Genomic DNA, 61049 nt, shown 5'->3' with positions numbered 1-61049 from the left:
TTTTGTGCGTCACTTTTTTTTCTTTATCATCACCGAAGTATAATTGTAGCCTCAGACTTTAAGGTTACGAGATTATATACACTAGGATACGAAACAAATAGGTCTCATCAAAATAATAATTTTAGACTCCACATATGTTTGGATGATATTCGCTTCAGATATTCTGTATCTCTGTTTGTCTGGCAGGTTGGAACTCATGATAACTCTCGAACGGATCAACCGATTTGGTCCAAGATATGGATCTCGTAATGTTTTGTCCAAATTAAATTGAAGTTATATCGGTACCTCTGCCATAAAAGTTAAAAAATGGTAACTAAAATGGTCGAAGGGACTAACCGATTCAGTCTAAAATCGAACCTAGTATGGACTACCTAGTTCCACTCGCAAATTTACTTCCAAAAGTACATCAAGTTCCAAGAGAATTTTTTTGGACAACATCTTCAGGTCCCTCATACAAGTCTAACATAACTGCAGTTTAAAGACTGTTCGAGGATCCTTTTGACATTTTGTAGTCTTGTTTACAGCGACAAGTTCATGCTTCCTGACAAAACTGTAAATACTACGGTGACCAACTAAAATAGCTTATGGGCGCGGTAACTATCGAGAGGAGTGTCTCTCCAAATAAGATCCGTTTCCAAAATTAATTATCTTATTATTAGCGAATAATAATGTGGGGTTCAATAAGGATCAGAGACTGGCTTTGAGTGTGATTGTGTATGATCGAACACTCATAACAAAAAACTAATTCAATTCAATCAGACCGTCGCACATACGAGTAATATAGGCCAAAAGTTTATCAAAACTCAACATATAAAAATCGCGTTTTTAAAAACAAACTATTGGTAAACAGTCACCTGACCCTTTTCCCCATTCGCTATGACCATCCGCAACTATCTGCGGTTAACCAATCCAAAGCAGCAGCCGATTGAACTCAGCTATAATGAAAGCAAAAAAGTACATTCTCAAATATTATAAAATGAAGGGAACATTGAAATAAAAATATTTTCGCGAAAATTTATAATTTTCAAGGTTTTTTGTTTTTGTATATTCTCCGTACAAGATAAGCTTATAAAAGTTCCAATTTGTTTTTGCAGCTTCACTCTTTAATAATGGTGGTACGTCTCTTCCTTCATGCATATTTTTTATGAAAATTTTTAAGATACCTCAAATTTCAAAAGCGAAAAAGTGCATGACGCGAACGTTTGCGGACCATAATTACTTTTGGTGATGTATGCACTGAAGTCTCCTACATTAGATCCAATCATAATATATTGCGCATTTTTGCGCCATTCTGAAAAAAATCTCATTTTTATCAACTAAAACCATTGAATTATTTAAATATGGAAGTATTGAAGAAAAACATTTACAAAATAGAAATATATTTTGGTTCCAGCGTTCGCCAAATCTACTTATTTTATTTATACTCATGTGTATTACAGCTCATAAAAATCGCCAAAGATAATTGTTTTTGCATCTTCACTATTAGTTTGTTGTGATACATCCCGTCATTCATAGATATCTTTTATGATAACTCAAATTTCAATGGTGAAATACTACATGATGCTAACGTTTGCGGACCATAGTTACTTTTGATGTTTTATGCAAGATTCTGCAGATTATGCTGATTAAAAGTTAATACGCTACGCATAGTTGCGCCAATCTGAAATAATCATATTTTTCTACACTGCAATCATGAAAACCTTTAAATTTGTTTCTGCAGTTAAACTGGAAAAATTTATGTAAAACAATTTAAAAAAAAAATAAAAAAATATTTTGGCAACGTTTGCCAACACTATTTTTTGATCTGTCGTATAGCCGGGGCTCTTATTTATCAGACTAAATCAAAACTTTTGATAAATGTTTGCGCCATTCGGAAAAATCACTGGTTTTTCTGAAGTGAAATTTAAATAATTTTTGTAAAACAATTTTAAAAAAATTACAAAAATATTTTGGCAACGTTTGCCAACACTAATTTTTGATCTGTCTTATAGCCGGGGCTCTTATTTATAAGACTAAATCAAAACTTTTGATAAATGTTTGCGCCATTCGGAAAAATCACGGGTTTTTCTGAAGTAAAATATGGGTAAGACAACAAGTGCGCACCAGGGTTATAACTTTTTGCACTTTTTTTGCAAATATCAAAAATACCACCACATAGCCGTGTAGAAATAAGGTAGGTAGGTTTGTACCAATTTTCAGCTTGATCGGACCTATACTACGCTTTTAGTGCATTATTTACCTCATATCCGATGCTAATATATATGGGAGCTATATCCAAATCTGGACCGATTTTCATTATTTTCTACAAAAATAGTCCTTGGACCAAAGATATGATTTGTGCAAAATATTATATTAATCGGATTATAAATGAGGTTTTTAGGAGTTTTAATCAATTTTTAACATACATTACTCCTATGTGCGTCGTCTGTAAATTGTTTATTCGAGTCGCTCACACAAACAAGAAAAATGTTGTGACCTAACTTGAATTGAATGAAGTTGGATGTTCACGTTCGAGTCGTTCGTTTGATTGCTTGTTTACGAACTCATATTTGATTGCTACTAACGGGACGATCAGCCACAGCGAATGTTATTATTTTGATTTTTCCTTGTGAAGTGAGTGATTTGATCGCACTCAAACTCAGAATATTTATTCTGATTGAAATCACAACAGACGAAAATATTATGTGCATTTGTTAAAAAATGAGTTACAGTGGATAATTGTATGAATTGTGGATATTTTCGATTTAAAAGATTTAAAATGTGTATGTAGGAAACAAAAAATTAATAAATTAGTAGAAAAAAATCGTTTATTTCATTTGGATTTGAGACAACAGTGGTTCTTATTAAAGTACAACAAACATTAATTTCAATAAAGTATATGATTTAAAAAATTATGATTTAATGAATTAATTAATTCATATAAGTATTATACTATATACATACATACTACAGCAAATGCTATTTAAAGTAAATATATTATAAATATTTTAAAAAGGTTAGTAAATTCATTTGATAGGTTCAAATTTCTTATTAATTTTGCATTTCATGCAATGAGATTTCATAAACAAAAAACGAACTGCTATTTACTGAAATGTTTAAAAAACACTGAGTTGAGCGAACACGTGAACAATCATTGAGCCAGAGCAAACTCGATTGAAAACGAAAATCATATTGATGAACGTTTACCAACGAGTCGTATGTCCGATCATCCCTTGTTACTGAACAAAACACACAACCACAAACGCTCATTTTGTGTGTGCGGATAAAACTCATCAAACCTGATTGTTTTGTTTCAGCCTATTTAAAAACAATCATTCTATGCAGCTCAAACGCAACAACGCTATGAACAAAAATCGAGTAAATGAACGAGTGTGATGAAATTTTTTGTGATCGAAGTCATTCTCTGATAAGGATCGATTGTTATTTGTCAAAACTATATAGAACTAAGTCCATCAAAGTATTTGTCATCTAGTATGAAAACTTGTAATCGTACAATTAAGAAGAACAAAAATTATAACGCTTCTTTTGTAACATTATTTTAAAAGTAAAAATAATTCTGGAATCAGACTCTATCTCCCCTGCTAAATAACATTGTGCAACATTTTTAAGGTAATCTTGTGCAAACAATTTGAAGTGAGGATTTTGTGAAAGTACAGACCCAAAATACAGATGCCCTAGTTGCGTTTTGTTGAGTCAGATCCAGCTCGGATTATCCAAACATTGTTAAATATTGACTTTTTAAACCAACTCGGGGCTATATCTCTGAAGCCAATGAAAATCTTCTTCTGACCTCTGAATAAATTTGTAGATAAGGGCCAGACCAAGGCAAATTTATATGAGGTATATGCATGAATTACAACAACTAAAAAATTTACAAAAACAACATTGTTGTTATTGAAAATTAATTGTCAAAAATAAATATTGAATAATAGGTTCGTTCCAAAATTTTTTTCAGGAAAGACATAAATACATTTTGAAAATCCTCTAAAATAGAACAAATTTGAATCAAAATGTAAATATAAAGCATACAGAACTGTCGTAATTCATTGTTATTACACGTTTATGGTGAAAAGAATAATTTTATGGTAGCAAATTTCGAAGTTTAAAATTTCATGAGTAGACCCTATTACATTTTGAAAACTAAGTCCCAATTTACATTGGGCGAGTTTACTTGCGGCAATTGTCATTTTGTAGGAGAGACAGGTGAGGCATATGGTAACCCTTTGCCTCTCAGCACCCTCTTTCACCTACAAACTGACAATTGCCGCAAGTAAACTCGCCTAATGTAAATTGGGACTAAATTTACAAAAAAAAGTAAGAATACAGCAGGTTGTCACTTCTACCTTAAATAAATATGCCTTGGGCCAGACTAAAATATTTGGAGAAATAATGAACTGGAAGTACATTTATTGCCTCAAATGTTATAATATATCTAAAAATTCCATAACACTGTGCAACATTTTTAAGGTAATTTTGTGCAAACAACTACTAATGTGGTTTTTATGAAAGTACAGACTCAATAGACCAAAACCATATTTGGGTTTTGCTTTGTTAGATCGGTTTCGGAATTTATGGCTCTATCTAAACATGGTTAAATATCGAGTTTTTAAAATAAATAGGGGCTATATCTTTGAAACCAATACGAATCTTTCCATGACATCCGCACCAAACTTGTAGATAAGAACAAGAAGAAAATAATTGGAAAAATAATTAATACCTCTATTCTTGCCTCAAATTTTATAATATATCTAAAAATACCGTAGTTTGTATATATTTCGCAGGGTATCTCCAAAACTGTTAAACTTTTCTTAATGTTATCTTTGAAAAAAATATTCCCTGGAATGTAATACACGACTCTTCAAATTATATCATTGTTGTAAAGTGCCTCTATCGCTTTGTTTTTGGAATATTTTCCAACGACAATTTGATAAATATATCGACAATACATTGAAATTTCAAATTTGAGAATAAACAGTTTGTGTGAACGTTGTTTGAAATATGCTTTGTAGAAAGTATGATACGAAATACCTCCTAAACGAGATGAAATAAGTGTTTTACAGTTTCAGAATGTTCTGAAGAATTGCTGAGCACATTATTTGGAATTTTTTGCGAAAGGTTGCGTGGTTGAAATCTCAATAGTTTGGCTGTTACTGATCATAATTCCAGAAATTATGTAAACTTCCCTATATTTTATTAATTTTAATGCACTGGGTGCGGTTTTTCCTTGTTCGTATATTTGGCACTAAACATTTACTAATATTAACATTTACTACAATATTGCTGAAGACCGCAAAGCAAAATTCTTATTAGTTTCTGAGATAAAGCCCGGATGAATGGAAAAAAGGGTAGTTTTAGTCCGGTATAGATGAGGCCATAAAATCCATACCCGATCTAAAAACACAAAACCCTACTAAGAGTTTTGTAGTCTCAAAATGTACTTTCAGAAAATGCCTACTAGAAGTTGTTTGCATTTTCACTGTTGCACAGTGTAATTTGTATACATTTCGCACCATATCTCCAAAACTGTTAAATTTTTCTTAATGTTTTCATTTGGAAACATATCAACGACAGACGATATTCTTAAAAATTAAGCTAAGATCATCGAAATAGTGAAAATCTTGCTATAGCAGAGATAACGGCAATTCTTTGTGTTTGTAAAATTCTGCGATAAACCATAACGGGGACCTATATGATTATATTCTATTTTCAATTCTAAATATCCTACTCTGTAAATATTTAAAATTGTATCCTAAATATTATGAATTCTTTCTATTGAATTTATGTGCTATGTATCAATATTTCATATAAAATTCGAAAAATCTAATTTTTTTGGCTCATTTTAAATTTTAAATATGTGTCAAAATCTCCAGTCCATCGGACAAAAATTTACCGAGATATGAGCTTTCGAAGGGAAACATTTATTGTGTTTTGTATGTAGCATAGAAACTAAAAACGTCTTTTCCTCGAAGAGGCACTTTTGAAAGCGGTGCCCACTGTAGCTCGAAAACGGATGCTCCGGTCTTTATATGTTTTTGTGGGACTATTATACACATAAAGCATGTGATTAACTGAGAGAGTCTTTAAAAAACTGCTGACGGAGTCCAACAAAAATATCGAATTTTTACAGTTTTTTATTTTTGTTAAAATCAAAATTTCGATTTTAACTTTTCAAAATTTTTAAAAATTGTTTTTTTTTAATTCCGTTTCGATAATGGACAAGATTATTAAGTTCGTAATGATCCCACAGAAATATATGCTGATCGGTTTATTATTTTTCAAACTACAGTGGGTACCGTAAACTGCTTTAGTAAAAACAGTAGTTTATAGGCGGGCATTTGTCAGAATGATTTTTTCAAAAAAAAGGGTGAATCATGGTTTAATAGATTTCTTAAACAAATGCATGAAAATGGATTCTTATAAGTGGCCATAACCCATTAAAATAGCTGTACTTTACGCTACACAACATTTTTTGATTTCATGATTTTTGGTCAAGTTGGGCCCCCCCGAAATGAAATCCTGCGTACGTCCCTGCCACAGTGCAATGTGGTTAACCTTCAAAATACCGAAATTTGGGATGTACCGTTCCAGGGGCCTATATCAAAACGTCGATCTATACCTACAAATTTCTGGTGGAAAATTTGTAGATTCAAAGAAGATTAAATACTAAATTTCCGATATTTTGGTAAAGTCCTGGGGAAATAAGCAGCCTTGCCTGATTGCCTTGCTTTCCTGCTTCATTTCTGACATAACAAAAAAGAATAAAGGCCTGGGTACATAAGATGCCTCGCCTGCTTACCTTGCTTGCTTGCTTCTGATAAAAGAATAAAAAAGAAAAGGGCAACCCAGTCCGAAATTTGCTCGGGCTTCTTTATTCTTTTATTTTTATTAAGTCAGAAATGAAGTAGGAAAGCAAGGCAACCACGCGAGGCAACTTATGTACCCAGTCCTTAAAGAAGGCCGAGCAAATTTCGAACTGGTTTGCCCTTTTCTTTTTTATTCTTTTATCAGAAGCAAGCAAGGCAAGCAGGCGAGGCAGCTTATGTACCTAGGCCTTGAAACCTTCGAAATACCAAAAGAGGTACGCTTCTATGGGAGATTCTTTTTTTTGTAATATTTCATAACCACATGGAGGACTAAATAACAAATTTCAGTCTTTCGGTGGAATATTGATGTCACAAACTTCAGAATTGCGAAAATCGGGATGTGCCGTTCTATGGGGGCTATGTCGAAAGGTGGACCTATACCGACGCATTTTAGTTAGAAAAACTTTTACCTCCAACAAATTTCAGCCATTTCGGTGGGTTGCTGTGGCCACAACCTTCAAAATACCGAAAATAGAGAGGTATCGTTCTATGGGGGCTATAGGAAGGCGTGGACCTATACGGACAAATTTCATATGGAACATTTAATACCCCAAGCGAAGACCAAATACCAAACTTCAGACATTTTGGTGGAAAATGGAGACACACAAAAAAACATTGTTCCACAACATCCCATACGGGACAAGGGAGATTTCTCTCTTATCAATGAGTGCACCCCGATTCATATTTAGCTCAATGATATGGGACCTACTATTTATCGCCGAGTCCGAACGGCGTGTCCTAAGACACCACTTGTGGAGAAGTTTTTCAAGGCTGATATACTCAGGAAATGTCGCCAACATTACTGAGGGGTATTTTGCCACCGTTGAAAAATGTTTGATGTTGCCTGGCCGGGGAATCGAACCCCCGACCTTATGCGTGCAAGGCGGGCGTGCATACCATTGCACCACGGTGGCACGGAATATGGAGACCACAACCTACAAAATACCTGAAATAGGGAGGTGCCGTTCCATGGGGGCTATACTAGGGCGTGGGCCTATACCGACAAATTTCAGCCATTTCGATGGATTATTGTGGCCACAACCTTCAAAGTGGATTTTTCTATTTTAAGAGGCATGGTAGAACAAATACAAGGTAAAGTTAATACTACAACAAATACAACTTGAACAACAACCACAGAGGAATTTGTTTTTGTTTGGAACGTGTCAAATATAAATGTAAACAAAATAAGGAAATGTCTATAAATTATTTGAATTTAAAAAACTAATAATTTTTCACATTTGATTGAATATTTTGAAAAACATAAATGAAAACTCGTTAGATTTTCAGTTTGAATGTTTCCATATCATTCCACTAAATGCACAATATCACGCAGGAAATAGAATTCTTGCAAAAATGTTTGGGGTCGCTCGTAATTCATTGAAAAAAGAGAAGCTGTTTCAATCTTTTGTTTTTGAAAACAAGAAGCACATGTTTATTAGGGCTTTATTATTTTCAAGTTTAACAAAATACCACACATATTGACAAATATTGTACCGCCTCTATAAGTGGTGTTTTAGTGTGCGACATGTCGTTCGGACCTGGAGGAGGTTACATGTCAATGATATGAAGGAGTCTTTATGGGAAATTGTTTTTATTTCAGATGAATATTTTTTTTCTTCAAAAAATATATGTCCCTAATATACATCGAACATAGAAATAAATATATAAAATGTCGTATGGAATTTGACACTAACACTACAGCCCAGTTCAGTCAGCTGGGTATTGCTGCTACCTTTTCTTGTTCTACCATGTTTAAGAGGGGAGAATTTTTATACATATTAAAACTTGTTGCGACTGTATCTAGTATCCAATTGAATTGAATTAAATTCTGAGATAACAAAAATAAAAGAAGAAAGAGGAAAGGGGCAACCTAGTTCGAAATTGGACCGGCCTTATCTATTCTTTTATTTTTATCATGTCAGAAACGAAGCAAGGCAGGAAAGCCAGTCGACGAGGCTGCTTATGTACCCAGGCCTTAACGCCTACATCTATCAACCGATTTTTCTTAAATTTCATATTTAAGGGTTTCAACATCTCCCCAGCAAAAAGTTTGCATCCGCGGATGCAGTTGAATCGCTACAAGTGTACAGTACAAATGCCCTTGGAGTACATCTTTTTCTATGAATTCACTTATGAATTTTATAAGGGAGCGCGCAGCTAGGATACACTCCATTTTGCTTCCACAGCACACAGCTAGGATACACTCCATTTTCGATCCAAATCAAAGCTTTTGATGTAGTGTTTTGGATTGAATTTAAAGGTACTCTTCGGATTGTGTTTTTAATCGATCTAAAGATGCAGTAAAAATGCAAGCCATTGCGAAATATCCCAGAATAAATAAAATTCATTTATAATTTATGTAAAACATGAATACAAAGAACTTTATTATATAAACACAAATTAAAAAAGTTTCCATTAAATTCAATCACATTTGAGCTTACTTTCCCCGTCCTCCATTTAATCCAAGCGCATCTGATTTTGCTTCATCATCCTATAGGTTTTTATGTTGCCTTCACATCACTAGTTCAGCTTTCGACATGAACACCAACTCCACTCCATTAAAAATTACCGTCTCGTGAATTACCGCAAAAATGTTAGCAACTTAAGTTTTTATATCTTTATTTTATAACAAATTCTTACAGCCTGTTTCTGTATGTCGAAAGAAGAATGTGTGCGAATGAAACACCCCACGAAGATTAATGAGGCAACAGGAGCCGATGATTTACCGGAGAGGATACGCCCATAAGTTGAGCATGCATCAACTAGTTGGCACCATTTGATGACTGGAAACCAAGCATCTTCATCTTCAGCTAATACGGCTTTTCCAGATAACATTAACGGACACCCGATCCTCAGTTGAATGAGGGATGGATCTCTCCGAGCAACTTATGCTATTTTCACGTTCCCGTATTTTTGGTATTTACGTCAAATAAATTTCACAATGGAATAGACAATTTAAATCTACTGGATTTCGTAAATATAAACCTGATTTTAGATGCCAGTGTAAATTGGTTTTAATTTGCTTTTTAGCTTATTGTGATTTATTTCTTTCTAAATATGCCCGCCATCTAGTGACAAATAGCTAAACATAGAAAATATAAACGACTAGAGTAAAATAGCTAAATGTATAGGTAAAACCGTTAGTAATTTTGATTGTTTAAATTTGGTACTCAACAAAACAAGAAATGTATAGTAGTTGTTGTGGCGATGTAGTAAAACACTGGCCAACACCACTTTAAATTCGCAAAAAAAAAATGTATAGTAGAGTTGTGCCAAAGGAACTATATGGAACTATCTCGTTCACTTCGCAGTTCCAATGGCCACCGTTTTTTCTTTGAACAAACTGCGTATACTTACTATAACACGTTATATTTAATGATGTTACTCATACGTTTTGGAACTAGTACAAGGAACTAGGAACTAGATTACCCAACTCTAATGTATAGTAATCAACACACAACACCCTGGACACGTAATCGGACATGAAACTAAAGGTGAAAACTACAACTATGAGGTAGTGAGCTATTTAATTTACTTTGGAATCGTCATCAACATCATGCTAACAAGGCTATATTGTGAAAATGCATAAAAATGTCCTTCATATAAAAAATTGTTTCAATAAATCCACTAACAGTGAAAGGAAGAATTCGTCCGAACTCTAAAGCAGGCGATGGGAGCCGCTTTTGTAATAGTGAAACGAAAACTTTTATAAAGGAAAAAACTGTCAAATATTTTTCATTTCAAATTTTCATAGAACAAGAATCCAGCCCATGATACAATAAGAAAGGTAGCATTATCAGCCCAGCTGAAGCCCGGCTGGTGGTAACATAATGTGTCAATTGCATTGAATTTATGTCAAATTTTGACATCTTATGTTACCAAAAACGGCAGTTGCTGCTACCTCCTTATTGTATCATGATCCAGCCCCAGTACTGTATAATTTGCTTAGTCCATATTTACATTAGGCAATTTTCCTTGCGACAATTGTCAGTTTGTCGATGAGAGAGGGTGTTGAGAGGCAAAGGGTTACCATATGCCTCACCTCTTTCTCCATCAAACTGATAATTGCCGCAAGGAAAATTGCCTAATATAAATATGGACTTACACACATTTATTTGTAAGTCCCAATTTACATTAGGCGAGTTTACTTGCGGCAATTGTCATTTTGTAGGTGAGAGAGGGTGCTGAGAGGCAAAGGGTTACCATATGCCTCACCTCTCTCTCCTACAAAATGACAATTGCCGCAAGTAAACTCGCCCAATGTAAATTGGGACTAATTTAAATAACTACGAAAAAATTGTATATTGGCCCGGCCAGCATTTGGAAGATTGTTTTTTGAAAAATCACATTCCGGAGTCTTTTAAGAGGCTTTTTGAAGATTAAAAATTGAATAACTCACTTTCAGCTTAAGCTGAAAACACATCCAACGTTTGAGTAAAGTTTTGTGTTGGGCGCTGAAAAAAACAACAATAGGCTGACGCCGACACCAAAGTCCAGCGTTGATATGTTTGCCGGCATATATTTCAAATGAATTTTAATTTTTTCGGCATCATGCAACAGTGTAAAAACGGTCAAAACGACACAAAACTTTACCCAAACGTTGGATGTGTTTTCAGCTTAACCCTCTCTTCGTCCGCTCATCAACGTTCCTTCTCCATCGCAAGTGACAGTCCAAAATTGTACCTAGGTATTTAGCATCAGGAGACAGATGTAATTGCACACCATCTAGTAGAGGAAACACAAAATAAACAAGAATTTAATCAGTAGTACTACGTCATCCGCGTATGCAACAACTTTATGGGTCTATTCCCTATTGCGACCAAATTTAAAATTTGTAAACGGTATATTTTTCTAAAACGATATGCTCAGTGGAACTATTTATGATGACAGAGGAGATATACTTAACGTAGCAACTATAAGAAGATATTTAATCATTTAGAACTGCCATCAGTATTGTGAGATGTTTTGTTTCCAACATTCATCAAAATATTTTTTTTATTTTTTAGGTTAAAATTCAATTTTCGGATTCCAAAAGACGCTTTTCTTTATATAGAAGAGACTTTAAAAAAGCCATAGGTCAACAACCATACAGCCTCTCCTTAAAGTGTTTTTTTTTTTTTTGCAGACGGAAGTTTTCAAAGATCCCATGGCAATGACTTTTACCTCGGTATGGCTCAACCCACATTGTCAGTGGTATTGAGTGAAGTGTTGCAGGTAATAGAGGAAAACTTGTGTAAAAGTTGGTGTATTTTGTATTTTGGTGTATTTGTGAGTACGTGTGTGTCTGTTTGTCTTCCCTATGCTCGTGATCATAGGAAAGTGTGTACGTTGCCCATAGCAGTTCTACATTATTAGGATGATCACAATGGACCAAAAGCCCTCCAGGCGAAGTAACTGCACAAAATTGTATTTTAAAACATCATTTGCCTAAGCTAATCCAGACCATTACCAAAGTAAATGCAAACGATTTTCTTGTTTAAGTATTGAATTTGTTTTATTGGATTTGTAGTTTTCGTGTGTTTTTTTTTTCATCTGAATATAATTTGAATGTTTTTTTTAAAACTTGTTGTTTCTTAATAATGATTATTTTGTTTACATAGATTTATTTGTTTTATTGATATATTTATTGCATTATTGGCGTTCAAACAACATAAAAATATTGTATAGTATTTATTGTTTTATGCTGATTTTTTCAAGTAACAACAAACATTGTTCCACAACATCCCATACGGGACAAGGGAGACTTCTCTCATATCAATGAGTGCACCCCGATTCATATTTAGCTCAATGATATGGGACCTACTGTTTATCGCCGAGTCCGAACGGCGTGTCTTAAGACACCACTTGTAGAGAAGTTTTTCAAGGCTGAAATACTCAAGAAATGTCGCCAGCATTACTGAGGGGTATTTTGCCACCGTTGAAAAATGTTTGATGTTGCCTGGCCGGGGAATCGAACCCCCGACCTTCTGCGTGCAAGGCGGGCGTGCATACCATTGCACCACGGTGGCACCCGATTTTTTCAAGTAGATTAATCAAAATGGATTTTATTTTTCTTAAAATTTCTTTTTGTTTTTGGAGTTACCTTATAAGGAATTGCTACTATCCTTAAATACAAAATACACAAGTTGTTATTCTTTATATATATATTTTTTAATTCGAAAAGTAGATGATAGAAAATAGTTGTGAGAAAAAAAAGGGACGCACACTTGCAACAATTGCAGTTTGTTAAAGAAAAAATAATAGAATTGCTTTTATGTTTAAATAATCTAATTTTATATTGTTGTTTTTTAAAATATAAAACATTAAAATTGCAAAAAACGGTAACGAGAAAGGGGTAGGAAGATGTTGTTGTTTAGATGAATGGGAGGAGTGAGTTACAAATTAAAAAAATATATGTATGTATTGGAGATAAAAAATTTAAAACATTTTCAGCTGCTGCTTCGTTGTAATTAGAAGTTGTTTGGGGATAAGGGAGGCGAGGGGCATAAAATAAAACACAAATACGTAAACAGGGCAGTACATAAAAACAAACAGCATTTTTCTTTCTTGAATTCTTATAATAAAGAAAATATGGGTATGTAGATAAAATAAAGAAGTGATTTTGCACAACACTTCGTATTAAGTAGAGATTTACAATTACACATATACAGCAGTGGCAACGGCGATACTTGGCGAATTTACTTGTTTTCTTCTTCTTGTAGTTGTTGTGGATGAATTTATAAAATATTTATTTTATATTTTTACTTAATATAGTTTAGCAGTTTGTTTTTGTATTATTTTCTTTTTGTAAGTATGGTATTTTATATTCTTGATGGTTGGTTTTTGTTTTCTTTCTTTTTTTGCTTTGTTTTTGGGCAACTAAAACTAGATTTTGTTTTCATTAATTTAAAGTTATCAAAATAAATTTTAAAGCGAAATAAATGTAGGTCCATTATAAAACGAGGAAAACGGAATTCCTTTTCTCGCGTTATAGGGTGTTGGTTATGCCAAAAGAGGAACATATTTCACTTTAAGATCATTTTGCAAAACATACAAATTAAAATAATAGAGTTTAAAATAATAAAAAATAGAGGAGAGAGAAGGACAAAAAGTAAAATTTTAAAATTATAACTAAAAATTACGCAGTTTTACACTTTTTAGCACACGGTGGCTGAGGCAGCTGCTGCAGGTCAGCTTCTAGTCAATTGGTGTTCAAGGGCTTTGCCTGTTCCCATGGGAAAACGTCACGGCCGAAATGTCCATAAGTACTTGTGCGCTGGTAAATGGGTTTCTTCAAGTCGAGATCCCTGAAACGAACAGAAATAAATTAGTAATTATTCAAATGAAATATGTCAAAAGTTGTATTCTCTTTTCTACTTACTTAACAATTTTGCCGGGTCTCAAATCGAAATTGCTCTTAATAATCTCCAACAATTCCTTTTGTGTTTTATGAGATGTACCATAATCGAAGACTGTAATGGACAGGGGTTCAGCCAAACCAATAGCATATGACACTTGAACCAAGCAGCGTTTGCACAAACCAGCCTTAACCAATGATTTGGCTACCCAACGTGCGGCATAAGCTGCCGATCTGTCGACTTTAGTGTAATCCTTACCAGAGAAAGCACCACCACCATGAGCGCCCCAACCGCCATAAGTATCGACAATAATTTTGCGACCAGTCAAACCGGCATCACCCATGGGACCGCCGATCACAAACAAACCACATGGATTGATGTGTACAATGGTATTGGCATCGAAATATTTGGCGGGAATGACTTCTTTGACAACTTTATTCATAACTTCTGTACGTAAATCCTCGAGGGCGATTTTTTCTGAGTGTTGCATAGAAATGACTATGGTGTGGACACGTTTGGGTACAGCGGCACCTTGATTGAATAAATACTCGCAGGTGATCTATAAAGAAAGGGAGGGATTGTTAAATAAAAGTATTTATAAGAAATTCGGACGAATTTGACACTATGAAAGCTAGATGGTCAGTATTCCAACTATTCCAGCCATTAAAAAAAAAACAATTTCTCCAGGACATCTCAAAAGCATAAGGAGGTATTTTTTTCATATCAATACACAGAAGACCATTTAACGACTTTCCTAACAAATAAAATACATTTTAAATTAGTCTCTAGAAGACAGAAGACTCTTTAATGTCTTTTCTAGTAGACAGAAGATCTTTTAAGGTCTTCTATAGTACATAGTTTAATGTCTTTTCTAGTAGACAGAAGACCTTTAAAGTATTCTATAGTGGACATAAGGTCTTTTAAAGTCTTCTATAGTAGGCAGAATACCTTTTTTCTGCAGTAGATAGAAGACCTTTCAAGTTTTTCTATAGTGGATAGAAGACATTTTAAGTTCTTCTATAATAGACAGAAGACATTTTAAGGTCTCCTATAGTAGACAGAAGATCTTTTAAGGTCTTCTCTAGTAGACAGAAGATCTTTTAAGGTCTTCTATCCTAGACAACAGACCTTTTAAGGTCTTCAATGATAGACAGAATTTATTTTCTAGTAGACAGGAGACCTTTTAAAGTCTTCTATAGTAGACAGAAGACCTTTCAAGGTATTCCATAGTATTCAGAAGACCTTTTAAGGTCTCCTATAGTAGACAGAAGATCTTTTAAGGTCTTCTCTGGTAGACAGAAGATCTTTTAAGGTCTTCTATCGTAGACAACAGTTCTTTTAAGATCTTCAATGATAGACAGAATTTATTTTCTAGTAGACAGGAGACCTTTTAAAGTAAGTTATTCTGTAATAGACAGACGATCTTTTAATGACTTTTCTAGTAGTCAGAAGATCTTTTGAGGTCTTCTATAGTAGACAGAAGAAATGTTAAGATTTTCTCTAGTAGACAGAAGACAGTTTAAGGTCTTCTATAGTGTATAGAGACATTTTAACGTATTTTCCAGTAGACAGAAGACCTTTTAAGGTCTTCTCCAATACACAGAAGACCTTTCAAGGTCTTCTCTAGTAGACAGAAGACCTTCTAAGGTCTTCTCTAGTAGACAGAAGACATTTATGTGATCTTCTCTAGTAGATAGAAGATATTTTTGTTATCTTCTCTAGTAGACAGATCTTCTTTAAGATATTCTCTTGTAGACAGAAGAAATGTTAAGGTCTTCCATAGTGTACAGAAGACCTTTAAGGTCTTCTCTAGTAGACAAAAGACCTTTTAACCTTCTATAATAGACAAAAGACCTGTTAAGGTATTCTATGGCAGATCGAATATCTTTTAAGTTATTTTCTAGTAGACAGAACACATGTTAAGGTTTTCTCTAGAATACAGAAGACCTTTTAAGGTCATCTATAGTAGACATAAGGCCTTTCAATGTTTTCTCTAGTAGACAGAAGACCGTTTATGGTCTTCCCCAGTAAACAGATGACCTTTTAAAGTTTCCTATAGTAGACAGAAGACTTTTCAAGGTTTTCTATAGAAGATAGAATACATTTCAAGTAATTCTCCAGTAGACAGAAGACCTTTTAAGGTCTTCTCTAGCAGATAAAACACATTTTAAGTTATTCTCCAGTAGACAGAAGACCTTTTAAGGTTTCTGCAGTAGGCAGAACAACTTTTAAGGTATTCTCTAGTAGACAAAAGATTTGTTTAAGGTATTCTCTACAGTAGATAGAAGACATTTTAAGATCTTCTCTATCAAACAGAAGACCTTTTGAGGTTTCTACAGTAGAAAGAACAACTTTTAAGGTATTCTCCAGTAGACAAAAGATCTTTTAAGGTATTCTTTAGTAGACAGATGACCTTTTAAGGTCGTCTATAGTGGACAGAAGACCTTTTAAGGTCTTCTATATCAGATAAAGGACCTCTTAAGTTATTCTCTAGTAGTCAGAAGAACTTTTAAGATATTCTCTAGTAGACAGAAGGCTTTACTTAAGGTCTTCCCTACAGTAAGGTCTTCTACAGTAAACGGAGCACCTTTTAAGGTATTATCCAGTAGACAGAAGACTTTTTGAATATATTTATAAGGAAGTTTCTCTATAACGTATTAATTTTTCATCTCCAATAGCTATGTAATAGTGAAGTTTGTGGCATATTTGGTATGGAATTGCGAATCTGGCAACGCTATGCCTGAATAGACGTGTGTAAAATTGCAGCTAATCAAATTGTCTTAATTTTCGCGCTTTAATCTGTATTTGATCAATAAATTTGGCAGAACGTATACATTTTGATGGACTGAGTTTTCAACAAATGAAGATTTTTGAAAATAATCAATAAATTGAATGTTAAACTTGGTTTAATTTTGTAGCTGAAAAGACTTCTTAAAGGCTGCGTTGTTGTAATTACAAGAAAGAAAAACTAAAAGAAATTGCAAAATATTCCTATAACTGTTTATGCATTGTTGCTGTTGTCTGCTGTTGTTTGGTTTGTTTACATTTTGAGAATGCCTTCTACTGCCAAACTAACTTGTGAAATTTGTAAGCAGAATCTTGGGAAAAGTGGCAGCCTTAAATGCAGATTATGTTCCAAGTGGTTCCATGCATCCTGTGCAAATGTTTCGGAAAGTGAACTTAATGCACTTAAAGCAATAAAAAAGCCGTTGTTTATTTGTGCAGAATGTGAGAATAACCTAAATAACAATTCTGGTCAAGCTGGTGTTGCTAATGAAGTACGCTCGCTGAACAAGAAATTTGATGATTTTATTGAACAAAATCAAACAGAACAAACCACGATAAAAAAGGCGCTGGATGAAATAAAAGTGGAAATGAGCTCTTGTTTGAGTGAAATGAAAAAAGACATTCAGACATGTAATGAGCGTGTTGATAAGTTTAATTCTTCTTGTTCTTCAAAGATAATGGCGTTGGAATTTGAGAATAATATATTGCACCGGAGACTTAATAGAAGCGACATTTTGGTTAGCGGTTTACCCGGGAATATCACTGATATTGTTGATGTTGCTTTGAAGTTGGGTGGAATTTACGGTATTACGTTGTCCAGGAATGAAATAAGTCATGCTTGTTACATGCACAATCGCAGTATGATTCTTATTAAATTTAATTCGGTTCACGTTCGAGATGCTATTATGAAAGAATATTTTCGAACACGTAATCTACAAATTGCTGATCTTTTAAGTGGTCAAGGTTCTGATATAAATAGACGTGTGTACTTAAATGACCATTATTCCCCAGCCGCTGCAAAATTAAATTCCACCTGTAGAAAACTACTTCGCAAGGAAATTATTACTAAATTCAAAGTACTAAATTTAGATAATCTAAAAGCTAAACTAGTTTTCCCTGACGGAACGAGTGATATTCGCAACTTGGAGCAGTGTAACAACTTACTTCTTAGCACTGAAGCTTCTGCCTTGGACTAGCCTGTACCTATGAATTAAATCAATTGTTGAGACGGTCCAAATTCTACATCGTTTTCCTTTTTTTTGGTTTTGCCCTACACCGTCATGGTGGTAAGTCCGTCTGTCCGTCTCTCTGTTTACCATTTACAACTTTTGGATGTTACTGTACCTGCTTTATTCAGAAATCGATAGTATAAATTTTTCCATTTTTATTACACTATCATCACTTTTTATTTGAACAATTAAATACTACCATGCGATGTAGGGTATGCTTATGTCGGTGACCCGACTTAAATTATGTAATGTTTATATTATCATAATCTCTCAATTTTTATATAAAAAATACAAATATTTGTTTTAAACAAAATTTGATTAGCTGTAATTTGGAATGTTAATGAATTATTGTTGTAATATGTTGATTGTTAGTTGGTTCCCCACTTTATTTATATCTTTAATATTTGATGTCTTCTGACTTGAATCTTGGTCCTGCAGTTGGCAGCAGCAGATACTTTAAGTCTATTCTGAAACCCCTGGACAGTAAACTTAATATAGCTCATATTAATTGTCAAAGTATGAGACCCTCTACTAACTCCATTAAGTTTAATGATTTGAAGTCTATATTTTGTGGGTCGCTCTTTGATATTATAGGAGTTTCAGAAACGTGGTTGAAATCGGAAGTTTCTACTTCGGCCGTGAATATGCCAGGCTACAAATTTTATAGAAATGATCGTAGGTATTCCAGAGGTGGTGGCGTTGGGGCTTATGTACTTAAAACACTCAAACATAAACTTGTCTTTAAATCATCGGTTGCTGGGAAATGTGAGTCAATTTTCATAGAACTTTATTCTGGTTCAACTAAAATTCTGTTTGGTGTCGCTTATTTACCGCCTGTGGGAGATATTTTTAAATTTGAAGAGGTACATCGTGACTTATTTTTGAGCTACACTAATATAATAGTAGTTGGAGACTTTAACTGTGATTTATTTAATATTTCACGTGCTTCTATAATGCGTTCTACGTGTCTTAGACTGAATTTAAGTGTTTTACATAACTCAAAGCCAACTCACTTTGATGTGGCTCACGGGAGTTCATCTCTAATTGATTATATGCTTTTAAGTAATATTGCAATGGTTAATTATTCGAGTCAAGTGCAATGTCCCTCCATTTCACATCATGCACTAATCTTTTCATGTTTTGACATTGATGTTAACAAGACTGAAGATATTTTAGAGTTTCATGATTTAAGAAATATTAATTGGAATGGTGTTTTTCAATGTATGTCGGATTTTGACTATACAAATTTCTATTTGACTCATGATGTTAATGATAAATGCTCAATTTTATCTAAACTTATTGATGACATGTATATGAATGTTCCTGTGATTCGAAGACGCGTTAAGTTGCAGGATGATGATTGGATGAAGTCTAGTAACATCTTAATTGCCAAAAATTTAAGAGAGTTGTCATATAAAGCTTATTTGGAAGACCGGACGCAGTATAACTGGACTATATTCTGTAAATATCGCAATAAGGCCAAAAATTTAATTCGCAAGGAGAGGCGTAAATATTACATGAGGAGTTTTCGTACGTTAGACTCTAAAAGTTTATGGAGAGTTCTTCGGTGCCATGGGTGTGTTGGAGACGATGATGTCCCGAATAACCTTAGTGCTGACGCTGTTAATAATTATTTTGCATCAACCACGTTGTTTAACAATAATGTTGATTGGAATTGGGAATCGTTTAATGATAATGACCATTCATTTTCTTTTTCGTGTATTAATCTTGATGACATTGCTATTGCTCTAGGTAAGATCAAATCCAACTCGGTGGGAGTGGACAAAATATCGGTAAATTTTTTGAAACTGATCTTTCCCTATGTGTCAAACATTATTTTGGATTTGGTCAATACTATTTTAACTAAGTCTGTTTTCCCTTTGGCTTGGAAAATTGCCCGAATTGTGCCCATTCCCAAGGTTTCCTATGTTCGTGATCCGGATGATTTGCGACCAATTTCAATACTTCCAGTTCTTTCCAAATTATGTGAACATGTAATGAAAAACCAAATACTTTCTAGAGTTAGTAGTAATTTGATTAATGAACAGTATGCTTTTCGTGCGGGTCATAGCACGACATCATTGCTTTTACACTTAACGGAATCTATTAGGTGTCACAGTAATTTAAACCGAATTTCTGCGTTGGTATCTCTTGATCTGTCAAAAGCATTCAATTCAATTCATTACGAGTTGCTGATCTATAAACTTAAAGAAAAATTCAATTTTTCTTTTTCAGCATGTAAATTGATAATGTCATATGTTTGTGATCGAACTCAGTTTGTTGAATTGAATGGCACGTCGTCTAGCATTATATCATTAACATCTGGAGTTCCCCAAGGATCAGTATTAGGGCCGTTACTTTTCATAATCTATATGAATGATTTGCTTGAATATTTGGATCTTAATTCATGTTCATTGCATATATTTGCAGACGATGTATTCCTCTTGTTTGATTCATGTAGTGATGATTCTAATGATCTAGAGAGAAAAATTAATACGTGTTTGGGAAGGGCATTAAGTTGGACTGTGGATAATGGTCTTCATATTAACCCAGCTAAGACAAAGGCAATCCTGTTTGGAACTCATTTGCCTAGTATCAACATTTTTATTGGTCAATGTGCTGTTGATATACTTGATAAGTATAAATGCTTAGGAGTAATGTTAGATAACAGGCTAAGCTTTGACTCTCACATTGATTTCGTTCAATCTAAAATATACTATATTCTACGCAAGTTGTATTCTGTGAGCATGTTTTTACCGAGGTGGGTTAAAGTCAGAATGGCTCATGCTCTTTTAATGCCACATCTTTTATATGCCCTGGAAGTTGTATCTGGCACACCTGAGTATAACATTACGAAATTACAACTAATTATGAATATGATTGTCAGATTTGTGTACAATATTCGAATACGTGACCATATTTCCAGTTTTGTAAAAAGTTTTTTAGGTTGTTCGTTCCAAAATTATATTAATTTGCGCAATTTACTGCACTTTTATAAAGTTATTAAAACTGGTTTCCCTAAGCATTTGCGTAACCTTTTCGTTTTTTCGCGCTTCAGAAGAAATATCCAGATAAGAATACCGCTTATACATAATTCTTTATTTGAGAATTGTTTCCTTGTCCGAGTTGCTAGATGCTGGAACTTTTTGCCTGTTGAACTACGAATCTTCTCACACTCTAACAATGCGTTTCGTTTGAAACTTATAAGGCATTTCACTCGTAGAATTGTGAACTAGAACTTGTTTGTGTATGTTTTAATGACTCTAATTTACATTATGATTTGATGGTAATGTTTCTGCCAATGGACCTTCATATTGTACATTTAATCGAGTAGCTTGAGGTAAATAAAGGCTGGGGAGCCAACAATAGGAACATGTTAAATTTATGATTTCAGGTTTATATGCTATGTAATATATTTTTTGGCCATGAAGGCTTTGATATTACTGAAGAATAAATAAATAAATAAATTGCCAACAAAACTTTATACGCCCTGAGGCTCTCAGGCGGCAACAATGCTTTATTCCAATGTCGGTAGAATTACTAATGACCCTTCATTATGAGAGTATCGTTAAGTATAGGAACATTTTGCCTAGATAATTAAGTTCTGAATGATGTCGTGCTAAATCAAGTGAAATGTATATTTAATCTTTTCGAAATCCTAATCGCGAAAATAAAGCTTTTACATTTTTCTAAATTTTTTTTATTTGCTTACCTGTGTCTTAGAATCGGGACGTGCCCACCAGAAGTCACCGGAACGGCGTAATTCGGCAATTTTTTCATTCAATTTGTGGGCCAATACAACAGTCAAGGGCATGCATTCTTCGGTTTCATCGGTGGCATAGCCGAACATAATACCCTTTGTTTATGGGAAAGAAATAAGAAAATGTTAATAAGGTCGAAATCAACTGTGGATTAAAAAAAAAACATTAAGGAAATAATAACACAAATCCAATAAAAGTGGTTGTTGGGGAATCGGATTGACTCCTACAACAGAATGTTGAGTTAACAAACCAAAATTAGTATAACATCAATTTCTATGTTTTTTTAATTTATTTCAATTTTATTATTTCTTTACGAGATTTAAATTCTCCTAGAATTTAGACTCAAACGCAATGGTAATCTTTTTTAAGATATGTCATTCAATTCTGTTTATGATATCAAATCGATTCCACAACAAAAGTTAATACAACTTACAAGAAGGTTATTAACTACAAAATTGATTAGTTAAACAAAAAGAGATACAAATAAAAGCACGTTAAGCCAAAAAAAGCGGATGAATAGATAAATGAAATAAAGCCATGAAATGTTAGTTGATATAAGTAATGGTTAGTAGAGTAATTTGTTTTAAATTTTGAATTTTCTACGAAACAACTTAAAAAACCATAAAAACTATACGAGTGGGCCGATTACGAACAGCAACAACTGAACTTCAATTGAGTCGCAGATTACAAATATCTTGACTTGTCATTATCCTCAATTAAAATATGTTGTTTACAGTTCAAACGACGAATTTTACGAAATCAATTAAAAACCAATGTTATCTAGATATTGTCATGATATATATTTTGGAAATTTTTTTGGAAAAATAAATTTTAAAGAAATCACTAAGCTAATATCACAAACACCAAAAGTGCAAATGTTAAGTTTTTTTTAAATAAATGACAACTTGTTATTTTCATGGGAATTTTGATAACAGTAATACAACTCATTTAGATCCAATTGGTTTTTATCAGAAATAACAAGCCATTTTTGGTTTTTTAATGAGTGATAACAGTGAAAATGTGTGTGTGCTCTTGCAAAAGAAAAAATAAATTTGAGTTAGGAAAATGTAAAAAAGGTGTATTCAACAACCAAATATTATTAAGACAGATATAAGGCTAGCTGCTAAAAGCGGGCCTAGTAAAGAAAAAATAATTATTAACTAATAAAAAGTCAGTTACAAACAGTGAAAAATAAAAAGATTCTTTTTGTACAAAGACGTGAAAAAAGGATAGCGCAAACGTCTATTTTTAATTTTGGATATTTTTATGAAAGGCACACCTGATCTCCGGCACCGATTTCTTCTTCAGCGCGATTTACGTGCACTCCAGCGGCAATTTCCGGTGATTGCTGGTCCAAGGCTAACAAAACGTTGCATGTCTTATAATCGAAACCTGTTGTTGTTGCCATTATTGAATGTTTTTTTATTATTATTTGAATTATTAAAAAAGAAAGAAATGCACACCATTATATTATATAACATAAAAAATATAAAAATATTATATCATAAAATATCTTCCTGTTCTCCTGTAAAATTCTTTAAAAAGTTTTAAATAACCCAGAATAAAACAAACACAACGGCGGTTATTCTGAACGAAAATACCCCGTAAGTTTTGTATTTCCGCGTTTCAACTTAAATGAGAAAGTGAGAAAACTCACGATGAATTTACGTTCAGAATAACCCACAAACATTAGTTACAGTAGAACCCCGATAATTCTTAATGACAAGGAATTCCGTAATTTTTTCGAATACCAATGTTAAGAAAATAAAAAATAAAAACATTTTTGAATGAATCAACATTTTTCGAATTATTGAGATTTCTAAATTTAATTTACATTAATTATCGGAGTTCTACTGCATATCCCAAAATTGGACAAACACAAACATAAACATTGCAAGAGGACGACAGACATAAAAACCAACGTTGAAACCAGTTTGAAACACTGGTTATGGTTGAATTGCCCCTACATGATTTTAGAGAAACCCGCTTTGACGTGCATGAATGGATGATAAATAATATTGAAAATCGACTTGTTTATTTCTAGAAAAATAAAAATACCTATTGAAAGGAACAAAGGATAAGCTAAGCAAAAAAAAATTGAGCAATGCCTCTTAGTAATCCATGGAATCATTTCCATTACACTGTGCAACACTGGAAATGCAAACAACTTCTAATTGGTATTTTCTGAAAGTACATATTGAGACTACAAAAACCTTAATTGGGTTTTGTGTTCTTAGATCGGGTTTAGATTTTATGACCTCATTTAAACCGGCCTGAAATGAGCCTTTTTTCTAGTGATCAGACTTTTATCTCCGAAACTAATAAGAATTTTGCTTTGCAGTCTTCAGCAATATTGTAGCCCTAAAGTAGTAGAAATGTGTCAAACAGATGAACTAGGAAAAGCTGCATCTAGCTCATCAAACTCGTTAAAATATAGAAAAGTTTACATAATTTCTGAAATTCTGGTCACTAACAACTAAACTGTTGGGAGTTGAAACAGGTAACCATTCCAAAAATTTTCCAAATAATGTGACCATCAATTCTTCAGAATATTCTGAAACTCTAAAATGGTTATTTCACGTTGTTTAAGGGGTATTTCATAACATACCTTTTACAAAACTTATTTCAAACAATGTTTACACAGGCTGTTTATTCTTATGTTGGGGATTTCAATGAATTATTGAAATATTTACCAAATTGTTGTTGCAAAATTTGCTATAAACATGGCGATAGAGGCATTTAACAACAATATAATGTTCTGAAGAGTTGTGTATTACATTCCAGAGAATATTTTCGCAAAATGTAACACTAAGAACAATTTAACATTTTGGGAGATACGCTGTGAAATATACACAAATTATAGAATTTGTAGATATATTAAAAATTTGAGGCAATAAATGCAGATTTTCGAGTTCACTATTCCTCCAAATATTTTCTTCTTGCTCTTATCTACAAGTTTGCTGCAGATGTCAAAACAAGATTCGTATTGGTTTCAGAGATACAGCCCCGATTTCTTTTAAAAATTCGATCTTTAACCATGTTTAGATGAGGCCATAAAAACCGAACCCGATTTAAAAAAACAAAACCCAAATATGGTTTTTGCCTATTGGTCCTCTACTTTCATAAAATTCTAGACAGAAGTTGTTTGCACGCGATTGTCTCAAAAATGTTGCACAGTGTTATATGATTTCATATCTATTGTAGATCATCAATGGAAACATCGTCTCTCTTTAATCGATCGATCAATTTTGGTACATATTATAGACTCTATTATTAGAAGGCTAATACAGTCTTTTACACTATTGTAGTTAGCTAACGTAGTCCGGCTGGCAAACATTGTCCTCAGATGCTACAGGTACAAAAGTATCACAAGAGACTGACAACAAACCCCTGCATTGAGAGCTGACGTTGGCACCGGCCGATACGATTCCCAAACTCTCCAGGTGGAAAACAGAACTCTCCTGTTTCATCCACCGCCTCAATAGTGGCTAGAAGAATCATAAAGGGACCTGGCGACTATTCTATGATTATTTTTATAGTTTCATCGATAGGGATCCTAATATGATGACTGAGAAAGATTTTTAGGGGAATTGAGTTGAATGCTTGGGTTTGTGAGATTTGTACCCTCATATACCCAGTATAATTCTCTTTCCAAACCTGCAACCTACTTATTGGAAGGTAATATTACCTGACTCGTGGATATTGACAGAAAGTGAGTCTGTCCGTGGCCGCGAAACACGAAGGAAATCTCAAAAAGAAAAAATCAAAATGCTGTTAGAATGGTGGAACCCGCAAAGCTGAAAATTGTGAAAACTCCAACCAAGCCGTAACTAGCAGTTGTAGCTCCGTCTGAGTCGGGGTCGCATAACCCCTTGGTAAGAGTACCATATCATAAAATCACGTGAATAGGCAGGTTGTTGGGACATTTTCCTTTATGGGACTAGGAACAACCTGAGAATCTAAATATTTCTCGCAACAGCAATGTGTGAAAAGGCCTAGATCATCTGAGGATGCCCATTCGTCCCCTAAGAGAACCATGGCTCGGCGACATGCCTGCTCATCTAATTAACGAGCGACAGCACCAACGGATGAATCTCATGAAGCCGATACGTTCATCAGAGGTAAAAGACCTCATGAGATACATCTCTTGGCGTTCTTCTTCTGAGGAGAGTCATCTAAACGGATACCGTGGATGAAAATAAGATGAGGTTCGGAAGAGTAAGTCCTTATAAGGGATTCAAAATCTAAGATATCAAAAATACCACCGAACGGCTCAAAATCCGATTTCCAGCTCCCAAGTTTCTCATCTGGCTTAAAACAGTTGGTGGGCCGAGCGAAACCAAGCCCTATAGGTACAAGAGTCAGTAGGAGGAACATTTAGTTGTCTGCAATAGCGGTAACCTTTTCTGCAACTTTAAGTCTGCAATAGCGGTGAACTTTTATGCGACTTTAACCCAGATATGCCCATTGCTTGATCGTGATCATTTTAAAAGTATTTTTATATTATTTTAGAAGCAAATGTGAAATAATAACAGTATGTTTATATGTTTTTTAAAAATTTTTTTAAAAAAGTGGGTTTTGAGGCCACTTTTGGACACAGGGTTTTATCTTATAACTGGGAGTTATGGGACACAAAACGTTTGACATATAGTCCAAAGACATCTTTTCGGCACCTAGTTAACGTTTTTTCGTAGTAGGCTCCACATCGTGTATGTTTTCGTTATAAAACTACCCAATAATTAATCGGTCATAACGCAAATCATTGTAAAAACTAAGCGATAGGTGGCAACTTCGATTAACTAGACCTCAAAACTCAAAAATAGTAGCTCAAAATAATGGAATCACATAATATCCCAAGAGCTACAGATGTGTACTGAGTATATCACCAAAATAAACGGTACTTTGATAAACATAACATATCAAATTAGCAAGAATTTTGTGTGTTCTATATATAGGACGTTGGGCATATGTGGGTTAAGCCCCACCAATTCAGCCAAACCGCACTTGCAGTCAATGATGGCGAACTGTATGGGGTCTTCTGGGGCCGGTCCATCCGATGATATTGTAGGACGTCCAAGGAAAGAGTCCCCACAGTCCCCCCAGTTGGTAGATATAGGCCAAAAATTTGGAGAATGCGACGACAAGCAAGCATAGTCGCAGGGGTCTACAACTGGAGGTACTAAAGTCTCCTCAATGGTAGGTTATTTGCTAGTCTTGAACTGAAGTAGGATGATAATGCTACGTGTGGAATAGCCCCGATCTGAAAGTAACGAACATTGAGATGCCGGCCACAGTGCGTGCATCAGCTAATCGAATGTAATCGTCTTAGGCTTACAGGAGTGTAGAATTAGGACAGTCAACTCTTTACAAAGAAGTCATTGTCATTAACTGCGACATAAGTAGTCAATTAGAAGATTTCCAAAAGCAGTAAGCTGACTCTTATTGGCAGTGAATCGAACTGGAGGACGTACCGTATAACATGAAAAACTGGTAACTGTTATCAGTTAAGGGGAAGTGTCTTATTTTGGATTATGGAGGAACGGTCTATATCGCCACAAATCACTTTCTCTGATACCGATGTTGCAAAACATAAGTTTCTAGTCGGTTTCCTGCTTATGCTGAACGACCAACCTACTGAATTTGTTGACAATTCCGTGTTTTGACGAAGTTCCTCGCACTTATTTGATCTGAGGTATTGGGATAACTGATTCATAGAAAGTGGTTGAACAAATTACGTTCGTGATAAACTTTCAGAAAATAAACAATTGAATTGAACAAAGTTGTGATGAAGTATGGGCAGTCTTCTGCCAGAGACGATTATGAAGAAATATTCTGATCCAAGAAAAAAGTAGGGTAGGACTGAGTGTTACCAAGGACTGAATGGTACAATGAGAATGTAAGTCCTCTTGTACCAAACGTTTATGGCATTCCACAAGTGACCTAATGTGATCAGCTATTAAACTGTGCTGCTTAATGTGTATATTACCTCTGTCTCCGCGGTTTGATTGTGGTTCGCAGTCACACTCTCCTTGTTCGAGAGTTTTATGTAAATCTAATCGTTACCATTTCAATATTGTATTTGTGGCAAAATGTAGGATTTCTGGACTCACTGCCGCTTGTCGCATGAACCTTATGGTGTGGTTTATTATTATTTAGGAACATAACCCATTTTCTACTTACAAAAATTATTATATAGTAGGAGAAATTGGATTAAAAGATATATATTTAGTACACTTTACGAAATTACTCCTTATATTTCCAGAGGATTTAAAAATTGAGTTATCCTAACTTTATTATGTTCAAAAACTTAACATTTTGCCTGTTCCTTCTAAACATTGCTCAATTTTCCTATAATTTCTCCATATTTATTAACAAGATTTTGAATATAATCAAGTTTCTATATTCATCTGAAAGAGCAATAAATTATGAAAATTATTTTCCCCAATTAGATTTTTTAGATTTGGTGGTTTAATGGATTAGTTTTTGTTTAATAAATAATGAACATTCTTTTTTAATAAGAAGGTAAGAGATTAATGAATTGGCGACCATGAATGGTAACAAAAAACAAATAAAAATAAAAAATAAATAGAGCGAAAAAAACATTTCGAGAAATTTGAAGGCGCCATAACGAACAAATCTTATTTAATAGAGACACACTGATGAAGTACTATAGTAGAGAATTTCAGCCAAAACAATACCTGATCACCAGCGCCGACATCTTCTTGATCACGATTGACATGGACACCATTGGCAATATCAGGAGACTGTTGTTCGAGGGCAACAAGTAAATTTAAAGTTTTCCAATCGAAGCCTTAATAATTGTACAAAAATTAGGGGGGAAGGGAAATTTAAATTATAAATATAGGTTAAACAAAAAAGGGATAACAAAAAAGACCTCAAATGCCTATCATTTCGAAACCCCCATTAAAAATAAAATTGAAATCGTTTGTCTCTTCTACGAGTTTCTACCTCTCATCTAAAAATACTTACCCTTTGAGGAATCATCGTAGCCAATGTGTTTAACTGTTTCGCGTACAACCTTTTGATAATCCACCACAGCTTTGGAGGTAATTTCACCGCACAACAAAATCATACCGGTTTTAGCAACAGTTTCTATAAGAAAAAAAAACAGAAACAATTAACAGAATGTTTATTTTATTTCAAGTAGCGCACACGCTTTGTCATGATCGAAAATGTATTAATAACACACAAAATTCAAAAGAACAGAACTATTTGTTTGATTAGCAAAGGGCGGTGGCCAATGTGTTTATTTGCATAAGACGACGACTTCAGACGCCAAAAAGGCTTTAAATTCGAAACTTAATCCATTCCTTTATCTTAATTGAAAGAGGCGCAAAATTTGAGAAATCATTAAACAAATTGGAAATATAGCGAGAAGAGTTTCAAAGTACGCTGTAATTTGAACATAATATAAACAACATAGTTTATTTGTATCCTCCAATTATGGGATTTAGTGTACACTAAGTTGTCATCTCATGAGTAGGTTACACAATAGGGGAATCTTAAAGAATTAAATTGGCACAGATTGGTTACGAAAATGAAAAATCCATGTTGCCCAAGATTGAACAAAATTAAAAAAGTAAAAACAGGATGGGACCTCTTAAAACGATTTTTTTCGACGAACTGGTGGGAAACGGCCTTTTATCTCCACTCCCAGAGATAGGTAATAGGCTCAAAAGACCTCCCCTATCATTGCTTTAAAACGTTGTACTTGTTATTCACGGAGATGATAGCCAACATATTTTTTTTTTTTTTTTTTTGCAACGAACCAAGGCACAATCGAAAATGTGAACCAAGGACTAACAGCTGCTAAGTATAAAAAAATCAACGTTGCCGAATATGATAAGAAGTTTAAGGGATCACTGCAAGATTCGATCTAGAATAAACTGAATAATTGTAGGTAGGTCTGAACAGCCAGTACTAATTCATGAAGAACGCTCGACTGTATAAATATATTTGGATTTCTAACCAAGTAGGATGTGAGCAAGAGCAGTAACCCTGGCAATGGATTTGTGTGATTAATTGGATATAGTCGTTCCGTTCCATTCTTGTAGTGTTTTGTATTTTTCACGTGTATCTATCAATGAGAAACATGATTACTACAAAAGTTGGTGAGGGAATTCTAGCCAGGTGCTTCTAAGGCCTTCAGCCAATTCTTGCCGACCATAACAGACCTCATGCAGCGTGCTTTAGTGCAGCTGTCTCGCTGGGCTCACGCCAATGGACTGGGTGTGAATCCAACGAAGACTGAGCTCGTACTCTACACGAAGAAGCGCAAAATTCCCGATTTTCCGCTACCAAAACTGGAAGGTGTTGCCCTAAAACTTTCATCGGAAACCAAATACCTTGGTGTTATCCTGGATCAACGCCTTAATTGGAAAAGGAACACTGAAGATAGGGTCAAGAGGGGTTTTATGGCACTCTATTCCTAAAAGTTGGGGTCTGAGACCAAAGATCGTACACTGGCTGTACGATACGGTGGTCCTCCCTATTCTTACCTATCGTGGGCTTGTCTGGTGGCATGCTCTCGGGAACAGTGCACTTCTGTCCAAATTATCAAGTGTTCAAAGAGCCCTCAAGTCGTGGACCATAAACTCAAAAGCTATCCTTAACTGCAAAAATGCTCTGCTTGAAGTACGTGATATCGTTGGCCTTTTCCAGGTCACAGTGATATAGAGGGAAACGAACATGCGGATGAACTAGCAAGGGGTGGATCTCAGTCGACTGACTTACCAGTTGAGTAATCTATCAGACCACCAAAGTGCTACTACATCCGGAAACTTCGCGGTTTCTTTCTTGAGAAGGCAGGGTAAAGATGGCACAGGGAACCTGGTTGTAAGGTATCCAAGGCAATCTGGCCTAGCTACTCTCAATATAGAACCAATTCTCTCTTCTCACTTAAAAAGTTAGGGATAAGGACCACTGTAGGACTCATTACGGGTCATAACTTGGTCAGGTCCCTAACTTCTAGATGGGACAACAATAGTGTAGACTATTGTAGACTATGTCAAGACCCAGAAGAAACAGAGACGGTCGAACATCTACTAGATATGAGATAAATACTCTGACTTTCTTTTCCGACATAGATCCCATCTACATATATCAATTTGCCAAAAATCTTAATTGGCTTGGCAAACAAAATTAATCAACCACTCTTCTATTCTTCTTCACACAGGGGGATAGAAACCGGCTCAGCTTTAAACCATATCCATACTACATCATCTCCACTGCATCAACACATTCTTAACTACATCAACATATCTTCAACTACAGCAGCCACATTCCCACATCCACAACTTCATCACATCCATATCTCCAACTTCAGCAGACACACACCCACATCCATAACTTAATCACATCCATAAAACCAAAACTCCACCTCATCAGAATCAGCAATAGACAAACCACCGCATAACATCCACCATTTACACCAGCACACATCACCATCGCAACCTGAACAACCAACACTTCAAACTCTACAATAGACCTATCGCAACACTCAACTCTTTTCTAAGGATGATCACAATGGACCTCAAGGTCTCCGAGTGAAGTAGCTGCCAACAACGGTAGCTGCGCGTCCTATAACCAAACCAAACCAAACCAAGGCCTTCAAAAAACAGTGCTATTGAAGTAAACAACATGCCGTTGGCTCTGTACCGGATTGACCCAAAACCATAGATGTTTCGGTCAGCGATTGCCAAGTCAGTACATATTTGTGTTGCTACAGAAACAACAACAACAAGGAAGCAAAAGGGGATTCCAATAAACCCTTCAAAAATGTTATGTGTTAGGAACGTCATGTTGCTTTAAAACCAAAGACTATTCCAAAAACAATTGCGAATGTGTTTGTGATATAATGCGATCCCAAAGGTTAGCAAACGAGCAGAAGCAAAAGACCTGTAAAAGTGAGCAGTGGGCGATTGAGAAACCCAACAAAGGAGCTAGTGTCTGGAAGGATATGAGTGTGTGGTCGGAAAACCTTACTAAGTAAAAAAGCATAAGTCGATTTTGCCGACAGAGATATTCCCTCAGCCTGTGTGAATTGAAACTCTTTTTCTCTTTAAAAATTATGTATTTAGAGGGTTTTCAGAATTTTTGACATATGAACTTCCAGATCGCGCCCAAAGGCGTGACGGATTAGGTACCCAGCAAAATAAATTGGAAGTAGTGCAATGTGGACTAGTTCTTTCACGGCATGTTTTGATGCAGTTCAAACGAAGTCGTGAAAAAGGCACTCCAGTCCTCACATTTTAACCGCATTTGGATGCAATCCAAAGAATCACATCCAATTGTCACATTTTAACAACATCCGGATGCAGTTCAACGGAGTCGTGAAAAAGGCACTCCAATTCCTCACAATTTAACAGCATCTGGATGCAGTCCAAACGGAGTCGTGAAGAAGGCACTCCGTTCACTACATTTTATTAGCAGTTCTTAGAGATCCCTACACGTTCATAAATCAGTGTATACATCTCTACAGGCAGCGGCATACATTTTATAAAAAGAAATAAGCGTGTTAAAATTTCCAAAAATTTGGTAATACAAACTACAAAATATTTAATTTGTGAACATTTTTCCGGTAACTCACGAGAAGAAAATTTCCCAATGGAGTGCTGTTGGAGTACATGTCGAAATCTTAACTGGTGATGGCAAGACCCAAATAGCAGATGAAGCATAAACAATTCAGCTTGGATTAAATAGAGAGTGGAGGAAACACGCATGTTTGCGATTGAATTCAATGGAGAATTTTCATAATTTGTGTTAATGTAATAAAGTTCTTAATATTTTTGTTCTCCACAAATAATAAATGCATTTTATTTGTTCTGGGATATTTTGTAATGGCTTGCACAAAAACACGTGCTTTGGACTGCATCCTATTCTACCCCAAAGGGTTAGTTAAAATGCAATGCCAAAGGGTCAGTTAAAATGCAGTGCCAGAGGATCAGTTAAAATGCAGTGCCAACGGGTCAGTTAAAATGCAGTGCATTGGAGTGCCTCTTTCAGTAGTCACGCTCTTGTAAAAATCATGAGTGAAAATGCATAATTTGATGCACTTCCAGATCACTTGTACATATCATTTAACTGCCTCTTTGGAGGCAAACTTTTTGCTGGGTACCTAAAGGGAAGGACTGACATAATCCATTTGGGGAGTGGGCATATTTTGGGAGTCATTTCGATATCGCGCCCACTAGTCATTTCAGTAAGTCACCGTATAATTAAATGCCTTTAGGCCATTATATCAGGAAGCAAGGACTTGCCCACGAAAAACATAATATCGCTGTAAACAGGACCACAAGGAGTACCTTTGGTAAAAATTTCGAAGGGTCCTAGAACAGACCTTAAACTGCACTTAAAAAAAATTGTTGACCTTTTGTGTGGGAGTGGACCGATATGACCCATTTTCGAACATAAACCAAGTTTGGACAAAATATTACGAGATCGAAAGTATGGACCAAATCATATGTTCCGTTTATGAGACATCGCGCTTACCATGTTAGCGAATATATTGGAACAGTATTTGGGAGGTACATGACCGATAAGTACCATCTTCGAAGTTTGTCTAAAATTTGTGGACCGATATGACCCATTTTCGCACTTAAACTAAGTTTGGACAAAATATTATGAGATCGAAAGTATGGATCAAATCATATATTCCGTTTATGAGACATCGCGCTTACCATGTTAGGGAATATATTCGAACAGTATTTGGGGAGGTACAGGACCGATAAGTACCATTTTCGAACTTTGTCTAAAATTTGCAGAAATATTACGACATGCTAAGACTGGAACAATCCAGTTCGATAGTTGTCGTGCTCACCAGCCACAACATATAGTGGCCGCCCCAAAGAGTTTTTAAAGATTTTCTAAGGACATATGGACTTGCCCCTCAAAAAACTTGTACCATCGGACACTCAAATCAAAACAATTCGAGAGGAGGTTTTAAACTGCACTTTTCACAAATTTTGTCTGGGAGGTGCGCGAAGGAGTGGACCGATGGAGTCCATATTGGAAACTCACCTATGTCTGGTAGAAATTTTGCGATGTGCTAGATATGGACCAACTTTGTTACTGTTATAGTCCCAGCAAAATAAATTGGAAGTAGTGCAATTTAGACTGCTTCTATCACGGCATGTTTTGATGCCGTTCAAACGGAGTCGTGAAAAAGGCACTCCAATCCTCACATTTTAACCGCATTTGGATGCAATCCAAAGAATCACATCCACTTGTCACATTTTAACAACATCCGGATGCAGTTCAACGGAGTCGTGAAAAAGGCACTCCAATTCCTCACAATTTAACAGCATCCGGATGCAGTCCAAACGGAGTCGTGAAAAAGGCACTCCGTTCGCTACATTTTATTAGCAGTTGTTAGAGATCCCTATATGTACATAAATCAGATTGTACATCTCTACAGGCAGCGGCTTTCATTTTCCAAAAAGAGATAATCGTGTTAACATGTCCAAACATTTGTTAATACAAACTAAATAATAATTAATATTTAATTTGTGAACATTTTTCCGGCAACTCACCAGAAGAAAATTTCCGAATGGAGTGCTGTTGGAGTACGTGTCGAAATCTTAACTGGTGATGGGAAGACAACCCATTTAGCAAATGAAGCAAAAACAGTTCAGCTTGGAACAAATGCAAGCGGAGGAAACACGCATGTTTGCGATTGAATTCAATGGAGAATTTTCATCATTTGTGTTAATGTAATAAAGTTGTTAATATTTTTGTTTTGCACAAATAATAAATGCATTTTATTTGTTCTGGCATATTTTGTAATGGCTTGCACAATTTCCGCAGAATGCCTGTACCAAACACGTGCTTTGGACTGCCTCCTATTCTACCCCAAAGGGTTAGTTAAAATGCAATGCCAAAGGGACAGTTAAAATGCAGTGCCAGAGGGTCAGTTAAAATGCAGTGCAAAAGGGTTAGTTAAAATGCAATGCCAAAGGGTCAGTTAAAATGCAGTGCCAAAGGGTTAGTTAAAATGCAGTGCTTTGGAGTGCATCTTTCAGTAGTCACGCTCTTGTAAAAATCATCAGTGAAAATGCATAATTTGATGCACATCCAGATCACTTGTACATATCATTTAACTGCATCTTTGGAGGCAAACATTTTGCTGGGGTGTTATAGTGCACACCATTTATCGATCTTAAACGTAGTTTGAAACAAAATATTACGAGGGCCAAATTTTAAACCGAATCGGTTGATCCGTTCGAGAGTTATTGTGCGAGCCAGACAGACGGACGGACATGGTTAATCGATTCCAAATTGTCTGAAACGGATTTGGTCCAAACATAAATGAGGTCTAAAACTATTATTTCGATGTGACACACGATGTGTAAAGGCTGATGGTATAAAAAGTGGTCTGAAGGCATGTTTATCAATCTACTCGAGCACAGTAATAGAAAGCTCACTGTTTTAACATTAGGCCGAGGCGATTTAATAACCTTAATGAGCGCTTCGCGTTTCTGATTCCTAGTATTGTAATGGAAAAAGCCCACTAGACCATATGTCTACGGTAAAAATCGAGCCTCACGATTTTGACTTGAAGACAAAAATTGTAGCCAAGAAAATAATTAAGAACTCTCTAGTACATCGCAAAAGCATTTTGCCTTCCGAAAGCCTTTTTTATTTTTATATTAGGTGAATTAGAAAGCCACTCTTTTGGGGACAAACCCATATCGATTCGTGCAACATTAAACGCTTCAGTAGAAGTGTACAAAATTGAATGATTAGGTGTATCAGGACAATTGTATTGTGTCTTCAATGGGCTGATTTCGAAGAGAATATGGCAAATCTATCTGAAGATTAAATTGTTCATATTTCATAACTGGAGAATTTTGTTCGAAATCATTTTTTGAGAAAAGTTTAAATTAAATTCTAGCTATATTGTGTGTTAGAATATAAAAAATATTATTAAAAAAAATGATCATGACTGTAAAAATAAATTATAATTACCACAAGCAACTTTGGCATCGGGATCTTGTTTTAAGTGGGCATCCAAAATGGCGTCACTGATTTGATCGCACATTTTATCTGTAAAAAAGTGAAAAAACAAATCATTAGAAAATATTCAAAATCACAAAAAAAGATTACATATAAATCTAACAATAAACATTTGCTGCAGTTGTTTCAATAAAGACATGAAGAAAACATTAAAAATCACCACAAAGAAGAAGCTTTGGGAAACCTGCAACACGAGTAATCGCACGCGCATTCAAAATTTCACATTATAAATCATATAGCTAGACGAAAAAGAAGCTAAGAAGCGTAAACGACCAAAAAAAAATGTGCAATCTCAGGCAGTTGTGAATATGCATGTAATTCAATGCCAATGTGTCTAGATGAAATAAAACTCGGAAGAGTGTGTTGTGGTGTCGCGTCCATTTCATATCTATTACACCACATCATTAAGTATGTACGAACGACGTATGCATATATGCATTTTAGAAAGATTTTGAAAATGAAATTAAAAAATCTACCATAAATTCATGATGATGTGACAGAATAAAACACCAAAACGGCAACCACGAGAAGGCCATTGTTCTTCAAATGTGTGATATATTATGTTCGCAGTGAACATAACAGAACATTGTAAGACATGCAGTTTTTCGATGACGTCGTCGGAAAAAATGAAACGAAACACAATGCCAAAGGAGCACAATACACGTTGAGCTAATTGGCACAAGCGCCAATTTGATAGTCCACCACATCTTTATTTTAAATAATCAAAGATAATTTTCAAGAAATTATAAAGACTTAAGCCATAATGGCAGACAGAAAATAATAGAGGTAGCATGTCTCAATGTTCCAAAAAATATAGGCTTTTATTGATATTCTTTATTTTAAATAGGATTTTGGTCATAACGTATATAGGTAATACGGACGCTCAAAGAGCGTTATTGTGGTAGAAAGGTATTTTTCTACGTCACGCCGGGTGTTAGATACTGCTGTTATACACAAGTGTAGATTGATTAGGAATATCGATGGCTATTGGAAATATGTATATGTAAATTAGAAATATAAATATAATTCACATATAACATGCAATAATTTCTAGATTTGAAAATCACGAAATCCCAAATCAACAATTTCTCAATCGTGTTCCCTATCGTGTTCCCTATCTCCACACCATCGAAAGATCTGTATTACAAAAAAGAAGAAAACAACAGACAATAAAAGTTCAACGACAATAATTAGTGGATTCCGTCTCTATATTTATTTATTTACATACAGTGTTGTGCATATCAAAAGCAACAAATCTAGGATTTTGCAGTAATTCAATTTTTGGATCCGTTACAATTTTTAAAAATGTAATATATTGTGGCCAGTTGTTCTTTATTATGTACAGAGAGCTTCCAACAAGTTGTTTTTGTACTTTGTCGTTGGATGGGATAACAACAACAATAATATTGGCTGATCCTCGAGAACGGGGATTGCAACACAAAAGCAACAATAGAATATTATTAAAAATTGTAGTGTCATCGGTGTTATTTAACTGTACTTTTGACTTAAATTTGCCTTTTGGGGCATGGTAGTGTCATTTTAGAAAGGATTTGCATTTGTTATCCTAACAGGGTTGCCACTTTCTACCACTTTTCCCATGGTCTGGGGAAAATCTCATAATACCCTCAAATCAAAAATTGTTTCCCTCATATAAACATCTAAATTTTAAAATGTTCATTCGGAAAGTGGATTAATATCAACCGTTCTTTTGTTTGCCGCATAATAAAAAAGTTAAACAACCGAATAGTGGTAAATACGATACATCCTGGTGTAAACCCCTTGAGGCCATTGGCACATTGTGGCTAGAAACGTTGGAGAAACTTTAAAAATAATGCGAATAGAAACACCCAAGTATTAGTTGGGGCTCTTATTTCCGATACATGGCCCAGAGTACTTCGCAGAGGAAGTTTTGAAACCAATTTGAGAAGTTATACAGCTCCCAACTCAAACAACACAACGGTCAAGAACCCATAGTTTCAACCAACAGTGAGTAAAATATCCTTATATGGCTAAATCATACAGGTTTTTTATAATTTTTGGTATTAAATCTTATTTTTAATATAAATTATTGAAAATAAAATAAAAAAAATCTTATTGGGTCGCTTAAACCATATAAAACATTGCATTTTCTACCAGTGTTTCATAAATTGTCTTACTTTGGGTATGTCAATGGTTTCTTGGCCAGTGTATAACTTTTCAAATTGTTTTCAAAACTTCTTCTGCGAAGTACTCTAGGTCATATATCGGAAATAAGAGCCCCAACTAATTCTTGCAAGTTCCTATTAGCGTTATTTTTAAAGTTTCCCCAACGCTTTCCGCCAAAATGTGCCGATGGACTTGAGCGGTTTACACAAGGATGTATTGTGTTTACCAATATTTGATTTTTTAACTTTTTATTATGCGGCAAACAAAAGAACGGTTGATATTAATCCACTTTCCGAATGAATATTTTAAAATTTAAATGTTTATATGAGGGGAAAAAATTTTGATTTGAGGGTATTATGAGATTTTCCCCAGACCATGGGAAAAGTGGTAGAAAGTGGCAACCCTGTTAGGATAACAAATGCAAATCCTTTCTAAAATGACACTACCATGACCCAAAAGGCAAATTTAAGTCAAAAGTACAGTTAAATAACACCGATGACACTACAATTTTTAATAATATTCTATTGTTGCTTTTGTTTTGCAATCCCCGATCTCGAGGATCAGCCAATATTATTGTTGTTGTTATCCCATCCAACGACAAGGTACAAAAACAACTTGTTGGAAGCTCTCTGTACATAATAAAGAACAACTGGCCACAATATATTACATTTTTAAAAATTGTAACGGATCCAAAAATTGAATTACTGCAAAATCCTAGATTTGTTGCTTTTGATATGCACAACACTGTATATATTTAACTATAATGCAATATAGATCAGTGAGTACGGTGTTTAATAATTGCCTGGTCATTGTAAGGAAAACAGTGATAAGACAACAAATTTGCAACGTGTTCATTCGATTATTCCCCTCATATTTTCTGAGAAGGAAGGAAATTGTTATTCACTGGAAGTATCATTTTAATAAAAACAGAAATAAAATGTTTTTTCAAATTTAAGACAAGTCATTGAAATAAATTTAATTACAATGCATTTTCAAAATAATATCCAGAGATAACGATCTAAAATGTAATTAATCTATACTCAAAATTGTAATAACAATAAAGAGGACAAATTATATTATTCTAAGGTTAGACAGAGGTTATCAACCTCATACTACACTGGATGATTCATGTGGATCACAAAGCTAAGAATTAAAGAGCTGTCCGGAATGTAAGAGAAATAAAAAAGAAATAATATTATTATTACAACAGTTCAGAACTCTGTTTTATTCATAAAAACTCTAAACGTTTATCAGATGTAATTCGAAACATTTTAACTGTAATTTCAGAATGCCATTTGCAATTCGAAATATTTTTATGTAATTCGAAACATTTCGATTGTAATTCGAGAAATTTTAGTTGCACTGGCTCTATAATATTTGGTTTTTCGAATTACAAATAAAAACCAGTAAGGAAAGGATCAAAGTCGGGCGGAGCCGACTATATGATACCCTACAACACTGTGTATATGTAAAATATTTATCGGAGATATGTCCAGATCTTAACCGATTTCGATATAATTTGGCACATTTATTTCCATACCGAATTCAGTCACACATTCCAAATTTCATCGAAATCGGTAATACATAGCGTGTTTGGTACAGAAAATAAGTGAAATCGGCCGAAAATATGTATATATGGGAGCTATATCCAAATCTGAACCGATTTCGATATAATTTGGCAGACTTATTTCTAGACCGAATTCAGTCAAACATTCCAAATATCATTGAAATCGGAAATATATAGCGTATTTGGTGCTGCAAATACGCGAAATCGGCCGAAAATATATATGGGAGCTATATCCAAATCTGAAATGATTTCGATATAATTTGGCACACTTATTTCTAGACCGAATTCAGTCAAACATTCCAAATTTCATCAAAATCGGACGTATATAGCGTGTTTGGTGCAGCAAATACGTGAAATCGGGCGAACATATATATGGGAGCTATATCCAAATCTCAACCGATTTCGATATAATTTGGCACACTTATTTGTAGACCGAATTCAGTCACACATTCCAAATTTCATCGAAATCGGACATATATAGCGTGTGTGGTACAGAAAATATGTGAAATCGGCCGAAAATATATATGGGAGCTATATCCAAATCTGAACCGATTTCGATATAATTTGGCACACTTATTTCTAGACCGTATTCAGTCACACATTCAAAATTTCATCAAAATTGGACGTATATAGCGTGTTTGGTGCAAAAAATACGTGAAATCGGCCGAAAATATATATGGGAGCTATATCCAAATTTGTGCCGATTTTCACCAAAAGCAATAGCGTTCTTCCTATTTCTAAGAAAGTTGTAATCCCCAATTTTCAGCTGAATCGGACAAAAAATACGACCTGTACGTTGCGAACAAAAATACATGGACAGACGGACGGACATGCATAAATCGACTCAGAAAGTGATACATATAATCGCCAAAAGGAACTGTGGGTCTATTTCGTTTCCTTTTGTATGTTACATACAAATGCACAATGACATAATACCCCTTACCACGGTGTGGTGTAGGGTATAATGATTCGAATTACAAATGGAATAAATCGAAATTCCAATGGAATAATACGAATTTCAAATGGAATAATTAAAATTACAAATAGATTACAAATCGGTTCGAAAGTTGTCGTGCGCTCACATGGTGGCCATAGGGGTTTTTTACAGGTTTCAGGTGATTTTCTCAGGAATTTTAGACTTGACCCTAAAAAGCTTGTATAGTCGTAAGAGGGACGGCGAATACAAGTTGTCGCAAAAGAAATTAAAGCGATTCAAGAGGAGGCCTTAAATTACACTTATACGAAATTTTTTCGCACAGGAAGGAGTATAATGATAAAGTCAGTCCAAGCCTAATCTATTCCTTGAAGTAATATTACCATATGCAAAGTTATGACCAATTCGGCAGTTATCATGCGCAACATTTTAGCGACATTTTTCAACATTTGTGGGGAAGGTGCCTGCCCTGGACCGATATATCTTCGAACTTAAACTTCGTTTGGACAAAACATTACGATACCGAAAATTTGAACGAAATCGGACCGATCCGTTCGAGATCTATCGTGCGCACCAGCCAGCGAGATAGACTGACGGACATGGCTAAATCAACTCTAGGTTGTCTGAAACGGATTTCGTCCAAACACAGCATAATTTCGATGAGGCAGAATTTTGGTCGTATCAAAGTGTATCAGCCTAAAGGCTGAGGGCATAAATAGGCATGGAGAAACAAAACAATCTCCAAAACAACATAAAAAAACAAACCACATTTGTGTCTGAAAATTGGTAAAATTTTTAATATACATATATTTTTTTATCGTTAATCTTGGAAGACACGTAACGCCCACCTAAGTCATATTTGGAACTCTACCTTTCCATTGATTCCAATTATGTTGATATACTTGGTCATATAACAAAGTTACACCCTAATAAATACATAGATACCATATTCTAGAGTAGCTTTAGTCTGCGACAAACTATTTAATGTTTGGTAAAAACTGGTGGCTCATATTAATAGTGGATAATCTCAAACCCATGACTTACATTGGAAAAATATTCACAAGGTAGACAGACACCGGTGGGCATTATGACTAAAACCTTGGATCAAATTTAAATATCAATATATGGTCAAATCGTCCCATAATCCCAATTCTTATGCATGTCAAGGGGAGTAATTTTCAGTTGCCATCTGGGTCACAATTTTTACCGAGAACAACTTTACTTAATTTGATCGTTGAAAACAGTATCAAAACGCCTCCACATTGAATTGCCTTAATATGGAGAATAATTTTTTATGATTGAAATGTGGGTGAAGTTGTTCACCATGGCAAGAACTATATAGACCGCTGAGCATATAGTTATAGTTAGTTATCGATTTTCCGTTCAAATAAAGGTTAGAGCTTATAACAACCCTTGAATACCGAAGGGTATATGGTACGTCCTCTGACTCTGCACGTGCTACTACTTACTGGAAGGAAGTAATGACATTTTAAAAGGCAGAAAACTTAGTATTTAGCTATCAAAAGATTTCGGTTTGTCGCAGATTTTGACAATTTTTGTGGTTTCTTGGTTTTTTTACAATTAATAAATAGGTATCTTAGATTCTTCTTTTACCAAAAATGATTAAAAATTTATTAAAGAGGGTCGGTCTAAAAGGGACTATAGAATCGACATCCAACAATCATTAGAAATTTACCGACTTTTGGCTATATCAATTCAGCTCTTAGGGATATAAAGAGCAATATAATAAATTATGGGTTTGTTATAAAACGAAATATTTTAAAATCTTTTTAATAATCTTTTCAAAAAATTTACATTTTGTTAGTCCCAATTTACATTAGGCGAGTTTACTTGCGGCAATTGTCAGTTTGTGGGTGAGAGAGGGTGTTGAGAGGCAAAGGGTTACATATACCTCACCTCTCTCTCCATCAAACTGACAATTCCCGCAAGTAAACTCGCCTAATGTAAATTGGGACTTAGTACGACATAATTTGTTGCGCAATAAAATTGTATTTTTTAACAAAAAATCAAGTTTAATGTCAAAAAGATTACAAAGCTTCTTTTCCGAATTTTTTATTGTTTTTGATACTTTTTACAAAGATTTATTATTTAGCTGATAATGTGAAGAGGGCAAAGAATAAACAAAAGAGAACAGAGGAACAAAAAATCAATGTTCATGTCGTAACATAACAATGCAGCCCAAAGAAATGCCGGGCGAAATTGTTGTTATACGTTCGTCATAATCAAACACAAAGATAATAATATTCTTTAAAAAAAATTACAGAAAAACCAAACAAAAACAAATATAAGACAACAAACAGGTCTATAGTAAGATAGTAATTGGAAGTTAAATAGTTTAATGTGAGATTAAAAACAAGCAAACGCGATAAATATGGAAGAAAAAGAAAATATGAAATGACGAATATTGAAAACACGTGGTTCCGCCAATAGCTTGGAACGACACAACACATTGAAAGCAAGATATACCATAGCCAGATACTGCTATACAGTGTGACAAGAAACAGTTTATACATTTTCCTAACAGTTTTTACATTTTTCTGTTCAAATCTAACTTAAATTTTGAAAGTACTACGCCGTTGCGGTTATTGATAAAATTACGGATTTTTTATTAAATATTAAAAAGCACTTAAATTATTTATTTCGAGTAAAGGGCAAAATAATGCGTACTGAAAAGCATACCATGGTTCTTCATATACAGTCGAATAATTGGACCTTTATATTGTAGATTTAATCGATGTAAATGAAGGCTGGGAAGCCTACGATAGGAACATATTAAATTTAAGATTTAAGGTTTATATGCTATGTAATACATTTTTTGGCCATGAAGGCTTTGATATTACTGAAGGAATAAAATAAATAAATGATTCTTTGTCCTGAATAGCTAGATTATAAAGAAGTTCGATTGCATTGGTAATCAAGACAAAAATGCCACCTATGCTACAAAAAGAAATTAACTTATCAAAGTTCTCAATATTCATATTTTACTTGTAGGTAGGTATAAGCTAAAGATTTTGCCGAAGAACCCCTAATAATCATTTTGAAATATTGGTTACTCTAATATGCGACTCGTACAAAATCGTTTTATTTGTCCAACCTTTTCTTCGACACACTGTACAAAAATTCACATGAATATATTTTTTGAGTATTGTTTATATTTCGATTTTTGCACGTTGTTGGTTTGGGCCAGACGACACAAGCTGGCTGCTAAACAGCCGAGGCAGCAATTCTTATCAACGAGAAAGATTGAAGAAAAATACAAAAATAAATAAATAAAGCTAAACGAAACCTGAAAAAATGTCTGGCGCCCAAAAAAAGAACTTCACGTTAACCACGTTCAGCAAGAAAACAACGCCATAATCTAAAAAAATCGTAATTGAAGTGATCAACTTCTAGTTTTTATAGTTTGTTTTCATCGAATATTTCTTCCTTGGTGAACGAATGAATGAATGAGTGTTACAATTGCTGCATTTGTTTTCAAGATATTTTTCATTAAGAAAGAATTGGTAGCGAGGTTTATCTAACAAATATACTTTCATTGCCATTTTTACTTGGCCATATAAAGCTATTCCCCGCATCTTTAAACACATTTCACAAAACGTCACGCATTTTTATACAAAAAGGTAGATAACATTTCATATTTGGTTTATTTGCTTAATTAGTTATCGTTTGAGCATTTTGTTTTTGTTTCTCCTTCTTGAATACTTTGCGGGAGAGCTAAAAGCGAACTGGCTCTTTAATTTAAGCAATGAGAAGAAATGTAAACGTTAAAATTAATAGCAGCAAAGAAGCACATGGTGCGCATGAATGGGTTATTGGTATTTTAGAGCAGAGTGAGGCAGAGAAAATTTTTGGGTCTCTCTTGTGCTCTCAATGAGCGTAAATTTGTTGTTGTTCACAACGTGTTAGCATCTACACAGGCTGTGAGCACGGTTGCCACCGGGCAAAAAAATTCTCTACCAAAACTTTCCGAAAATGTTACCAAAAAGTTACCAACAGATTAAATTTGCCATTTCGTTTGTATACATCGCACTTTGCATCGGAAACCCTGTAAAATGTATATATTCTAGATCAAGGCATATTTTTATAAGGTAAATTTATGAATTCCAACAACTAACAAATTGACAAAAACAACATTGTTGTTATTGAAAATTTAATGTCAAGGAAAGTTTTCTCAAGAAAAACATAAATACATTTTGAAAATCCTCTAAAATAGAACAAATTTGAATCAAAATGCAAATATAAAGCATACAGAACTGTCGCAGGTCATTGTTATTACACGTTTACAATGAAAATAAGTTTTTTATGGTAGCAAATTTCGATGTTTCAAATTTCATGAGTAGACCCTATTATACTATGTTTATATATACGAAATCCTCTCGATTTCAACTGTCAATTCCATTGCTCAAACGTCAATCGTTTTCAGATGAGTTTTCATTTGACGTTTACGCAAAGGTATTGACAGTTGAAATCGAGTGGACTTCGTAAATGTAAACATAGTATTACATTTTGAAAACCAATGGTATGCTCCAGTACTGCAAGAATGTACTAATTTTTACTATTTTTTTCGATAACATAAAGGAAAAAATGTGATCGTAGTAAAAAATTGTAGCTCCTTGCAGGTTCTTGAACATTTCAAGGCATATCGACATATTTGTAATATGTTATTTCAAAATTTTATTTATGTTGTTGGGGAAATTACAACAAAAATAATTTTTTTATAAAGGGATTTGACACTTCATATGGTCTGTTCCTTTACTTTTGAAAATGGTAAAACCGGCAAAGGTAGTTAAAGTTGTAAACTGCACCCATATGAATTGTATGGTCTCTGAAGTAAAGGAACGCTTTTCGAGTAAAAAGTGGTAAAACTTGAAGATTCTTGCACGTAAAGGAACAGGGCTATATTCGAATAGCTGGTGTGATACCACTACCTTGGTAATTGTGCCATGGAGCATTTATAGTCGTCGTGTTCCTTTACGCACCTGAGGTTACCAGTTTTTACCACTTTTTACCAGCAAAGTGTTCCCTTACTTTTAAAAGCATACAATTTATATGAGAGCAATTCACCATTTTATACCATTTTTTGCCAGTGATACCTTTTTTAAAAGTAAAGGAACAGACCAGTTTGTTCAATCAAACCTTAAAAAAGTTACCAAACCAAAAACGAAGTTACCAAGTTACCAACCCTATAAAAAGTTACCAAATTTGGTAATATTCTACCAACTGTGGCAACCGTGGCTGTGAGCGATAACAAATTTACGCTCACTTAGAGCACATGGGCTCTCTTGTGAGTCACAATGCCTCCTCCTGTTTTAGAGTGACCAAATGGGTCTAAATGCATGGCAGTTCAAAATATATTCCACGTTATTTACCTATATTGTAGTTTCATAATTTCTTGTAATTGTTACAAACACAAAAAAGCAAATGTAATTGAATGAAAGATTTTTGCAATAACCGGGAATGAACAATTAATATGCAATATGTTACAATTTTGGTTTTTGCAATGAAGTTTGAGAATATGATGTAATTTGAAAATGTTAATGTGCGGTATGAACAAATCGATCATAAATATTCTAAAGGTATTTAATCCAAGCTAAAAAAAATCAACTAACTAATACTACCGGTGATTACAGCTGGGCAATCTCGTTCAATTGAACGATCCGGATCACTATCTCGTTCAATGGACACCGGTAATTTCTTTGACAAAACTGCGTATACTTAATTTCACACATTGGTTTTTATGATGTACTCATTCGTCTTTGAACGAGGACAGAGATCCGGTTCGTTCAATTGAACGAGATTGCCCAACTCTACCGGTGAAGCGAATTGTATCCATTCCAAATTAAAAAAAAAAAACACTTTGGAAAGAGTGGACCTAATTATACCACTACGTGAATTAAATCCTTCATCATTCATTTATCCAAAATTTGTTTGTTGAACTCTCGAACCTTTAGCTGTATATGAACGAACTTCCCTATAATACAATAATTCTTAGTAATGAGTAACCTCAAAATTAGTAAACACAAAAGCAACAAGTGGGTTTGTTTACAATACCATTTTTGAGCATTTTATAAAAAAAACGCGAAAAATGAATGAAGTGTCAAGGTTTTCCACATAATCGACTTGTGGATATGATAAATAAAATGCGTGTTTCAATGCAAAGCTTTCGAATTTCTTCCATACAAATGTTCTAAAAACAATTTTAAAAATCATTGAATTCGATTGTTTTTAAAATTATTTGGCATATTATTCAAACAGCACACACCCATACAGAGATGGTTATTTTGTTTTGACGTTTTAGCAACGGTCGAAAGAAAAAATTAAATTGACAGAAAGCTTTAGCTAACCTTTCTTATTAAACCGTGGTTCAAATCTAAATTCTCACACAAAATATTCTCTTCGTTCTTCTTCTGCCTGTGGCAAAATTAAAAAAAAAAAACGTAAAACGTATAAAAAACTAGTAAAATAGGTAAGAAAGCACCAGCCAGCCGTGCCAGCAGAGATATACCCTCAGCATCGGACCTAAGGAATAGAAGTAAACACAACACTTCTGAGGTCAATAAGTGTAAGAAGAACTTGTTGCAAAACATTTAAAAACAATCTCCGACAAGTAATTAAACCCATAATACGAACCAAATCAGTTGATCCGTTCGAGAAATTGTCTGAAACGGATTCCGTCCAAACATACTTCTTTTTAAAAATTGTGCGGCCCTTTTTGAACATATGAACTTTCCGACAAAAATATATGTATATTACAAATCAAAGCTCACCAAAGCTCGAAAGTACCATCCATCTTGCAGAAGTAATACAATATGCAAAGTTTGGAACCCAGTATACAGTTCGAAAATTGCAAAAAAAAAAACAAAACCTTTCCTTCTTTCGAATTTTGTGTGGGAGGTGCCCGAAATAGTAGACCGATATAGTCCATATTCAAATCCGATCCATATATGGAAGGAATAATAATATGTGGAAATCGATTACTCCCTCCGAGAGTTATCGTTCACACCATTTTACAGAAAAATTTTGAACATTTGTGTGGGAGATACCCGAGTGAGTGGAAGTTGATATGGCCGATATGGCGAACTTAAGCTGAGTTTAGGCTAAATATTACGAAGTGCAAAATTTGCTTCGAAATGATTGATCCGTTCGAGAGTTATCGTGCGCACCAGCCAGCCAGTCCGACGGAGAGAAAGGGCTAAATCGACTCCAGGTTGTCTGAAACTATTATCGTCCAAGCATACTTGGTGTTTAAAACATTTTTGGTCGCATCAAAGTGTATATACTTTCGTTTGCCCAAAGGCTGTGGGTATAATTCATTTTTTTTTTTTTTGTATGAAAGGCTTGGTTCTGCAACGAAAATGGATGGCTTGGTTCTGCAACCAAAATGGATGGCTTAACACACAAGATTTTTAAAACAACTCCAGAGCTTAAAAACAAAATTATGGAGAAGATAACAATATAGATAATAAAATAGTTTGTCTAAAAATTTATTGAAAATCTCGGGTAAAATTCGGAAGCCTTCCGTGGTGTTTCCCACTTTTCCTTCATTAACCCGATCTAATTTCTGATAAACTCAAAAATATATCATACCAGCTAAAATGTATATTTTTATAAAAATTAAAATGGTACCTCAATTTTGACAACCCTTTACTTCCTTTTGCACTTCAATACTGGCTGAGCGGTTCAAGAACAAATTATTGTCATTGTTTTTTATTATTTATATACATATATCCGGTGATTTCAACTTGTATATTTTTGTCTAATAAACAAAACAATTGAATAAAATGGAATAGAACGAATGAATGGAAATTCAGATGTTTTGAATGAATAAGAAAAGAATACATTTGAGTACTTGAAACAATAGCGATTGGAAAGCTGCAATCTTTAATGTTTGAAATCTTGTAAACACACAAATTTTTACTAGAGGTAATTACAAAAAGTATTTGGTTTATAACCTTACTTAATCGCTGAACTGATATACTAATAGCTCAGTAGTTTAATTAAAAAAATATATAACATGAACCAGTTTCTAATAAAATCAAAAAAATTCATCATAATTTTATCATAAAAGTAATAATTTTAACGTTTAAAATCTTGTAAAATACAAATTTTTACTAGAGATAATTACAAAAAGTATTCGGTTTATAACCTTACTAATTCGCTGAATTGATATACTAATGGCTCAGTAGTATTAAAATTTCAAAATAATTTTGCTTCATTAAAAAAATTATAACCTAAACCAGTTTCCAATAAAATAAAAAAAAAATGATCATAATTTTACCCCAAAAAATATGTATTTTTTATAAACTTAAGATAATGCGATTTTAATTCCGAGCAAGTGGTTCAAAATAAAATTATTACCAGTGTTGGTTCTATTATTTATACAACTTTTAATTTTTTTAACAAACTAAACCATGCAATCTCTCAGCAGATGTTTTAAAGGAATATAGAAAGAAGCGCTTTTGAGTATTTGAAACAATAACGACTGGTAAGATGAAATTTTAAATGTTTAGAATGTTGTCAAACACAAATTTTTACTGGCGATAATTACATAAAGCATTGAGGTTTGTAACCTTACCAAATCGCTGAACTGGTTAATGGCTCAGTAGTATTACAAATTTCAAAATAATTTTGCTTAAAAAATTAATTAAGTATAAACTGCCAGCAATTACTGCTTATTCAAAGATCAAACGTTTTCGCTCCGTTTGAATTAAAAAAATGAAATCTAAAGATACGTAAATACCTGAAGATAATCTTCAACATTTTAAATTGTAAAATTAAAATAAAGGGGTTTTGAGGGTTCAAAAAATAATTTCTTTTGATGTAAAAACAGAAAATGTCTAAGTCCCGGGCCACACTAAGAGTAATTTCACTGAAATTTTGACATGAAAGTAAAAGAAAATGTAAAATAAAACGGCCTGTTTGTTTCATACGAATATTGCAACATAGCAAAATTGCAGAACACATGAAACCGTGTACACTAGTTTCTTGAAATTATGTGTTTTTCCCAAAAAATGTAAAGTCTCATGTCAACATTTCATTGAAATTTATCTGGTGTCGCAAGAAAAGGGTTAATGAAATTCTCACTCTTCTAGCGACCCCACACAATATCGTTTACATTAGACCTAAACACCCAAGCGAGAGAGATTAGAAACGCGCGCATATTGCCATAAATAAAAATGTCAAAAACGATTTCAAAGAGAACTATAACATAAAATTCAATCCAAATAGTACATCCTGTATACAAATATTTTCAAAAACAATGTCGGCGGCTGCATTATAATTGAGTTGGTCAAGGAGGGGTACCATAACGAGAGTAAAAACCAAAACACAAATACAATATTTTAACCAACCGACAAAAAAGCAAAAAATAAAATAAACTAAATAAAAACAAGGAGACAAACAACGCCATTTTGTTTGAAATAACATAATAAGAAATATGCCGAATACTCTTGTCGTATGTACTGGCTGAAACACAAAAAGCAAACAGCAAACCATACGCAACTTTTCTGTCTGGAATGGTAGGTATTTTAGCCTGCTTTTATACAAGCACACAACGAGCAACTGTCAATAAAAAGACCACCGACAATAATCATCATCACCAACGTGTGTTGTTTTGCCTTCTTGCCAAGATACCATAATTAGAATAACAATGTTGAATAACAAAAACAAGAGCGTTTTTTATGAATATCCAAAACAGATTTTATTCAGAACAGAATAATAAAAGTAGAAAAAGATTTGTACGTTCAGTTTTCCTTTGAGAACTTTCAGAAAAAATACCTGTAAACTTTTTCTCATGATTTTTGAATTTGTCTCTTTGTTTTGAACATTTCGCTTAGCTGGGTTTGATAGGGATTTTAAATTATTTTTTTAGTTATTATTATAAATAATATTAAATTTTTTTATAAAGATCAATATGTGATTTATCTCCTGTTTTGTTTGTATTAGTTATTTTTTATTAGTTTTAAGATTTAATCTAAGTACTAGAATTGTCAAGGTTAAGCTATTTTTGTAACATAGATGGCCTTTAAGACTTGTTTACCCTTATGTGATATACATTAAATAAAGGGTAAACACTTTTTTAAATTTAAATGGTTCGCACGAATGTAATTGAATTTTTCTCAATAGCCATTCTTTCCCACTAATAAATTTAAGTTGTTTTAATAAAATATTAAAACAGTTAAGGGATTAAACCTGACTATTTTGAAAAGCAACATGTCAATTCTTTCCTTACAAAAAAAAAGGAACAAAAACTTCGAAAATACATGATTGATCATTGCAGGTTCTGAAACAGAGCAAATTTTTGTAATCATTACTTGAAATATTTCAATACAATACGCATGTAAATAATATAAACACGTCTATCTTATGTAAAACATCAAATCTATCATATTTTATTAGCGCAGATTTCAAAAAAAGTAAGAAAGTATCAGTGAAAGTGCAGACAGAGCTATACCCCCAGCTATACTTCTGAAGTCTAGAGGTTTTTTTTTAGTTTTTTGGTTAATTTCTCAGGATGTGTGGATTTGACCCCGAAAAAATTGTACCGTCTTAACTAAGGCCGGCTACACAACATGTTGTCAAAAATTTAAAAACTATCTCAGACGAGTCCTTGCACTGCCCTCTTTCCAAACTTTGTGTGGGTGGTAACCGAAAGAGTGGTCCGATGTAGTCAATATTCGGACATAATTCGACGCTGTAAGAAAAAATACGATGTACAAAGTTTGGAACAAATCGGTTCTAGGGTTATCTTATGTACTACCCAGTTTAGTTTTTCAAAACGATCCGAGACGAGCTGTTAAACTGCACTTTTTCCAAATATTGTGGGGGAGGTTCCCGAAGGACTATACCGATATAGTCCATATTCCAACCTGATGAATGACTAGATGAAATAATACGATGTGCATAGTTTGTACCAATAAAACTCCCTGCGAGAGTAATATTGCGGATTTGCCATGCCATTTTAGTTGGTGCAGTCAAGATTTATTGGATCTTTTAGGCCATTACCTTATGGAGTATGGACTTACTTTCGAAAAATATGTACCGTCGTAAAGGGGCCGCAAGGACAACCTGCTAAATTTCAAAGCGATCCGAGAGGAGCTCTGGAACTTCAGTTTTTCCGAGTTTTGTGTGGTAGGTACCCGAAGTAGTGGACCGATATAGTTCATATTCGAACCCGATATATGCCTGGAAGTAATATTACCATATCGTCACCCTCCCTTCAAGAGTAATCATGCGCACCATTTTAGCGAAAAGTTTTGAACTTTTGTGGGGCAGGTACCGTGGACCGATATGGTCTCTCTTCAAACTTAAACTAACTTTGGACAAAATATTACGAATGCCAAATGTTGTACAGGATCGGTTGCTTCGTTCCAGAGTTATCATAGGCACCAAGCAGACGGACGGACATGGCTAAATCGACTCTGAAACAGATTTCGTCCAAACATAATTGGGTTCTAATTCTAAACCCATTATTTCAATGAGGCACATTTTTGATCGTATTAAAGTGTGCAAATCCTCTGTAGCCTAAAGGTTAAAATACTTTGAACTTTTTTGCTTACATGTAATTGAAATGCGATCTTGCATTTCTTTATTCTTATACAAAAATTGAGGCTAGGATAAGCGTGAATTTCTCATTCGGTTAGCACCTTAAAGGCTGAGAGCCTAAACAGCGCTGTATATCATGAGTTGATTTCACGATTTTTCCCTGAATATGAACCCAGGTGGCTATTGATATGACCTGGTACTTTTAAGTCGATCTTCCAACCCCTCCTGATCGAGTTATCCAGAAAGAAATACTTATTGTAATTGATGGGACCTATTGTTAACATCTAAAATGTACTAGCTTGGTCCATATGGTAACCTGTTATTGGAGATATCCTACACCTAATATTCTTGATACTTGTTAGTAGTTAAATCTCATTAAGAATAAAGTTCATAAAACGTCATGATTTTCAAATATTTACCGAAAAACGGGGTATTTGGGAACCTCATCCATTACATTTCGAAAACATTTGCTTGACACTTTATTATTTTCGCACTTCGTGGGTTAATTTTTGCAAAAAAGACCTCATAGAAACTTTCTCCTTCTTTCATAAATTATTACAAAACAATGTTTGTTTTCTTGGTTCCAAACCAGTACCTTATGCTGTAATAACTTCTATAAACCTTCGTTGTTGCAGACTTCCCAAAATAATTTAAAAGTATGTTAAAGAAGTTACTTAACGTTTAGTATATACAATAGGAAATCAAACTCACCTGGATGTCCTTCTCCTACAGATTCGGAAGTGAAAAGGAATGATTGACCATCTTCCATGTCATATTGGGTACCATTGCCGTTGACAGTGCAACCGTTGGCATGACCATTTGTTAGAGCTGGCATTTTGTATGTGGATTTTTTAGGTTGTTATTTAAATGTTTATATATGGTTATTTAGTTGTTGGTGTTGTTGCAGCAGCAGTGGCAGACTGACGGGGATATTGTGTTGCACAGTTGTTGTAGATACTTTTGGGATAAGCTAAAGAAATGGATGATGGATGGACTTTGATAAATTTTTCTTTTCAATTTTAAAATTATTTATAAAACTAAAAATAACTATTTTATTTATTCTTTAAATATAATTGATTTTTCTCAAAGTGACAGAATTTGTTTTCTTGTTGCCGTTGAATATTGTTGGGGATTTGGGTTGTGGGGGGTCGTCGTCGGGCTGGCTGCGTTGCGTTGACTAGTTCACAAGGAAAACACACTTAAAACATCACACAGACACACTATATAATTTTTCTCTTCGTTTTGGCTTGCTTTGCTTCAATTTTATTCTTTTTTTAGGTGATATATTTTTATAGAACAAACTGAAATTTATGTAACTTTTTTCTTTTTTTCCTTTGAGAAAAATGTTCGCACTTATCAGGCATTCATTGATGGAAATATATAAACTTTTGTTTTATTCACTAAAATCTGTTTTGATTTGGAAAAGGAGGAAATGACTTTGCTCGGTTATGTTAACTACTTTTGGTTTCTTCCGTACACAAATAATCGTTATTGGTTGGTAGGTTGAATGCTTCTTCACCTCCAGAACCTAGTAGGGGTATATTTTCAAACGTACGCGTTTTATATTGGGTTGATGTGTTTGTGTGACACGGACAACAACGTTCTGTGTTTTGCCACCACAAGAAGAAGTAACAATGCAAGAGGCAACGTCCTCACACCTCGATGTTCTAAACGTAAAAGAGCGCACACATTTCACATTGTTTTCATTTTATACCCTTTTCCCCATATTCGTTTTATATGCGCCGTCTCCAACTAACCATTCGATGAAATGTCCAATGAACGGATGATGGAATGGATGAACGAACGAAAGGCCACAACAAGAAAGAATATAGAGTATAGAATTGTGTGGTGTGCTTGCTTTGCTGTTATTAGATTCTATTCTATCGCTATTTTTGCTGATGAATTCCTTTCATGTTATGCCAGTGCAATTTTTTTCTCCATTTTTTATTAAATTTCAATGACTAACATAAAAGGAAATTACCTGAAACTCCACGGGTTATTGAATTTGTAAATTGTTATGGATTTTTATTGCTTTTCAACTTTTGTTTCTTTGTAATTGTTGTAAGTGTGCGTTTCAAACTGTTTCCCTTCTGTTTTATTTAGCCGCTTCTATTCTTCTATTTAGCCTTTGCACATGTTTGCCAATTCTCCCATTTCTCGAACATGTGTTTAACTTGTTTCCTCATTCTCTCTCTCTTTTCTTGAAGATTCCTTGGTTCTCTATCGTTTCGCTCCTAACACCAAACGCCGTGTAAAATATTCTGCCTCGGCTTTGAAGTTCGACGGCATATTTCGAACAAATTAATAGCGTGTTTACATTACAGCTTTTTGGCGGGTTAAACTTGTTTAGACTATTGCTTGGTTTACATTTACGAAATCCACTCGATTTCAACTGCCAATTCCTTTGCGTATACGTCAAATGAAAACTCATATGAAATCCGTTGGATTTCATTTGACGTTTAAGCAATGGAATTGACAGTTGAAATCGAGTGGATTTCGTAAATGTAAACTTAATATATGCTTGATTATGTGGATTTAAGCCGTCATTTATATTAATCTACTATGGAACTCGATGTAGGGATGCAAAATTTCATGTTTAATGAAATCACTCTAGTGTGGACCGGAACCCATGGTACAATAATTCATAGGTAGGCCAGGTATGAGAATCGCCAAAAAATACAACCCTGTCGCTATGGCTTAAAACGTCAAAATTGTTTTGATGAATGATAACGGATGAGTAAACAAAGAAGAAGAAGAACGAAATGTTGAAATGAAAACAAAACAGAGTTGAATTTTTGATCAATAATAAATATCAACTCTGCATGTCAACACGATTTTGACAGATTAAGCCATAACAAAAAAAAATTTGTAATCAGCTGTTAGCTGTGGCCTACCTAAGAATTATTGTACCATGCCGGAACCTATGGAATTGACATTTGAATCCAGTGGTTTATTAAATTGGGTTATATGTAAACGTACAATAAGCCGAAAAAACAATAAAGGCATAGGTACATAAGCTGCCTCGCCTGCTTGCCTTGCTTTCCTGCTTCATTTCTGACATTATGCTTGGTTTACATTCGCCGTCGTTTCGTGATTTCGAAGGCGTTTCGTAATTTCGCGCGGAATCAAGGACAATTTATCTTGATTTCGCATACAAAAATGAAATCATCTCATTTCGTGATTTCAGCGAAGTCAACATCGAAATCACAGTACTCATGCTATACAACCCTGTCTTTGCTTAAAAAAGTACCAAAAGTTGCAACACTTTTCACGTATCACAATAAACAAGGTAGATGGGCAATTGGGCAATATCAAAATATGTAACAATGTGAAAAAAAATATTAAGTTACTTTGTTACAATGATAGTTTCCATTGTGTTCCAGTACTTTTTTAATGGTAATGTTAAAAAAGAGCAAATTGTCAAAAATTGCTTTCCCATACAAATTTCTTAAAAAATACGGGAACGGAAAAATGACGGAAATTGCAATAACTCCAGAAATGTCAAAATCAACGTATCATATTCAGGTGCCAATAAACATGCTGCTAGTTTCTACTATGCCAAATTTGTGTAGCAGAAAACAGGAGAAGGGAGTGCTTGTTATTCAGTGCGATTTTGGTTTAAAGAGAAGTGCAAGTCTTGCTAGATTTCGGAGTACGGGAACGCATTTGTAGCACTAATCGAGAAAACTACAGCAAGTAGTAATATTTTGCAGGTTCTGAACACAACTTTTATCTATAAAAATTTATTATTATGATGTCTCAACGATAAAAATCATTTTTTTTATTTTTTTCATTTGTTAGTATAATACACAATTAATACGATATATAGATAATTTTACGATAATTTTCGAAATAAAGCAGTAAAGTTCTATATTGTCGTATTTTTTGATGACTAATTCAATTTACAAAAGCTTGTTTTGAAAATTCATGTTCGATCAGCTGTGCATATGCATCTACCTTGATAATTGTGATATGTTTGAAATCAACAAAAAAAAATAAAAGCTGGTTTACATTACGAAATCGAGTCGATTTCAAACTGTCAATTCCTTTGCGTATACGTCAAATGAAAACTAAAATGAAATCAATTCGATTTCATTTCACGTTTGAGCAAAGGAATTGACAGTTTGAAATCGACTAGATTTCGTAATGTAAACCAGCTATAAGTATAAACACCGGGATGTATTTCAGGATTTCGTGAAATCCAGTGGATTTTGAAGCGTAAGTGTAAACTTGGCATTATAAAAATAGAAGAATAAAGAAGGCCGAGAAAATTTAGAACTGGGTTTCCCTTTTCTATCAGAAGCAAGCAAGGTAAAGCCAGGTTTATATTATAGCCTTTTGCAGGGTTAACCTTCTTAATGAGGATTTATTTGACGTATACGCAAAGGAATTGACATTTGAAACCCAGTGGGTTTGTTAAATCCGGTCATATATAAACGTACTATAAGCAGGCCAGGCAGCTTATGTACTCACCCCTTTATAGGCCGTTTATATATAACAAGGTTAACCCAGTGGGTCTGGGTTTCAAATGTCATTTCCATTGTATATACTTCAAACAAATCCTCATAAAGAAGGTTAACCCTGCAAAAAAAACTATAATATAAACGCCGTATTAGAATTTGTTATAAAAACTTTGTTCCAAAACTAAAAAGTTTTTAAAATTTTTACGACTTTTACACATTTTACCCGAAAAATCGTTACCGTACACAAAAAAGTTGTAAAATGTTCACTTCTCTTTAAACAAAAATGGAGCTGAATTACGCTCTTTTTTTACTCGACAAATTTGAGCGTGTAAAAAATAGTACCATGGTTGCCGCGTCTGATTGGCTGGTACGCCGACTTTGACATTTGTTCCAGTTTTTTTTGTGTATTTTACATTTTTTTGTTCCCGAACTATTTCAAAAAACAATTGTGTGAGAACATTTTTTTACAGTTCTCTCTTTTACGAGTTTTACTATTAAAAAGTACGGGAACGAAGATAAAATAAAAAATACAAACTTAAGTTCCGAACACAAACTTTCCGAACAAAAAATACTTTTAGATAATGAAGCAAGATTAGCTGCGTTTGTATTAAATGAAAGCTGAGGAAATAAACTCGGTTCCCGATTAATTTATTTATTAATTATTATTAATTTAACCGACACATTTTATAATTCGTGTAAATGTATTAAAATTCTAAATACATTTGTACATAAGCTTTGTTCTAGAACTAAAAAGTTTTTACAATTTTTACGACTTTTACACTTTTACCCGAAAATCGTTCCCGTACACAAAAAAATTGTAAAATGTTCACTTCTCTTTAAACAAAGATGGCGCTGAATTACGCTCTCTTTAAAAACATTTTACTCGGCAAATTTGAGCGTGTAAAAAATAGTAATACTATGTTTACATTTACGAAATCCACTCGATTTCATCTGTCAATTCCTTTGTGTATACGTCAAATGAAAACTCATCTGAAATCGATTGGATTTCATTTGACGTTTGCGCAATGGAATTGACAGTTGAAATCGAGTGGATTTCGTAAATGTAAACATAGTATTACATGGTTGCCGGCGTCTGATTGGCTGGTACGCCGACTTTGACATTTGTTCCAGTTTTTTGACGTATTTTCCATTTTTCCGTTCCCGAACTATTTCAAAAAACTTTTGTGTGAGAACAATTTTTTACAGTTCTCTCTTTTACGAGTTTTACTATTAAAAGCTTCGTTCCCGTACTTTTTAATAGTAAAACTCGTAAAAGAGAGAACTGCAAAAAATTTGTTCTCACACACAAGTTTTTTAAAATAGTTCGGGAACGGAAAAATGGAAAACACGTCAAAAAAAACTGGAACAAATGTCAAAGTCGGCGTATCAGCCAATCAGACGCCGGCAACCATGTTACTATTTTTTTACTCGCCCAAATTTGTCGTGTAAAAAGTTTTTAAAGAGAGCGTCATTCAGCGCCATTTTCGTTTAAAGAGAAGTGAACGTTTTACAACTTTTTTGTGTACGGGAACGGTTTTTCGAGTAAAATGTGTAAAACTCGTAAAAATTGTAAAAACTTTTTAGTTCTGGAACACAACTAAAAATTACGTTCCAGTACTTTTTATACCCTCCACCATAGGATGGGGGTATATTAAGTTTGTCACTACGTTTGTAACTACTCGAAATAATCATTGTAGACCCCACAAAGTATATGTATTCTTGATCAGCGTGCAATTCTACATCGATATAGCCATGTCCGTCCGTCTGTCCGTCTGTGGAAATCACTCTAGCGTCCGAACGGATTGACGTAGGTTGATGAAATTTTGGGAAAATATGTTATATTTACGTAGGACTTTTGTTATTGAAAGCGGGCTATGTAGGTCCACGCTTTCGTATAGCCCCCATACAAAATGAAGCGTGACGCGTCGTCGTTTTAAGGAATTTTTAAGATATTTGGCCCATTTTACCACCAAATTGGTTGTAATTTGGTACTTTGTGTCTCCAGGGGCCACAAAATATTCCTACCAAAGTTGGGTTATATAGGTCCACGTTTTGGTATAGCCCCCATATAAGGCCCCATATAAAGTACGCGTCATTTTAATATATTTTGAATGTATTAGACCCATTTGACCAAAGAATCGGTTGTAACTTTGTATTTTGTGTTTCCTGAGGCTAAGAAACATTTCTACCATAAAATGTTTATATAGGTCCACGTGTTGATATAGCCCCCATAATACAATATATCCCGATTTTCGATATTTTGAACGTTTTAGCCTCATTATCACACCGATATGGCTGAAATTTGGTATTTAGTCTTCTTTAGGCGTATAAAACTGTCCCCCAGAAATTTGTAGGTATAGGTCCACGCCATCATATAGCCCCCATGGAACGGTACCTTCCGAATTTCGGTATTTTGAAGGTAGTGGCCACATTAATCCACCGAAACGGCTGAAATTTATGGTGGAGGGTATAAAAAGTTCGGCCCGACCGAACTTAACGCTTTTCTTACTTGTTTAATGGTAAAATCTGCAAAATAGAGAACCGTCAAGCTATGGCTTCCATTTTTAGATTGATTAAAAAACCATTCCGAAGAATGCCTATTAATTCAATCCAAAGCACTGCATCAAACGCCGTGATTTGGAACGAAAATGGAGTGCTGCGCTCTCTTTTGTAAAATTCACTAATGAGTTCATAAAAAAAGATCTATCGGTAGATAGTTACAGAACCGCACTACTGATCTTGCTTCATTATCCAAAAGGCTTTATATATTAGGTATGTTCGATAACTTCGCAAGTAAAAAGTATTTGCAAGTACTTTCAACAACTTTTCATTCCTCTTTTATTGAACAAGTTTGTTGTCGAACAGCACACTACCGAAATCCACTGGAATTGACACTTGAAATCCACTGGATTTCACAAATGTTAACAAGCTTTTTGTTAACACATAATTTATCACTAATTTATATTCTTCCTTGCGAGATAGCAAATAAAAGAAGTTCATATTGCTTCGTTCTTAAAATGTTCAATGTTTTCTTATTTCAGGCAATCAGGAATGAAACATTGACAAATATCGAAGGATTCATCCTGTTTAATCCATTTAATGTTTGTGATTTTAAGTACGACGGTTTAAATATTTCATTTTACTCACATTCGTAAATTTATTTATTTGATTTTCGAACTTTTCGTATATTTTCACTTTTGCAATCTCATCATAAAAATTCCGTTACAAAAAAAAAAATAACCACACACAGACGCTTAGTTTAGAAAATGAAAATTTTAATGTAAAGTGGAAAAATATTGTATATTCAATGAACTTGCGATCGGGAAGTGTTGTTTCACAGATAAGAAGACTAGCATGCTTTTGAACTCATTCACAATATCAATTATAGACAAAACGTGCTGATCTTTATCACTTTTTAAATAGTTTATGTAATGGAAACATAATTATGTATGTATATATTTGCGAAATTTTTTCATGTTCTAAATATCACTGAAGTACACAATTTAAATTTGTATTTTCATAAAAAATACTTGAGTCCTTTTACAACCCAACACAACACATGATACTAAACTTTGAGAAAACCCTTCTTAAATTCTAAAATAGTTCGAATACTATTTCACTTTCAAACTTACTTCTCACAACGGCAGTTTAGTATTAACTGTTTGAAATCCGCTAATTTCAGTTTCATTTATAACATACAGGAACAAATTTTGTATTCCCTTGCTTTTTGTGGAAAGTAAAGAAATGAATCTGATCTTCGTGAAAATAAAGCTTATTATCAGTGGACAAAAATCCGAATTCAAAAATGAAATTCCGAACGCGGATCAGAGATTTGTTTTCATATTTTACATACATACAATGTGCGGTGTTAATAAAAGGCGTGTATTGTGTTCTGATTTACAGTTACTCATAAAAGTATGCCTCAAAGATTGCGGATAACGGAATATTTTTATAAATCATTTTAAACCGAGAATAAATATTGCGTTTATTTTCGGCGTAAACGGTTTTAAATCGATAACGTCTAGAACGCTATGATTAAGTGTATTATCTTCTGTTATTTGCTAAATCCAGTATAGTCGATATGTACTGTAGGTTAGTCGCGGTCCACACTAGGTTGATTTCATTGAAGAAATGTCATGAAATTAGGCATTCTTAAATCGAGTTCTCCACTACAGAAATTTCATAAAAATCCTTTAGTATGGAACTCGATCTATGAACGTCTAATTTCATGATTTTTTTTCAATGAAATCGGTCTAGTGTAGACTGGAACTAGGGACGCGTGATTTCATGAAATCGCTCTGGTGTGGACCGGGAGACACTATAGTAGTTTTATGAAATCGCTGTAGGGGGAACTCGACGTATCA

General features: G+C 34.2%; 1 protein-coding gene across 19 annotated transcripts; it reads right to left on the bottom strand.

Moving 5' to 3' along the window:
- Positions 1-12330: 12330 nt before the first annotated feature.
- Positions 12331-60400, bottom strand: Sam-S (S-adenosylmethionine Synthetase). Of its 19 annotated transcripts, none has more exons than XR_012410505.1 (9): positions 60318-60400; positions 52934-53192; positions 35964-36041; positions 28968-29090; positions 28676-28788; positions 21929-22072; positions 14224-14759; positions 12874-14149; positions 12331-12546 (listed from the first exon to the last, which is right to left on the bottom strand). XR_012410505.1 is itself a non-coding variant. In XM_073969852.1 (8 exons), exons 2-8 carry the CDS (start codon positions 53055-53057, stop codon positions 14044-14046), a joined length of 1224 nt encoding a protein of 407 aa, XP_073825953.1. In that variant the 5' UTR covers positions 53058-53192; positions 60318-60400; the 3' UTR covers positions 12331-14043. The 19 variants fall into 19 exon arrangements, 14 of the variants coding, with proteins under 14 accessions (XP_073825953.1, XP_073825950.1, XP_073825944.1 ...); XR_012410502.1 differs by lacking the exons at positions 28676-28788; positions 60318-60400 and adding exons at positions 23257-23369; positions 54204-54387; XR_012410501.1 differs by lacking the exons at positions 28676-28788; positions 60318-60400 and adding exons at positions 23257-23369; positions 53778-54083.
- Positions 60401-61049: the final 649 nt, after the last annotated feature.

This window comes from Musca autumnalis, unplaced genomic scaffold (genome assembly GCF_047663935.1).
Source record: "Musca autumnalis isolate F117 unplaced genomic scaffold, ASM4766393v1 scaffold_2, whole genome shotgun sequence".
Taxonomy (NCBI): domain Eukaryota; kingdom Metazoa; phylum Arthropoda; class Insecta; order Diptera; family Muscidae; genus Musca; species Musca autumnalis.
Note: the sequence above shows the minus strand (reverse complement) of the source record. Positions and strands in the feature narration are given on the sequence as shown.

What these genes read in the sequence shown, in the direction of transcription:
- Sam-S (XM_073969852.1), bottom strand. Translation starts at nt 53,057, where the DNA reads ATGCCAGCTCTAACAAATGGTCATGCCAACGGTTGCACTGTCAACGGC. An exon ending in GTCCCGATTCTAAGACACAG is followed by an intron (nt 14,760 to 21,928) that starts GTAAGCAAATAA and finishes CTTTCTTTATAG; the next exon opens with ATCACCTGCGAGTATTTATT. An exon ending in AGACCCGGCAAAATTGTTAA is followed by an intron (nt 14,150 to 14,223) that starts GTAAGTAGAAAA and finishes TGTTCGTTTCAG; the next exon opens with GGATCTCGACTTGAAGAAAC.